The following is a 72089-nucleotide window of genomic DNA, read 5'->3' as shown; positions in this document are numbered from 1 at the left end:
ATAAAAAAAAAGAATAGGGGACAGAGGGCTACTGCAAATCCACCAAACAATAGAAGAAGAAAAACGAAGTTTGAATGACTATGTGAACCAAAGTACAGAAAAATTGCTGCAGGCTGTGAAAACAGAGAGCATTATCAAAATAACAGAAACAAAGGCAGAATATAAGAAAAAACAGCTGGATGACAGATTAAATAGATGGAAAACCAAAGCTTTGCATGGACATTTGAAAAACATTGAAGAAAAATGTGATAACAACTTGACATGAGCATGGCTTAAGATGGGAAAGAAAGAAACAGAAGGCTTAATATTGGTTGCTCAAGAACAAGCACTACAAACTAATGCCATGAAAGCGAAGATACAAAAATCTACTGACAATCCAAACTGCTGACTTTGCAATGATAAACTGTTGAAACTGTTTTACATTTAATATGCGAGTGCAGTAAAATCACGCAAACTGATTACAAGGTAGACATGACCGAGTTGCTAAACTGATCCACTGGGCATTGTGTAAAAAATACGACTTGCCTGTGTCCGAAAAGTCGTGGGAACATAGGGTGGAAAAAGTTGTCAAGAATGAGAGGGTGAAAATCTTGTGGGACTTCTGAATACAGACAGATTGCCATTTGGAACACAACACGCCAGATATCACAGTTGTAGAGAACCGAAGCGTACAGCTGATTGATATTGTTGTACCAGGAGATGCCAGAGTCGAAGAAAAAGAACTGGAAAAAAATACAAAATACCGTGACCTGGCCATCGAAACTGCACGATTATGGATGAAACATGTAACAGTGATACCCATTGTCATCGGGGCACTGGGGACTATGTCCAAAAACTTTGCAAAATACAATAACTGCAATAACTCCAGCAAAGCTACAAAAAACTGTGCTACTCGGAATATCTTACATTTTAAGGAGATACCTGGTTGATACCTAGGATGCTAGCAACAGCCTGTGTCAACCATTAGGGCCAGTCAATTTGAGTGTTCAGTTGACTGAGTTTCATGTTTTATGAATAAAAGTTTAATAATAATAATAATAATAATAATTTTATTTATTTATTTATTTTTATTACATTTATATCCCGCCCTTCTCCGAAGACTCAGGGCAGCTTACAAGCTTAGCAATAATAATAATAATAATAATAATAATAATAATAATAATAATAATAATAATAATAATGATGATGATGATGATGATGATGATGATGATGATGATGATGATGATAGGGACTTTCGAGGTCATCTAGTCCAACCCCCCTGCTCAGGCAGGAAACTGTATACCATTTCAGACAAATGGCTGTCCTGTCTCTTTTTAAGAGTGTTATCAATGGACTTTGAAGATGCAGGATCAAAAGAGCATTAACAATGTTGAACTCTAATGCTGGAGAAGACACAAATGTTTATGCTCAATGACCTTACATGAGAAATATTGCTGAGAAAAGAAAAAAAAGAAAACAACCAGTAGCTAGATAGATGGACTAAATTACAGCAGTGGTGGGTGCTTGGAAGATTATCTTAGACAGATTATTCTCTATGTGGTCACTAAGAGCTGGCACCAACTGGATAGCACATAATTAATCAAACCAACAGGCAAGGCAAGGGAAAAGTACTTCAAATTATTCTGACAGACATCTGTACTGCTACTTTTGTTGAATGATTTCTACCGTTAAATAAAGATGATGTATTCGATTTCACCAGGCAAAAATTGAAGTACAGTATTTCAAAAGACAGCAAGTTGTCACAGTTTTTCTGCGTTTTTTTTGGGGGGGGGGAAAATAAAGGCCATAATTTGAAAATAAATGTGGGGTTTTTGGGGGGAAGAGACACTAAAAGAGCTTTGGGGCTCTTTCTTTGTGATAAATATGAGACAGGTCTGTTGGGTAGACAACCTATTACAGCAGGGGTGTCAAACTCAATTTCATTGAGGGCCGCATCAGCATTGCGGTTGCCCTCAGGGGGCCGGGTGGGTATGGTCTGGGTGGGTGTGGCCTACTGGGTGGGCGTGGCTAGAGTGCGTATAGCCTACTGGGTGGGCATGGCCAGCTCTACATCATTCGCATCAAGGGTGCCTATGGGGGCCTGGGCAGGAGTGGGACAGATCTGAGGGTCTCTGGCAGGAGGAGGGTCTCTGGGCCAGGGCCAAGGCAGTGGTGGCCGTTTCCTCACTGTTTCCAGGATGGCTTCGTGGGCCGCATGAAACCGCTTCGCGGGCCGCATCCGGCCCCCGGCCTTGTGTTTGACATGTCTGTATTACAGTGTCAAGTCAGTGTTGTGACTTGGCCATTGTAATTGATGTCAGTGAATAATGTCAGATTTTAGGACTTGCCGAACTTAATATTCTTTAGCTTGTCTAAAAAGTGAGCAGCAAAGGTAGATAATGTATTATTTAGCAACAAATAACCATATGATTAAAATTATTGAATATTTCCTTGATAGAAAAAGATCAAGGCAAAATATACATCATTGTGGAAAGAAATACAAATTATAACAAGTTTACTTATATTTATTTCTGTTATATAGAGAGCGAAAAAGAAAATTCTTCATTTTAAAAAATGTAAAATACCTGTTTCTCCAAAACAGTTAAAATTAAAGATGTATTGGGAAATATATTTAACTTTCATTTTTTGTATACTCTGCATCAAACACAAATATGTAAGCTCTTGCACCATCAAAACTTAACCTTCTGAGTAATACAATGTGATCCACCACACCAAAACTCTATGAAGGCAGCTTTTAGTTTTGTCTATATCAGATGATCCAAGATTTAATAATTCTTAAACAGAATTAAACAGAATAATGATGACTGCATTATAAAAACAACTGTATATATGGAAATTACTATACTCATTTTAAAATTAAAATATTCCAGCATTTGTTATATCAACTTTTGTCTTTATTATTCCCAAAATTGTTAATGAAAAACTTACTTTCAGTACTGTAATAAGGAATTTATGTTAGCAAGGCAGTTCCTGAGCCATCAAAGCCTATTACAATACTATTCTGAAGTTTCTTGGGACATGATTTCCAACCAGACAAATCAATGGTGAGTCAATTGCTTGTTTTTAAAATAATATACCGTATATACTTGAGTATAAGCCGACTCGAGTATAAGCCGAGACCCCCAATTTCACCCCCAAAAACTGGAAAAAGTTATTGACTCGAGTATAAGCCGATCCGCCGTTCTGCAAGCCTCTGCCGCCAGCAGAGGCTCGATCCGCCATTTTGCAAGCCTGAATACACAGGAATACCCTGTGTAGCCGCGGCTCGTCGGCAGGTCTCCGTTCCTCCTGCCGACCTTTGGGGAGGTTTGGGCGCCTCCCCAAACCTCCCCAAACCTCGGCAGGTCTCCGTTCCTCCTGCCGACCTTTGGGGAGGTTTGGGCAGGTTTGGGCGCCTCCCCAAACCTCCCCAAACCTCGGCAGGTCTCCGTTCCTCCGCGCAGACCTGCCGACCTTTGGGGAGGTTTGGGCGCCTCCCCAAACGTCCCCAAACCTCGGCAGGTCTCCGTTCCTGTTTGGGGAGCTTTGGGCGCCTCCCCAAACCTCCCCAAACCTCGGCAGGTCTCCGTTCCTCCGCGCAGACCTGCCGACCTTTGGGGAGGTTTGGGCGCCTCCCCAAACCTCCCCAAACCTCGGCAGGTCTCCGTTCCTGTTTGGGGAGGTTTGGGCGCCTCCCCAAACCTCCCCAAACCTCGGCAGGTCTCCGTTCCTCCGCGCAGACCTGCCGACCTTTGGGGAGGTTTGGGCGCCTCCCCAAACGTCCCCAAACCTCGGCAGGTCTCCGTTCCTGTTTGGGGAGGTTTGGGCGCCTCCCCAAACGTCCCCAAACCTCGGCAGGTCTCCGTTCCTCCGCGCAGACCTGCCGACCTTTGGGGAGGTTTGGGCGCCTCCCCAAACGTCCCCAAACCTCGGCAGGTCTCCGTTCCTGTTTGGGGAGGTTTGGGCGCCTCCCCAAACCTCCCCAAACCTCGGCAGGTCTCCGTTCCTCCGCGCAGACCTGCCGACGTTTGGGGAGGTTTGGGCGCCTCCCCAAACCTCCCCAGGTCTCCGTTCCTGTTTGGGGAGGTTTGGGCGCCTCCCCAAACCTCCCCAAACCTCGGCAGGTCTCCGTTCCTGTTTGGGGAGGTTTGGGCGCCTCCCCAAACCTCCCCAAACCTCGGCAGGTCTCCGTTCCTCCGCGCAGACCTGCCGACGTTTGGGGAGGTTTGGGCGCCTCCCCAAACCTCCCCAGGTCTCCGTTCCTGTTTGGGGAGGTTTGGGCGCCTCCCCAAACCTCCCCAAACCTCGGCAGGTCTCCGTTCCTGTTTGGGGAGGTTTGGGCGCCTCCCCAAACCTCCCCAAACCTCGGCAGGTCTCCGTTCCTCCGCGCAGACCTGCCGACGTTTGGGAAGGTTTGGGCGCCTCCCCAAACCTCCCCAGGTCTCCGTTCCTGTTTGGGGAGGTTTGGGCGCCTCCCCAAACGTCCCCAAACCTCGGCAGGTCTCCGTTCCTGTTTGGGGAGGTTTGGGCGCCTCCCCAAACCTCCCCAAACCTCGGCAGGTCTCCGTTCCTCCGCGCAGACCTGCCGACGTTTGGGGAGGTTTGGGCGCCTCCCCAAACGTCCCCAAACCTCGGCAGGTCTCCGTTCCTTCGCGCAGACCTGCCGACCTTTGGGGAGGTTTGGGCGCCTCCCCAAACGTCCCCAAACCTCGGCAGGTCTCCGTTCCTGTTTGGGGAGCTTTGGGCGCCTCCCCAAACCTCCCCAAACCTCGGCAGGTCTCCGTTCCTCCGCGCAGACCTGCCGACCTTTGGGGAGGTTTGGGCGCCTCCCCAAACCTCCCCAAACCTCGGCAGGTCTCCGTTCCTGTTTGGGGAGGTTTGGGCGCCTCCCCAAACCTCCCCAAACCTCGGCAGGTCTCCGTTCCTCCGCGCAGACCTGCCGACCTTTGGGGAGGTTTGGGCGCCTCCCCAAACGTCCCCAAACCTCGGCAGGTCTCCGTTCCTGTTTGGGGAGGTTTGGGCGCCTCCCCAAACGTCCCCAAACCTCGGCAGGTCTCCGTTCCTCCGCGCAGACCTGCCGACCTTTGGGGAGGTTTGGGCGCCTCCCCAAACGTCCCCAAACCTCGGCAGGTCTCCGTTCCTGTTTGGGGAGGTTTGGGCGCCTCCCCAAACCTCCCCAAACCTCGGCAGGTCTCCGTTCCTCCGCGCAGACCTGCCGACGTTTGGGAAGGTTTGGGCGCCTCCCCAAACCTCCCCAGGTCTCCGTTCCTGTTTGGGGAGGTTTGGGCGCCTCCCCAAACGTCCCCAAACCTCGGCAGGTCTCCGTTCCTGTTTGGGGAGGTTTGGGCGCCTCCCCAAACCTCCCCAAACCTCGGCAGGTCTCCGTTCCTGTTTGGGGAGGTTTGGGCACCTCCCCAAACCTCCCCAAACCTCGGCAGGTCTCCGTTCCTCCGCGCAGACCTGCCGAGGTTTGGGGAGGTTTGGGGAGGCGCCCAAACCTCCCCAAAGGTCGGCAGGAAGAACGGAGACCTGCCGAGGTTTGGGGAGGTTTGGGGAGGCGCCCAAACCTCCCCAAACAGGAACGGAGACCTGCCGAGGTTTGGGGAGGTTTGGGGAGGCGCCCAAACCTCCCCAAACGTCGGCAGGTCTGCGCGGAGGAACGGAGACCTGCCGAGGTTTGGGGAGGTTTGGGGAGGCGCCCAAACCTCCCCAAACAGGAACGGAGACCTGCCGAGGTTTGGGGACGTTTGGGGAGGCGCCCAAACCTCCCCAAAGGTCGGCAGGTCTGCACGGAGGAACGGAGACCTGCCGAGGTTTGGGGAGGTTTGGGGAGGCGCCCAAACCTCCCCAAACAGGAACGGAGACCTGCCGAGGTTTGGGGACGTTTGGGGAGGCGCCCAAACCTCCCCAAAGGTCGGCAGGTCTGCGCGGAGGAACGGAGACCTGCCGAGGTTTGGGGACGTTTGGGGAGGCGCCCAAACCTCCCCAAACAGGAACGGAGACCTGCCGAGGTTTGGGGACGTTTGGGGAGGCGCCCAAACCTCCCCAAAGGTCGGCAGGTCTGCGCGGAGGAACGGAGACCTGCCGAGGTTTGGGGACGTTTGGGGAGGCGCCCAAACCTCCCCAAACGTCGGCAGGTCTGCGCGGAGGAACGGAGACCTGCCGAGGTTTGGGGACGTTTGGGGAGGCGCCCAAACCTCCCCAAACAGGAACGGAGACCTGCCGAGGTTTGGGGACGTTTGGGGAGGCGCCCAAACCTCCCCAAAGGTCGGCAGGTCTGCGCGGAGGAACGGAGACCTGCCGAGGTTTGGGGAGGTTTGGGGAGGCGCCCAAACCTCCCCAAACAGGAACGGAGACCTGCCGAGGTTTGAGGAGGTTTGGGGAGGCGCCCAAACCTCCCCAAACAGGAACGGAGACCTGGGGAGGTTTGGGGAGGCGCCCAAACCTTCCCAAACGTCGGCAGGTCTGCGCGGAGGAACGGAGACCTGCCGAGGTTTGGGGAGGCGCCCAAACCTCCCCAAAGGTCGGCAGGAGGAACGGAGACCTGCCGAGGTTTGGGGAGGTTTGGGGAGGCGCCCAAACCTCCCCAAACGTCGGCAGGTCTGCGCGGAGGAACGGAGACCTGCCGAGGTTTGGGGAGACGCCCAAACCTCCCCAAACGTCGGCAAGTCTCCGTTCCTCCGCGCCCTGCCTGCCTGCTTCTTTCCGCTGCGGAAAGAAGCAGGCAGGCAAGGCGCGGAGTTTGGGGAGGTGCGCGCGCACCTCCCCAAACCTCCCCAAACTTCGGCAGGTCTCGGACGGCGGTGGCTTGGGAGAGGTGCGGGCGATCCCGGAAGCACCAAAGCCTCGGCCGCGCACAAGTCCTCGGTAAGTTTTTTTTGTTGACTGGAGTATAAGCCGAAGTGGAATTTTTCAGCCCAAAAAGTGGGCTGAAAAATTCGGCTTATACTCAAGTATATACGGTAATTCTTTTCTATCTGTAGATAATTTTCTTAATCTCTGTCAAGGTGATAACCTACACCCCAAAATTGCAGGAAGTACCTAACCTCCCCTTTTCTGTCAGCTGTATAATTCCTATTTTTTTGAGAGGGAATTTTAGAATGGTCACAGATTTTTAAATTGTTTTAAGTCACAGAGGTGTCAAACCTGCAACGTTACATGATGTGTTGCGATGTATTGCGACTTAGGGTTACGGTTAGGTTACCATGAACACATAGAGCAAAATGGACATGGCCAACAAATTCGGAGTTTTTGGGTACGGTTAGGAGGACACTTACTTTTCTAGCCTCCCCTATCTATGTTTCATGGTAAAATACATGGTAAAATCCCATTGGAGGAAAATTCCACTTAGGGTTAGGTCACCATGAACTCATAGAGCAAAATGGACATGGCCAACAAATTCGGAGTTCTTGGTTACGGTTAGGAGGACACTTACTTTTCTAGCCTCCCCTATCTATGTTTCATGGTAAAATACATGGTAAAATCCCATTGGAGGAAAATTCCACTTAGGGTTAGGTCACCATGAACTCATAGAGCAAAATGGACATGGCCAACAAATTCGGAGTTCTTGGGTACGGTTAGGAGTACACTTACTTTTCTAGCCTGCCCTATCTATGTTTCATGGTAAAATACATGGTAAAATCCCATTGGAGGAAAATTCCACTTAAGGTTAGGTCACCATGAACTCATAGAGCAAAATGGACATCGCCAACAAATTCGGAGTTCTTGGTTACGGTTAGGAGGACACTTACTTTTCTAGCCTGCCCTATCTATGTTTCATGGTAAAATACATGGTAAAATCCCATTGGAGGAAAATTCCACTTAGGGTTAGGTCACCATGAACTCATAGAGCAAAATGGACATCGCCAACAAATTCGGAGTTCTTGGTTACGGTTAGGAAGGCACTTACTTTTCTAGCCTGCCCTATCTATGTTTCATGGTAAAATACATGGTAAAATCCCATTGGAGGAAAATTCCACTTAAAATTAGGTCACCATGAACTCATAGAGCAAAATGGACATGGCCAACAAATTCGGAGTTCTTGGTTACGGTTAGGAGGACACTTACTTTTCTAGCCTGCCCTATCTATGTTTCATGGTAAAATACATGGTAAAATCCCATTGGAGGAAAATTCCACTTAGGGTTAGGTCACCATGAACTCATAGAGCAAAATGGACATGGCCAACAAAATCGGAGTTCTTGGTTACGGTTAGGAGTACACTTACTTTTCTAGCCTGCCCTATGTTTCATGGCAAAATACATGGTAAAATCCCATTGGAGGAAAATTTCACTTAGGGTTAGGGTTCGGGCATCTTGAACTGATAGGGCAAAATGGACATCGTCTTTTTTTTTTTTGCACACAGCGGCAGAGGTCTAAAGTGAAAAGTTTTTATAAAACCTAGCTGAAGGCCTAAGAGTTGGGCGACGGCACGCGTTCCGACAGAGAGGGCTCTGTATGCCACCTGTGGCACATGTGCCATAGGTTCAGCACCACTGCCCTATATTTATGGTATGTCTGAGTTACCTGAGTCACTATAAAGAATCAGAGCAATTTCATCATTCTTCTCTAAATATTGTTGTTTCTTTCCTTATGAAATATCAGTTGTGTATTTTTCAAGGTAGATTAAATTAAAGCAAATGTCACTGGTACAATAGTTAACCTATATAATTTGATTAGTCTCTTTGGTATTCTTAATTAATATTATGTCATAGCAGCTAAAGCCCAACTGAAAATAAGTTTCTTGGAGTTGAAGGTCATGTTACAAATTAAGAAATTAAGAAATGAGACTGTTATGAGCTTAGTTAACTAACCAAGAAACTATGAATGAAAGTTTTAACAAGACTTTCTTCTGTAATGTCGGCCCATTTGATCAGATCGCTGTGACCTGCCCTTTCTATTTTTTTTTTGCTGTTCTACAAAGTTAAATCCAGCTTTTTCTATTCCATAAAACACTGGCTAGCCTGTTGAATTGGTGCTATCATCCATAAAAGATTAAAACGGTTAACAGTAAAAAAAAAAGTGGTATAATCACCACGTTGTGTAAAACAATTTTTAATTACTTGGTAGATATTTTTCCATGCCTTAAAATCAGAAATTATGTTTCATCGTAAAAATGAAGTGGACATTTTACTGAATGTTAGTCAGTTTCTCAATATGATGATTTTAAGTAGTTAGGTACTTAGATATGTTTTCAAAGTATGAGGAAATCTCTGAATACTGTTCTGTTCTCTGAGTATATTGTATATCAGTTGTTTCAGCTGTAAAACAAATTCATTTCTCTCCCTTTCTTTCTCTCTGCATTTGAACACTTTTGCCTCAGAGATTAAACCAATTGAATCATTGTTAGTTAATCCCACTTTACAGCCCTTCCTTTCTTTTAGTTTTCATCCTTTTGTCCGTGTTAGATTCAAGGGCAAAAAACTGTTCTGTTTCTTTTTCATACACATTGTGCAAAATGATTTTCATATCAATAATAGCTCGGTTCCTGTGTACCATTTGAACAATGAAAGAACAGAAATTTGCCACAGTTTGCCCTCAAAGATAGTTGTGTGCTATCTAATTTTCTTGATATTAAATTTGTTGCAGGATGCTACCATTTTTTTTTAAAAAATCCTCTCTTTGCCAATCATAGTTTGCTGATGAGCTAATATTAGATAATTTTCTATCCTTTATTGTTTAGGCACTTATTAATTTAGTTTTGCAACTCATTTATTCCATCTATATTTGAAGACCTAGAAAAACCTTGCAAAGAAAACAGGAGGGACTTGTCCAGGCATTTTCTGAGAATCAGACATGACTGAACAGAAGGAAAAAAAAATTCTGTGTCTACTATTTCCTGAATGAGAAAGTCTGCCCTTAGCAGCTATTTTGCAAAAATACCAACAACATGTAGGTAACATTTCAAAGGCTCATACCTGTCAAAAAAAAGTTTGGGGACCCATATTTCAGTTTTTGAAGCAGAAAAAAAAGCAACCTCTTTATTCAGTTCAATTTTCATTATCTTAAATGAAATAACATGTTTGCCTCATATAATGTGCTACCCGTATAATGAATGTTTAAACCAATTCCAGATTCTTATATTCGGCATGAAATTCTATTAAACGTTTTATTGCAGAAGTCAGTTTATTAAAACATATTTTATTCCACTGGAAAGCTATTCAGTAAAAGAACAATTGAGAACTATGCTGGAGGAAGAACTATATAAAACGCCCACAAACTGCACCACAGAAACCACGTTATTGTATCTCCTTGTATAACTTTAAAGCTCTTTGGACAAAAGGAGACAAATAGCTTTTTTTCAAAAGCTTTGATGTACTAGAAGCATTCCAATGAACAATGCAGATGCACTGAGGAAACAATATAACTTTAAGCTGTACCCAGAGCTATCTGTTAAATATATTGGCTTGTTACAGTCCTTTCATAAGTTAGAAGCTCTGATACAATCTATTCACTTAGCTATGTTTTACATTTTCCTGAAATGTGGAGATACTATATTTTTTAAGGAATAAAGATCATGAGCAAAATGTCTAAAAGATGGAAATAATGAGGAGCTACCAAGTGAAACACTGTGGGAGGAGAAGGTTAGGCTAAATTTATTTCAAGTGACAATCGTAATGCAATGTTGATATACCAGGCGGAACTGCACATCATTCACATATGCATGTGACAAAAACCAGATGGTTGCTTTTCCCAGTGAGAAAAAAACAACAACACAGCTTTGGAAGAGGATTTAGAAAAAAGAAGGCTGCAGGAGGAGAAGTTTTTCCTTTTCTCTGACTCATTCCATAAGATTTCTACCCACCCATTGTTTTTCTCTAGAAAAAGAGTTTTGGTCAGTTTGCTGGCAGAGATTATTCAGTGTTTGCTTTTTAGAACTCCATTTGCAGTGTCATTTTTATGATTTAAAAGTAACCCATTTTACTGTATTCTGATGCATTTTCTTTTCATTGTTGGCTGCCTTGAACAATTTGCCAATGACTAAGTGTGAATATTTACAGACTTCAGATTTTAGTGAGATTTACTCCCTAGTTAATAGCTACAGCATTGTAACTCTTTGCTTATTTTCAAAGAAACAATCTGCATCTCTTTGATTGGGAAATCACCTTTCCTTCCAATTTTTATGTTTTGCTGAAAGAAAGACATATTATTCAAAGCACACAAAGCACTTCCATCATTCACAGTTGCTTGTGATTAAGTATTATTTCCTTATTCATATTGAGGGAAGTCAGCTCCCCAGAGAAGGAAATATTAAAAGGGCAGAAAAATATATTTCCTAAAAAGAAATTGAAGAACCAGGAAAGCATGCTGAGTTTTCTTAATAGTTTCAGGTCTCCTTCCCCGCAAGCAGAAAACCAGTTCTATAAACATGCAAATGTGAGCCATCAAGAAGGTTGGAGCTAGATGCTTAGGAAAGACAAAGACATACCCCAGCCCCAGGGAAGCAGGGGCTGGGACATACCATACCCACAACCAGCAAGATTCCTAGAGGGGGCCACCTGGAGTAAGGACACACAGGAAATAGCCTCAAACAGGAACAGGAAATAACCAAACAATAGAGTCCAAGGGGTATAAAAACCCACTACCCACATGTGGTCAGTCCTTTTTTCTGGATCCATCTTCCTGTCTGGCTTTCCTCTGCAATAAACTGTAACCCTCTTCCCAAAGCAGTCGCCATGTTGTTTATCCCCGGCTTGGATGGAACTATGATGAAGACTTTTCTTTCAACAATATTAAAGGGCTGTGTTGTGTAGCTGGTTCTTAGCAGGCAATAAGCGAAATGGAAGGTTGCAAACAGGAAAATTGCTTTATTGAGGTAAACAGTACCAGAACTGAAACAGAGGCTGCTGCACAGCTACTTATACAGTTGGCCACTAGGTGGCAGCCAATAGGTTTAAAGCAGACGTGTCAAACACAAGGCCCGGGGGCCGGATGCGGCCCGCGAAGTGGTTTCATGCGGCCCGCGAAGCCATCCTGGAAACAGTGAGGGAACGGCCCCCACTGCCTTGGCCCTGGCCCAGAGACCCTCCTTCTGCCAGAGACCCTCAGATCTGTCCCACTCCTGCCCAGGCCCCCATAGGCACCCTTGATGCCAACGATGTAGAGCTGGCCACGCCCACCCAGTAGGCCATACGCACTCTAGCCACGCCCACCCAGTAGGCCACCCCCACCCTGGCCACACCCACCCGGCCCCCTGAGGGCAACCTCAATGCTGATGCGGCCCTCAATGAAATTTGAGTTTGACACCCCTGGTTTAAAGGAACCCATTCCCGCCCCAAATCTTCTTAGAGACAACAGGTTTGGCTTAGTCAGTGACTGTTACACAGACACACCACTGAGCTACCTTAAGCAGCATTCAAACAGACACATGAACAGTTCAAGTAAAAATCCCAATACATTACAGGCTGTATTATTCTATTTTTATCTTGCCTGGGTCCTCACTATGGCCTATAAGCCTATGCTACACCTTTAATCTTTTAAGCTCCTCAGCAAATAATGAAACTCTCTGAAACACCTATAAATATTTGCAGGGGAAGAGTGCTACCTTTCAAGTTAATACGGGCTTCTAACATGAACACATATTTATTCCTATTCAGAAATTATTGTAAATGTTGCAATGCATTCATTGCCAATAACACTATTGTAATAATTAACAAATGGACACATTCTGCTACATTCAATAAGAAATATCAAAGACAAAACTCAGCTTGCTTCTGTTCATAGGAGTTTAGGGAGAAATTATGTTAACCTGTGGACTGAATTATTTCCATAACCCTAATTTTTTCCCCTGAGTAGAAAAGTGGCAGGGTGAAGAAGCCCTGGAAATAATAATAGGTAATTCTTCAGACTCAAAGATGTACTTTTGTATAGTTCAGCTATAAACACAGAGGTGTTCTGCAGTCTCAGTCTGGAAGCACAGAGTCTAGCACAACGGAGACACTAGAAATCCATTGTTATAATATTCTGTGACACGGCTCATGGCTTTCCATCAGTTTTTGGTGGTGCCTGTGGAACTCAGGGAGTTAAAGTTCACACATCTTAAAGTTGATGAGTTTTAAAAACACTGATTTAAAATATGACATGGAAAGTAAGGCCAGTTTTCAGCATCACCCTTATTTTCCAGAATTCTTCTCTGCCCTGCATATACACTTTAGAAGAATCATCAGAAAATTAAAATAAGAGGCAGCACAGTAATGATGTAATTAGTAGAACTGTGTCTGAAAAATTGTTTGGGGCCTCACAGAAGTATCATGCCTCTCTTCTGTTCAATAAAATAGACTTTTTAAAAGGCTTTTGAACAAGCCTGAAATCAGTGAAATTGCTTAAGAAGTTTACTCACTACTTAAGGTGATCATGCAGCTGGCACTTTTTTCAGGCTGGTGTGGAGGTCTGGAAAAAAGAGGCTGCTTTAAGGAATAGCAGAGAATTGCTCTGCTCATGAAAGGTCCAAAGCAATTCTTCTGAAATATTTTTTTTAGAAATGTGCATTATTGTATTATTTAGTAATGCACCAACTGCCCAGAAAAAACGAGAAAAAATGGAGGTGATACAGAGCACTTTGAGAGGCTAGATGGGGGAACACAACGTCACAAGTTTGCTTCTTGATAAGTGGATATTTTGTCACTGGCTAGTTTTCTATTGTGGCCATTTGGGGAGAATATACATCAATCCTCTTCTTTGAGAGACCATTGATCCAAATGATTAGAATTCAAAGTCACCTGATGCTATTGTTTGAAGAGACATGAAACTTGGTTATTCAACCTTAGCTTCTTGACTCTAATTTAGCTATATAATACCTAATCTTCTTTCTCAGATGAAATCCTATATTGTTCTGTTGGGTTAATCTGAGAAAGTTCAGTTGATAACTTACTTACTGAATTTTCTTAATAGTCACAAATTCAACTATCAGTAATGATTGATTCATTCTGTACAAATACTGTATATCTATGTTTGATGTAATTGGATGAAGAGATGGGTTCTAAATACCTTGGGCAACATATTTGCTAGATTTGCTTCTCTGAATAAGAGAAGCACAGCAGAGCTTGGAGGTGAAGTCAAGAGAGCAATCGGCTTGGAGTTATGTTTTCATAAACCCCTCTTGAATTCCATTAACTCTTATCTAGTGCCAATTTAGTGCTGACCATTAGTTGTGTATAGGCAGGATGCAATAAATAAGCTTAACTAGAACTTATTGTGTGGAACTGACTCTTCGTGTCTGACAATAAGCCACAGTTGTCTGGACTCTGGACCATAAAACATTATTTACAAGTCATAAAACTAGTTTATGCATCCCAATAAGCCCAAACCAAACTACAGTATAGCACAGTTTACCACAGTGTGTAAACTGAATTACTAAGGAAATGAGATTATATTTGTCTTCCTATTATGTGCTTCCTATATTTGGAGACATGCATCTTTCCTTTGCAAGAGACCAGAATACTAAGTCCTATTTCAGAAATGTTTAACAATTGCTTATTTCCAATGGTATTTTAATCTATGCCTAGCAGCACTTACATCTCTCATTAGATGTTTTTTTTTTCATCTATGGTTTATATAGTTGCAGAGCAGGTTGCTATTTGAGAAACACAAAACAAGTCTCCTGTGGAGTTGTGTTCTTTGGATCTAGATCTGCATCTGTTTGGTAAGGTGAGAACCAGTGTGAGAGGAAAATGCAGAAAGATAAGTTTTGAATTATTCGTATATGCATATATTTCAAGCCTCTGCAATTCAGTTGGGCAGTGGGAAAGATTGACTGTGGGGAAGATTGATTGAATCCCAAAGGAAAAAATGTGATGAAACAAGAATCTTCTCCAGTGGAAATATATATTGCCCGCACGGGCTGCTGTAACTAATCAAGTTTCTAACAAAGCTGGAAACATTACAGTGCATGTCCCAATACCCAAAACAGTAGAAATATAGAACCATGCTTGGCTAGGCATGCTTTGCAATCATGCCAATTATAATGAAGGTGTAAGCCAGATTTGGAATGTTATCTGGATCACAGTAATCCAAGAAACCACTATATAGCAATAGAGAACCTTTTTGATGGCATCTAGCAGTTGCCAAAATCTTTGCAATTCATACATCACAACTGTACACTAAATGTAAAATACTGTAGTGTGTTAGCAAAACAGGCAGAAAGTCTTCGAGACATTATCTAGTACTTTTACAATAGTGAGCTTCTTGATTAATTATTTGTAAAATTTGTCAACTATCTCGCTGTGGGGCTATGCAGGGTGGCTTACGACAGTAAGAAGGAAAAATGAAGTGTAAACAATAAATTAATGGAATAAAAAACACATCAATATAATACATCAATATAATAACAAAAAGATGGATGGATGGAAAGCAGAAAGCAAGGGGGAGGGAATGGTGTATGCCATCGATCCAGCAGCCACGTCCAGTATGGAATGCCTCCATTTGGTCCCCAAGGCAGCCAGCAGAGCCAACAGGCTCTTGCAGAAGGATAGGACGATGGGGACAATTCTTAACCCAAAGGTTAAGATGTTCAAAAGGGCAAGCATTGAAACACAGTAGCTTTTTTTTCTGGAACCCAATAGTTGGAGTTCTTTGACTGTTGAGATCCAGGGAAGGCCCTCTCTGCCAGCAGAAGGATGGGCTTGTCTTAGTGGGATGAGAGTTCATCAAGGAGCCATTAAGGGCTTTAAAAGCCATAACCAAATCTTTAACTCCACTTGGAAGCAGACTGGTGATGTTTGCAAAGCAGAGATGCAATATGGGCCATCCTTAGTACCCCAAAGACTGCTCTTGCTGCCTCACTTTGCACCAGCTGAAGCTTCTGAATGGATTTCAAGGGTAGCCCCACGTAGAAGGCATTGCAGTAATCCAGATGATAGATAACTAGGGCTTGAGTAACTGAGCATTTGATAGTTTTGTAGGAAAAAGAGCCAGTTTAGTTTATTGGTTGAAGCACCAGGTTAGAACCTAGGAAAGGGGTAGGCAACCTTGGTTCTTTTATGACTCATGGACTTCAACTCCCAGAATTCCAGAGTCAGCATGGCTCAGCTTGGAAACCTCTCTCTTTCCCCTCAGCATGGCTGGCTCAGGAATTCTGGGAGTTGAAGTCCACGAGTCATAAAAGAGCCAAGGTTGCCTACCCCGACCTAGGAGAATGTTATTATGCTTCAAGTAGAGTTGAATTAGCTGTACTTGGAATGACTGATTAAATACAAATGCTTTGCCTCTCAAATATATACATTTATCCTTTTTCTAAATAGATATAAATTCAACTTACAGAATCAAGGAATATTATATGAGAGGCACAGCTTCAGAAATATTACAGCAACCTGATGTTTCCTAGAAATCCTATGCTAGCTGGGGTTAACCTGTTGGGAAAAGAAGTTTGGGATGATGGGAGTTCTGATCCAATATATTTGGACGACACCATGTTGAGTGTCCTCCAGGAGCAGCCTGCCTTGCCAATTTAGTGCAACAGATAGACGTTCAGCATGGACAGCAGGGGAGACACCAAATAGAAATACCCCTCCATTTAAATCTCAGCCTACAGAACACATTAGGCGGAAACGTGGGCGGGTTAACACAATATGTTAAATGATGGTTCATTTAATCCCGCTTTGTTGACCAAGCTATAGAGTGGGTATAAAACACAAAGCCATAAGCTTTGATTTTAAAAAAATTACAAAGGCTACGTTCAGACAAGACATACAGCTGAAGTAGAGCTGGCTTTTGATTCTCTTTCCCGGATTCCATCTGATCATCCGGGATCGCTCGCTTTGTTTTAAATGTGAATACGTAATTCCGCAGCTTTCTTAAAGGGCGACGGTGTGTGTGTGTGTGTGTGTGTGTGTGGAAAGAGCAAAGAATGCAGACGGAGCGGACGGGCACCTGTGGATCCCAACGTTCCGCTGGAGAAGCCAGCCCTCCCGGGGAAAAGATGAATGGGAACAACGGGAACGCCTCCCGCCGAGGAAGCGAAGACTTCCTCGGAAGCTGGGAATCATCGCTCCTCCCTCCGGTGTTCACGAGGTCCGAGACGTCAGTAGAGCATGGCAGTTTCCGGAACCGCTGACATGAGAGCCCCCTTCCTGCAAAGTATCAGGTGAGAAATTCAGAGGTTGAGGCGGGAGCGATGCTCCTTTTCACAAACGGGACGGGGTGTGTTCGCGAGCTGGTGAAGAAGCACATGTCGGGGTTCCTGGGCAACCTGGGAATGAGGCTTGAACAAATGATAAGCCAGATGGAGTGCAGGGCTTATATAAATGAAGCTTATTTGGAGCGACTGGAGTAGAAAAGCTAAGATTTCAGGCGTTCACAGAAAATCGGAAGAGTTTTAATCAGCTGAGGCTTCAGATAAATGGTAGTGTCTAAATTCCTCCCAAGACATCCAGAAATACCATATGCATGAATAGCTTTCTCTAATTCTATGTGTATTCATTAAAAAAAAATAATAATTCAGAAACTTCAATGGGGCCTTTGCCTGCTCAAATAACGTCGTTGATTGAACGTTTCTTCCGGAAAAGTGAATTTCCCAAATACTTCTCAAGTTGCTGGCGAGCTTCAGCTTCCAGAAAAAGCTTCCTTTGAATGCCAACTGTTCAAAGATGAGATTTTGGCTTACTTGAAAGAATGAACCTCGCCATTGTTGTTTGCACAAGTTGGGTTGTGGAAAGGCTCACAGTACTTTCTAGGCCGAAGGTAAATTTGCGATTCAAGTTGGGTTCCAGGAGGCTTGCTTAATAACCTTACATTATGTCAGAAAGTTTACATATGCACATCATGATCCCAAACTGCCATTATGTCCAGGCACCCTGACATCTGATGCAAGGAGGTAAATTGTATTTTTTGCATCATTATGACACTTGTTTCATTACTCCCCCACCTGCACTATGCAAAAAAGTGAAGCCAAGATAAGTGAGTAGAAGAAACAATTTAATTTGGATCAGATCAATTAGATGCGATAAACATAATTATTCATATATCTAAGCCATTTCCATTCCCTTTGATGTCAACATTTGCAAAGATTTTGCAAAACTTTTGTGGGCCTCAGGTTTGGGCATTCCTGGTTTGCAGGTTGGTATATGAACCAAGATATCTGAAGCAGCCTTAGACATTTTTGGTAGAATCGGGGCTAAATATGAGATGTTCTTGAGCCACTACTGATTTGTTAGGAATGTGAACCCACTGTTAAATATAAATAATAGATAAAAGTGCCAAATATCTTGATACCAATACTACCAGACTAATATGAGAATAATAGAATAACAGACTTAGAAGGGGGGCCTTGGAGCAGGAGTTCAAGCAGGAAACCCTATACCATTTCAGACAAATGGTTGTGGAATCTCTTCTTAAAAACCTCCAGTGTTGGAGAACCCACAACCTCTGGAGGTAAATTGTTCCACTGATTAATTCCTCTATTTCACTAGTTTTGAAAAAACCCCAGAAAAATTTAGCTTTTGGTAAAAGATTTCATGCATATGTTATTATAGTCAGATGTTAGGGTTTGGAATTTTTATCCACCTATCAAGTCTTTCCCAAGGACCTGGGAGAGGCAGATGTTGTTTGATGGTATTTAAAGCTATCACCACAGAATGTAAGCTGTTCCAAGTAAAACTGCATTTTGCAATTGACTGGTGGTGATTTTCAATGTCAGTAGTGTTCAAGAGGTGCTCAAGATGTTTTGGGATTGTACTCAGGGAGCCTATTTCTTTTGGTAGTATCTTCGCTTTTTTTTGCCAAAGTCATTCTACTTTTATTTACAGCTCTTTTAGTTTGTGATTTTCCTCAGTTATTTTTCTTCTCTTCTGTTGCTTCCAGGTATTGCATCCCTATCCATACTTTTTTGTTTTTCTTATCAACAATTGTTAAATCTTATTAATATTACAGGTAGTCCTTGAGTTACAAACACTTATTTAACAACCATTTGAAGTTACAATAGCATTGAAAAAAGTGACTTATGATCAGTGCTCATACTTACGACTGTTGCAGCATCCCAGGGTCATATAATCACCATTTACAACTTTCCCAGGTGGCTTCTCACAAGCAAAGTCAATAGGGGAAACTGGATTCACTTAATGACTATGTGATTTGCTTAATGACCACAACAAAAAAGGTAATAAAATTGGGCATGACTCAACCTCTGCATGGTTTAGCAACAAAAGTTCCAGGCTCAGTTGTGGTCATAACTCAAGGACTACTTGTATTATATCCTACCATTTTTATAAGGATATAACTTACCTAGTATTAATGGATGGTTACACAGCCAGCCAGATGTTTAGACTGGATATGGCATTTTTAACCACCTATTAAGTCCTTCTCAAGGACCTGTGATATTATTTATTATATACATAACACAGCTGCCAGTTCTTTAGCTGGCATTTGCCTTCATATGAATTGAACTCTTCCAAGGAATGTAGTATTTCATTATATATTGATTTAGTATATATGCGGATCTAAGCAACTAGCCTTTTGTAATTGACAGATGAAAATTTTGTCAATGCACAGATTTTCTAAATGCATCTTTCAACTTATTTTTCAGATCTTGATATTTTGGGTTCTCCTCCAATTCTTTGTTTTCTACTCCAGGGCTTTTCAACCGATGGTACATTGGCACCTGGCAGGTGGTATGTGACCGTCCTAAAGAAGTGGTAGCAGGAGAGGGGAATGAGCTGAAGTGGCGGCAACACCGCACAAGCCTGAGTGAGAGCTGGCTGAAGATGCAGGGCTGTCTGGGCTTAGTAGAAGTGCCAGGATCAGCGCTGGGTTCCAGCTGATCAGCGCTTCTGCAGGGCTCAGCTGAAGCGCCAGGATCAGCGATGGGCTCCAGCTGATCAGTGCTTCTGCAGGGCTGTCAGGGCTCAGCAGAAGCACCAGGATAAGTGCTGGGCTCCAGCTGATTGGTGCTTCTGCAGGGCTTAGCATAAGCACCAGGATCAGCTGGAACCTGGTGCTGATCCTGGTGCTTTTGCTGAGCCCTGCAGAATCACTGATCAGCTGGACCCTGGTGCTGATCCTGGCGCTTCTGCTGAGCTCTGAAAGCCCTGCAGAAGCTCCAATCAGCTGTCAGGGCTCAGCAGAAATGCCAGGATCAGTGCTGGAAGGAAGAAGGAAAGGAAGGAAGGAAGGAAGGAAGGAAGGAAGGAAGGAAGGAAGGAAGGAAGGAAGGAAGGAGAAGGGAATGAGAATGAGAGGGAAGCAGGGTGGGAGGGAGGGGAAAAAGGAAAGAAGGAACCTCCCCCAACAATAACCACAATACTAATGCGGCCCTCAATGGAATTGAGTTTGACACCCCCAATATAAAATGGTTGTTAAGTGAATCTGGTTTCCCCATTGACTTTGCTTGTCAAAGGTTGCAAAAGGGGATCACATGACCTTGAGACACTGCAGCCATCATAAATATGAATCAGCTGCCAAGCATCCGAATGTAAATCACATGACCCTGGGAATAGTGAAATGATCATAAGTGTGAAAAATGGTCATAAATCACTTTTTTCAGTGCCGTTGTAACTTTGAACAGTCATTAAGCGAACTGTTGTAAGTTGAGGACTATCTGTACTTTATCACTTTTTTCCTTTTTTTTTGGTCATCAAGTTTTTGACACTTTGCTAGGTGACTGGTGGTACTCGGACATTGCCATCTCCTAAAAGTGGTACAAAGGGTGAAAAGGTTGAAAAGCCCTGTTCTATTCTACTCTCCCCTGGTATTGCAATGATCAGTTATACACACTTTCTAGGATCATCTTGCATCCTGCGACAATACCTTAATAATAATAAATAATAATAAACCTTTACTGTACATTGAGATTAGCTGAGCCTCCCCCCGTGCTCTCTCCCCCCAACACACAGTGTCAACAAACCCTCCATCCCACCACACCATGTGAACCAACTACACCACACACCGGCCTCCCAAGTCAATTCTGCATAAGATTATGTCCCATTTAAAAGCCTAACAGCCCACGGATAAAACCTATTTTTCAGCCTGTTGGTACGACTGGCTATATTCCTATATCTCCTATATCTTCCTATATCTCCTACCGGATGGTAGGAGAGTAAAGAGATAACGTCCAGGGTGTGAGTCATCCCTGAGAATCTTCCTCACTCTTCCAAGTCAACAAGCCTTGGCGATGTCATCCAGTGGTGTCAGGGAACAGCCCACAATGTCTTGTGCTGTGCTCACTACCCTCTGTAAAACTTTCCTGTCCGCGGCTGTCAGACCAGCATACCAAACCACAATACCATACGAGAGGACACTCTCTATAGTAGACTGGTAAAAGGATCATTAGCTGTTGTTCTACCCTGTAAAACCTATTTTTCAGCCTGTTGGTACGACTGGCTATATTCCTATATCTCCTATATCTTCCTATATCTCCTACCGGATGGTAGGAGAGTAAAGAGATAACGTCCAGGGTTTGAGTCATCCCTGAGAATCTTCCTCACTCTTCCAAGTCAACGAGCCTTGGCGATGTCATCCAGTGGTGTCAGGGAACAGCCCACAATGTCTTGTGCTGTGCTCACTACCCTCTGTAATACTTTCCTGTCCGCGGCTGTCAGACCAGCATACCAAACCACAATACCATACGAGAGGACACTCTCTATAGTAGACTGGTAAAAGGGTCATTAGCTGTTGTTCTACCCTGTTCTTCCACAAGACCCTAAGAAAGTGAAGCCTCTGTTGGGCCTTTCTAGCCACCTGGGTTGTGTTAACTTTCCAGGTCAGATCTTCACAGAGGTAGACTCCCAGAAATTTAAAGGAGGAAACTCTCTCTACACAGTCCTCCCCGATGTAAAGTGGGGCAGGTTCCTCCTTTTTTCTCCGGAAGTCTAACACCATCTCTTTTGTCTTGCCGATGTTTAGGTGCAAGTTGCTGTTACTACACCATATGGATAGTTTTTGTACCATAAACATAGTCAAACAACATTTGTACCATAAACATAGTCAAACAACATTTGATCATTCCAGGCCTTTGAGAAGGACTCGCCAGGTAGATAAAAAATACCAAATCCACTCTAAACATCTGGCTGAGTGATGAATATAATTAAATTTATTAACTTCCCCACATTGGGATGGCATACAAAACATGAAAAACAGCTATAAACACTAAATTGGACAGACAGATCAAGCTCAAATCATCTAATAAACAAAATAAGCAAAACAAAGCAGGACCTTAAACAAATAATAAACATCACACCATAACCCTGTGATATGGGTTGGTCTGAGAAAGAGTGACTGGCCTAAAGTCACCCAGCCGGCTTTCAAGCCTAAGGGAGCCTAAGGAAGGCATGGAACTCGTAATCTCCTGGTTTTCTAATCTAGTACCTGAAACACAACTAAAAAAATCATCTGCTCTAGCATTAATTAATTTTTTTTACAATACTGAACTATAAACAAATATGATCCCCTCACTTGGTTTACTTTAATTCCATACTTTTATACTTCAGTTCTCAACATACTTTTCATAATAGAGAAATCAGAAACGTGCAGTTTTAAATGACTAATTAATCAATTTAAACCCTTAACTTTCCATTGAAAAACAAACAATGTGTATCCTAAGAATAAACATTTGAAATGCAATATTTCTGAGGAAATATTCATATTTGGGGTTCTTCATTGGTTTTAATACCGAAAGGATTAAATAACAGTTTTTACTTTTTCTTTTTATAGATATTTTATTGGTTTTTAACTATAACAATCTCCAGTGCCTGGTGTACAGCGTGTTGTCTTGGTTTATATTTTAACAAGAAAAAAAGGACAATAATTAATTGTCAATAATGATTAAATTTGATAATTCCATAATTAATAAATTAATACATTTCTTCTTCTTCACTTCTCCCATTTGTATTTTCCTTTTTCAACCTTAGTCAAAGTATAATTCTTAATATTTTCAATATATAAATGATTAGATATACGTGTTTTTTATATTTATACAAATAATAATCTCTTTATATAACATTTTTCAGCTTATATTCTCACAACCATCATCTCATTAGTTCAGCATACATCCTATTTTTATAATTTTTGTTTGCTTAGATTTCCTTATATTCAATCCAATTCTTATCAGTCATAATTTCTTCATATTAGTCATCTCACTGTCTAAATTTTCCCATTTAGCTACATCATCCCAATATTTTATATCATGCATTATAAAAATACTATATTTTTTATCTCTCTTATAGTATCTATATATAACATCCTTTTTGATCAGTTATATTTTGCTTATATATTAATGAAGGTTACATCAACCTACATTTTAACATTTAATATATTATAAAACTTACTATATTACTTAAATCTCATTATCTTTCTTGTTATAAGGCTCCTTTATGTTCGATATTGTCTGTTCTTTTAGCCATATTCAAACAAATGTTTATTCATGTAATAGTCCATCTGGTAGGGCGAGTCAAATCTCTTCTATCTGTCTCTGATCTTATTTTTCCAAGTAATTTTCCAAGTTGGTGTAATCCACTTACCCAACAGTTCCTGTATTTTTACAAATGTTTGGAATACAAAAGATGAAATAAGTAAGATAAATTCTTTCTGTCCCCCAAGCTTTAATAGTTCTAATAATTCCATTCTTGTATCAGAACCTTGTAGATTTTTTCCTGTTTGTGTCAAATTGTAATTCTTTTCCTTTGTTATTTCATCAACTTGCTCATATTCTTCTAGTTTGTAATCTGCTGTCTGATTTGTTTGTTCCTTTGTTGTTATTTCCTGGGTATTTTTTAATTGTAGATTTAGATTGGAAATATGCTTATTTAAATCCTCAAAGTTTTTTCGAATTTTGTCGTGGTTTAAATCTATTGTCATTTGTATTTGTCCTAACATTACATATATTTCCTCTGGGAAAGTATTTATCTTACCTTGAAGTATTGTTTCTGGAGGCCCTTCATTTTCCAGGCTAAGTCCTTCAGGAGAAAATATTGAGTGTGGCATCCTGTCATTTTTTTGATACTTATGTGATATCCATGTTGTTTCCCCCCTTCAAATAATCTTTCATCAATGCTTTAATTCAATTTATCAGTCACTCAAAATTACAGATTCAGTATATTAAGCCACTTTGAATCCTTCCTGCAAATTCTCCTCTACAAGATTAGCCAAAAAGCCAAGGGTGGTGTTTTTTTCTTCCCATAAACAGTTCTTAAATTTAAGCAACAGTCCAGGTGGGTTTTTTTGTTTTTTTTCCTTTCAAACACTTTTTAATCTTATAGCTGGTTCGTCCTTTGTTCCCAGCTGTCTTCAAGGTTATTTGCAATTCAAAGGAACAACTTTTTCTTTGTTTCTGGGCATTCTGCCAATTTCTGAGTCCTTATCGTTAGTGTTCTATTCTCTGATTTTCCACTAGATGCCAGCAGTTATTTCTTTTTTCATTTTTTTTTCAATCAAAAAGTTATTTTTGTTATATATTTTTATAATTCCATTAGAAATTTTTTAGGGACTAATCTTGACAGTTTTTTATTTGCTAGATTTGTCCAGACTGAAATATTTTAAATCAAATTTTAGTATATCTCTTCATCTTTTATGTTAATTCACCGCTTACGTCTGCAAGGGAATGGGGATATAGTCCCCTCCCTTCACTTCTGGAGGTTTTTTTGCTTTGGGGATCTTTTCCAGGATTTAAATAGTAGACAGAAGAAAGAAGATCAGTCACCATTTCCAAGCATGCTGTTCACCGATGTTTAGGTTCATGCTCTGGGACTTCAGCTGCAAGCAGCTTGGGCTAGACCAGGGGTCGGCAACCTAAAAAAGAAAAAGAGCCACTGGGAACCGGTTCCATCACAAATTAAAAAAAGAGGGAGCCGCGTGCGTGTGTCCATGCACGCGCATGCGCAAAAAGGTTTTTTGCGCATGCGCGGACGCACGCGGCTGCCATTTTTTAAAAAATGAGATGGAACCGGTTCCCGATTGCCCGACGGCGACGGCCCGTCTGCAAAGCTGCCGCTTTCGGCAGCTTTGCAGACGGGCCGTGGCAGCTTCCTCAAAGAGCGGCGCCCCTGCCCATTCCGAGAGGTGCGCGCGCACCTCTCCGAACGACCGGAGGTGCGCGCGCACCTCCCCAAACCTTTGGGGAGGTGCGCGCGTACCTCCGTGCGAAGGAGCAGCGGTGCCGCTCTATGAGGAAGCTGCCGCGGCCCGTCTCAGCTTCCTCAAAAAGAGAGGCGCCCCTGCCCATTCCGAGAGGTGCGCGCGCACCTCTCCGAACGACCGGAGTTGCGCGCGCACCTCCCCAAACCTTTGGGGAGGTGCGCGCGTACCTCCGCGCGAAGGGGCAGCGGTGCCGCTCTTTGAGGAAGCTGCTGCGGCCCGTCTGTGAAGCTGCCGAAAGCGGCAGCTTAGAGTTGCCGACCTGTGGGCTAGACGCTGATCTCACGCTAGCCTCTCCCCTGTTGGGTTCGGAGGGCTTTCCCCGGATCAAATGAAGCTCTAGCTCTCTTAGATTTGCCTCTTCCTCCTTTTTTCAAAGCAAAGTGCCATTGCATTTTGCACTATCGCTGTTTTCTTCAGGAGCAATTGGGAGTCCCCCCCCCTTTGGCTTCAGTGTGAAAACTTTTTATTTTACTAGAAAAACCAGGTGGTGGCTGGAATGCTACGTTTCTTCTCTTCCCTTTGACCTCCTGGTGGCCTTTTTATCTTCTTCTCACTATCCCCATTCCAAGGAGAGCAAAAAGGACACTCACAAAGAAGTATGGAATTATTGTGTAGGAAGTGCTCAAATTAAAGAAACTTCCTAGAGGCTGCAAGTGCTAGGTAGAAGGCTATGCCAAATTCCTTGAGAGGATGATAAATTGAGCTGGAGTAAAGAAAGAATGTAGGGATTGTACTATGTGGGTGGGGGGGGAGAATCTCTTCCTTCCTCATGTAGTTGCAGTAGCAGTGAGAGGTTTGGGTTCAAGTGGGAAACCTGGGGAAAAAATACCCCTTGTGTGAAATTCTTCCTACTGGTAGCATATCAACTGGTATTTGTTCCTAGAACAAAAGTTAATGAATAGGTATTTTTCTGTATCTTTTCTTTTCTTCCGAATAGGTCACAGTGTATTCCTATAGAATACACCTTATTCTTTCAAATTTGTTTTCTTTTTTTCCATATGAGTTTTAGGCTCTCGGGCATGCTACCCTTCTGATTTGTTGGTCGGAATTATGACAGATGATCCAAGTTGATCCAAGGCTGGTGTATATGCCTGTAGCCTTGGGCAACTGAGTGGAGTTCATATCGTTATTACGTTCTGAACAATCTAATCCTGTGAAATATGTTAAGAGTTTGACATGCCTTGGGCTTTCTGGCTGAATAATCTCGACTGAAGTCCAGCCTATTCCCCCCCCCCCCCCGTCTCCCGAATGTCATGCTGCCTTCTGTTCTGCTATTGTGAACTGGTACAGTCTATTTTTGCAACAGTCATTATCTGCAATTATCCATTATGAGAAGAAAGAGGTTATTATGGCCAAAGTCTGCTTACCTTTGAAGTTTTGCCCTTTGCTTTGTCAGGTATTGCTGAGTTAATGAAGAGCAAGAACAGAACACAGACGTGATTTCACTATCCAAGGCTGGGAAATTTGGGTTTCGGAGGGATACCTACCTGGGACAGGTAAAATATGGCCCATATAGATGATGTTGGATAATGCTTGGGAAGGTTTATTTTATAGAGACACAAATACTTAATTTCATTTTTGTTTGACTTACTGTTTGTATTATTGCTTGTTGCTTTAATATCAAACATATTACCTGGTTGCAATGTGGATAGTATGAAATGAGGGAGATCATCTCTATGCTTCAGAATATAGATGTTTGGTCTAGTGGCCCACTCCAAAGAAATGGAAAGGGAGTAAAAAGGACAGCCCTTTTGCTAGAAATTGAATAGTGTTATGGCAGAGGCCTTGGAGATACATCATTTGAAGTCAATGTGTCCTCTCAAGATGCAGATTAGGTAGTAGACATATGACATAAAAGAAAGGAAACCACCTTCCTTCCTTCATTCCTTCCTTCCTTCCTTCCTTCCTTCCTTCCTTCCTTCCTTCCTTCCTTCCTTCCTTCCTTCCTTCCTTCCCAAAATAGATCTAAGTATCTGTGAGAAAAGTTGTGCTTTTTTATTTGGCAGAAAAATGGGACAATGTCTTATAAGCCCAAGGAACATGAACAGGAACGTGAGATAGAAGTCTAAGGGTATAATTTTCCAAGATGTAAAATAAAATAATATTAAGGAAAGGAAAGGAAAGACCACTGGTTTGTTTTCTTTTATGTTATGTGCCTACTTTGTATAAATAGGAATCTAGGAGTAGAATATTGACTTGGTTATAAAGTATGGTTCTAAAGTAGACTAATTTGAGAAAAAAAGAATATCATTAATGGATAAACTAGTTAGAATTATACAAGATATTTGAAGGGTACTGAAACATTAATCTTATGCCTAGCTTATTTGCTATTATATTTTTCACAATGTTACTAAATTAAAGTATTATTCTGAAGATGGGAAGGATTAGATTCTTCATATTAGCAAAAGCTAGTACCTCAATTTTGAAATTGTATTTCAGTCATTATTGGCAGTGTGCTAGAAAAAACTTGGTTACAGTATAGTAGATGCCATGTTTCAAATTGATGCTTGCCTGCCAGAGGCACTTTCTGCTTCATTAATTGATCAGTGGCCATGGTACATATTGGAGTGGAGACTTGCAATCAGATTTATCAGCAGTGAAATTTCTGTCAAACAGCAATTGCTTCAGTTGATCTAATGTGTGTTGAGGCACCGTAACTTGTATAGGGATAACAAATAGAATCCTGAAAGGGAACGCAGGGAAAAAAAAAAGATGTAATGGTGGTTGCCATTGAATTTGGAAAAGCTTGATAAAAACGCAAGATGTTAACTCAGACTTTTCTGCCTTTCTTTACTAAATCTGTTGAGATGAGACCGGTAATTCTGGCAGTTGAAGTTGAAGCTTCTACATTTAGGGAGCACCAGCTAATGAAAAATATTGTTAGAAGTTTATTTTCCAGAATCTTTTTTAAATGGTCTGAAGAAGAAGTTTCTTTTTTTGCATTATTAGAGTAACACCCTCTAACCATTTCCAAGCCTACTTTACAACATCATAGTTTTGCAAGGGACAGAAAAGTTGTCTTATAATTATCTTGATGTGATAAAAAAATGATTAAATTAGGGGGAAAAATGCCGTCTAGTTAATGCACCGTGGTAGGGAAAACACAGTGACTTTGCAGAAGTTTATTCAGGGACAATTAATGTGCGAGTACTTTGTTGTTTATGGCAGATTTCCCTGTCTTCTGCTTTTAGAAGAAGTATCAACCACCTGCCAAATTAATTGTTCAGATACAAACCTCAATTAATCTTAAAATATGTCAATAGTATTTAATGTAGCAAACATTTCACTTGATTGTCCAGTGAAATCTATACCATTTAGGCAATGGAATCATTTGAGAATGCACAGCAGATATGTCTTAAAATATGTCAATAGTATTTAATATAGCAAACTGTTCACCTGATTGTTGCTGATCAGCACGTTAAGTACTAATCTATGCTGTCTTGAATTTGGAAGAGATTGTGTAATGTAATATGGCTAACAATGCTAGATTGAAACTTTCAGAACAAAGAAATATTCACCCCTACCATGGAGAACAATCCTTGAACAATCCTGGCTGGTAGAGCTTGTTGTTTATTCCTGGCAAGGAAACGTAGTAACATGGAAGAGGTGATGGCTCTCAGAACTTTCCCTATGACTGAAAACAGCAGCAGCTTGTGAATTATTTCCTTCCTGTTCTGCGTCCCTGCCCTTCTCTCATGTCTCAAAGCATCTGCTGCTTTTTAACTCCAAATGTTTCCTTACATATAGCTTCTTCCAGGCTGCCCCCTTTCAGCTATCCACTGCCAAATAATTCAAGATGATTAATGTAAGATCCGTGAGAGCTTATCAAGGAAGTAATTGTGCAACCAGCCTTGGTCCATGATGAACCACACCATTGTTTCTGTGACTGGGCATTCAGTGGAATTTTAAAACCCAAAGATTTCTACTGATTGGAGAAGCTTGATGCCTTTTCTATTGTGCCCCAAATATATAGAATGTGTTTCTAAGAACTCTCTTTCTTATCTGCAGTTTGGGTTAGTGGTTAAGGCACTACTCTTGAAACTGGGAAATCCTGAGTTCTAGTCTTGTCCTAGGCGCAAAGCCTGATGGGTAACTTTGGGCCAGTCACTTCCTCTCAGCACTAGGCAGAAGACAATGCCAAACTGGTTTTGAAATCTTACCAGGAAAACTGCAGGGACACCTGGAATCAAGATTGACACAAAGGTATACGCACACGCACAAAGTCTTTTCAAAGGCAAGTCAAGACCACAAGGAGTGGTAATTCCATAGGCTGCTATTTCATCCGATCTGTACTGTATGCAAGGTTGGGAAGGGCTATAAATATAGATTCAAGTGATTTCAATTGAAAAAAAAATTCTACTTGATAATTTTCTGGAATTTTAAATCTTCAGTAGAAAATCAAATCAGTTCTTAACTTGTTGTTTTTTTAGTAGGACCATGTTTCCGAAAATAACTACAGAACTGCTGAAGCACCTTCGGCAAGTGATGAAAAATTCCAAATATGTTTCTGAACCCATTCAAGCTTACATTGTGCCCTCAGGAGATGCTCATCAGGTATTGGATTGTCTTCTGCTTGAGAAATACCATTCAGAAACACTAAAGTAATTCAGACAATAGAAAAAAAACTGTGATTCTCACCAAACAGACTGCAATGAACAGGGTTCCCAATTGTAAATTGTGCTGTGATATCAGTGATCATTAACAAGGTACAATTTCAGTGAGGTAGCCTTTTGACATAGAATTCTAAATTTGAAGCTTCCATGCAATGTCAAGTATCACATGACTGGTGTTCAAGCTTGCAAAGACTTCCTCACTGCATACAGTTACATTGTCCTTGCAGATGAACAGTTCTTCAATGGAAAGCAGAACACAATAAGTTGGATCAGGTTTATGGTTATCATTGCAGCCATGAACTCTGGGCCACTCCAGATCTGTTGTCAAAGCAATGCAAGTTAAGGTTTTCCAGCACTAGCAACGTAGGGAATTCTACATCTTAATCATTGCTGGTAAAAATAACTTTTTAAAAATGATATAAATATGTTTCATATCATCATAGTTAAGATTAATTACCATATAGGGATCAACTGTAATGCTACATGGTTAATTGACATTGAAAGAAAAAGGGAAAGTTGGAGACAGATCCAACCAAATGGAAGCACTGTATTCTTTTTGGTGTTGTTCAACCATATTCTTAATGATACAAGACATCTGATGAGGAATATGCCAAGGTCTTTCTGTGCATATTTCAAGACTGAAAGAATAACAGCTGGAAATCAAGGCTAATTTATTTGTTTTTCTATTACTTTGCATCCTTTTGATCAACATCATTTTTGTTTTTTATTTTTATCTTCCTCAGAGTGAATATATTGCACCTTGTGACTGCCGTAGGGAATTCATTTGTGGATTTAATGGCTCTGCAGGTAAGTTTCTAGAACTGTGTCCACTCTATTAAAGTTGGTAGCTCTGTAGTATCCAGTGCCAAATCTTTCTTCCTATGAATGGAGCCCTTAATGGGAACCTTTGTGTTTCTCATTAAATTATAGAGACAAGCTAAACTTCAGTATTTTTCTTTTCTTTTGAATATCCTTTCCTTTGTCTGTTTTTACCGACACCTGTAAAATATGGTCCCCAAAATATCAGCATTAAAAAAAAAGAACATGCATCCCAAATGTTTTATTTTTCTTTTTGGGTTAATTTCAGTTTTGACTAAAGTGAGAAAATCAAAAGTTTGCATGCTCTCTGCATAAACTGTTCTATACTCAATGGAATAGAATAAAATACATAAATGTTATTTATGCTGCCACTGGTATGGACTGAGGCATTGACATGTATTTAGTTATGTGTGGAGTGATATAGATACATCAGATGCATTAAGCGAAAATTCTAGTCATCATGTGCTCACTGGGAAAAATGTTAAGTTATACATCACATCGGATAGAGGTTTTTTTTTGTTATTTTTATTTTATTTTTATTACAATAAAATCTCTGCTGATCATAGAGAATTATCCATACAAGTTGACTATTTAAAGTTCTTTCAGAGACTTTGAGGTTGTATTAATTCCGTATTCAGTGATTGAAGTAAATAGAGAACATTCTTGAATACCAGATGTGAGCTTCCTGCTTGAAGAATATGATGATAGATTGCAATCTTTCAATATTTTTGTGGCTCACATATAATAGATAATCTGTTAAGGAAGGCCATGGGCCAATGATGGACAGGCTGCAGACAAAAACAGGATGAAAGATGGGGAGTTTTTTTCACTTCTGACTCTTCATGATGGACATCCTATAAGTAGGATTGCCTGTAGGACCATCTGTTTTCTTTGTTTCTAACCATACCCACACCCATTTCTTTTTTCTTTTTGATTCCTGATAGAAAACAGGTAATCAGACAAGAAACACATCACACTTTCCAAATCTTTCTAGATCACTCTTGTTTTCAGTGTGTTGGACCAAATAGGCCAGATGACCTAAGGACTATCACATCTGGGCTTCAGATTGTATATCCATTGCATATCTGGATATATTACACTCAAATCTTCCAGGCCACATTCATATGCGTCTCCAACAATCTTGCTTTCTTTTTTCTTTTGCTCAAATAAAATTCTATGTATTATGTATTATTCAAAATAATCTCTAACTGGGATTATTACTAAAGAAGTGTGAATGAGATTGTACAATTCTATCCAGAATGTCTATCCAGAATGCGTAAGTACACGTCAGACTGAACACTTAGATATAGTTAGAGACCTTTCCTTCCCCCTTTCCACTTTTCCCTTTTCCCTGTGTATATTGAGAAGGAGAAATTACAACACTATTGATAATAATTTGTATCTATGCATACAAGAGAAAAACAATGAGTAGCTCATTTCTGAAGAACTGTTTGGTTTTGGAGTTTACATGCTGGGCAGAAAAAGTTTTGAAAGATTTGAATTGTTGCTTCCCCTTTCAGCGTGCACACCAGCTGGACTGGTGATGTAATACCAGAGTAGCAATGAGCTTTTGCTGACCCTTAGATGACTCTCCAATAAAACAAAAATCCTGTTAGCTATTTCATAGAGTACTTGCAGCTTTCCTTTTTCTCTGTCCAAGGCCTATGAAAATAGGATACTTGTACTCAGGGATTTGCAGTAAACAATATCAGTTAGCCAAGTTTAGTTTCCCTAAAAAACATTTTCTGCATCGGAAATTACTGGGCATTGAACACTAATGCTCTCTCTCTCTCACTCACACACACACACACACACACACACACACACACACACACACTTTCTTTCTCTCTCTGTGTTTGTGTGCGTGTGAGAGAGTGAGTCTTGCATCAGAACAGCATGTTCAGTTTAGCAACATTTCCTGTGGCTTCAAGCATTGCAATGTAGCCTTAAGATCTGGGTTTAGTTTCAAGCTGTGCCACTGATTAACAGGCAGTGCTAACGTTGTCAAGTCACCTTTTCTTTGGGCTTCCTGTTTGCCTGCTAAGCAAAATAAGATTAACATATTAACAAGTCAGGTATATATAGCTCTGGTGGACCTCTAATTATAAGAAATCAAATCATCCAATAGATTCCTATCCTTCAGTCATAGAGCAAAGTGCCTCTCACAATGCTCTCACAATGGTATTTTCCCCTTACTTTGCTGAAGTGACATATTTTAATGGTTTGATCTCCAGTGACCATTCAGATACTTTTAATTATTATTTTTTATTTCCAGCCTTAATTATCTTTTATTTCCAGCCTTTTCTTCTGCCTGGCACAAAGAACTTTGTTTTACAGGATAAGCATTTCTTTTTTTCATATACCCAATATTCCATTGATTTAGAAAAAAATGATTTCAACTATTTCTTTTTTAATACTGCCAGGCATTCATGGTTGGTGTCGTCACTGGTTTGGCTTAGCAGGCTAAGAGAAATAGCTTCCTTCTTAAGCTTTTTTTCAACAAGAACTCCAAAACTCCATCTGGGCTTGAGATGTTTTGTGTTAACATCTGATTAATATTTTCTTCTCCTGGATTTATTAAATGAGAATAATGTCTGCCATTGTATCTGTAGTTTCAGTTCTGCTATCTTCTCTGCTTTCTGACAGGAACTGCCATTATAACAGAGCAACATGCAGCCATGTGGACGGATGGACGCTATTTCCTTCAGGCATCTCAACAAATGGATTCCAATTGGACACTCATGAAGATGGGTGTGTGTGAGCCCAAACCAGGGTTTTATTTCATCTTACCCAGAAAATTATTTTAGCTGAGGAGTGCCCAACAGGGTCATACTGAGAAACCTCTGTTGGCACGCCATCAATCTATTATTTATCAAACTCTAATATGTAACATGAGAAAAGGGAATAATCATTAAGGATAGAATACATTCTATTTAAGTAATAGAATTCATGTACCATATTTTTTGGACCATAAGATGCACCTGACCATAAGACGCACCCAGTTTTTAGAGCAGGCAAACAAGAAAAAAAATTCTTTCTCCTTCTCTCTCTCCCCCTCTCTTTCTCTCTTTCTTTCTCTCCCTTCCTCTCCCATTGTCCCTTCCTTCCTTCCTTCCTTCCTTCCCTTCCTCTTTGTCCTTCCCTCTCTGCATTAGAGCAGTACCCACGGAGGCGGCCCTGCAGCCCGGCTTTCTCTTGCAGAAAGCAAGCTGAAACGGAGTGAGGGAGATTGCCAGAAATGCGAATCGGCCGATCTCGCGCTCCTGCAAACTCCCTCGCTCGGTTTCAGCTTCCCTTGCTACAAGAGAAAGCAGGCTGAAACGAGGGAGATTGCAGCAGCGCGAGATCAGCCGATTCACATTCCTGGCAATCTCCCTCACTCCGTTTCAGCCTGCTTTCTCTTGTAGCAAGGGAAGCTGAAACCGAGCGAGGGAGAGTGCAGGAGCGTGAGATTGGCGTTTCTCAGCACGTGCCGATTCGTGCTCCTGGCAATCTCCCTTGCTTTCCACTTGTGGAGGTTGGGGCTGGCCATACGGATCACCTTCGGACCATAAGACGCACCCTCGTTTCCCCCCCCCACTTTGGGGAAAAAAGTGCGTCTTATGGTCCGAAAAATACGGTAAGTGAAATTAGACTTTTAACTTAGTGCTACCTGTTTTTATTGTAAAGTTATTCTCTGACATGCTACAAGACCACTGAAGGCCTTAAACCTAATTTAATGAATACCTGCTTTGTTTAAAACAGTATTTTACATTATGTAAACGTAAGTTCTTCAGTTAATGAGTTGCATTTGTTATTAGTTGACAACATGTAATTCCAGTTTTGTCATGCTGAGTGGCCTGCAGGCAGAAATAATAAAGTAAGTCAAATTAATATTCATCATCATCATCATCATCATCATCATCATCATCATCATCATCATATTTTAAACAGAATGTTGACACTGCTAGTTCATGTGAATGTTACAGAAATAGGGCTTGCATTTTTCTTTCTCAGGTCACTTTTGTCCATCCAAGAGAATGTAATGATTTCCTTGTAGGAAGCAATGCAATTATCCTGTCCAGTTTCTCTTGCTTTGAGTTGGCCTTGTTTTAATATTTCCAATCTTGTCTTTTGGGTTTTCCTTTCCTTAGGACTGAAAGACACTCCAACTCAAGAGGACTGGCTTGTAAGTGTACTTCCTCACGGTTCCAAAGTTGGAGTGGATCCTTCTATTATTCCTGCTGGTGAGTTTGAACAAGTGCTTTCATCTAAGTGTAAAGGGTTACATTTTTCCACCTTGCCCCAATCTGCTATTCACTTTCAGGGGGACCCCAATCAACTTTGTTCGGTCTGCAGTTAGTGGTATAGAGCAAAAGCAATAGAACATAGACTTATATGCTGCTTCATAGTGCTTTAAACTCAGCACTGTCTAAGTGGTTTACAGAGTCAGCATACTGCCCCCAACAGTCTGGGTCCTATTTAAAGTATTGCTAATTTTCTTTTTGGCCGATGGACAGCAGAGCAGAGTTTTCTGGCAGGATGGGTTCCATAGGATGCTGGAGCGAGTTGGGTGGGCCAGGCCCATTGGTTTGAGATGGTTCCTCAGGTAGTCTGGTCTCATGCCATGGAGGGCTCTATAGGTGATAGCGGATACTCTGAATTGGATCCAGAAGAAAACTGGCGACCAATGCAGTTTGTATAACAGCAGGTTTAGATAGAGATTATGTATACGTATGGCAGGAATGCATTACATAACAGATTTTTTTTTCTCTCTGCATCTTTCAGACCAGTGGAAGAGGATGAACAAAGTTCTGAAATGTGCTGGCCATGTTCTTGTGCCAGTGAAAGATAATTTGATTGATGCCATATGGGCAGATCGGCCACCACGACCTTGTAAGCCTCTGATGACACTAGATCTTAGCTTCACAGGTAAGAGGAACCTAATTATGTTTGCAGATACAGCATTGAACATGGTTTTCTAATATGACACCCTCCAAATTTTCTGATTTTTTTTTAAGCCAACATCTGGCAGGCATCCGGTCAGCAGGCTCCTTTTTAATTCTATCTTGACCTTCAGAAGCACAGGAAATGGGATGGGGGCAGCATGAGATTTTGAAGACACTGTTGTGACCTTAATATTTGCTAACTCATTTAAAAATAGCTGTGAAATATAGGTAACGCTGTCCATTTGCAGCAAGAAGTCCTTTGTTGATGTTCTGAATTCCAGTTTGGCTGAGTACTAATTTCAGTTGCATGTTACAGGAATCGGTTGGAAAGAAAAGATTACAGCTCTGCGGGTCAAAATGGCTGAGAGGAAGGCTCTCTGGTTTGTTGTGACAGCTTTGGATGATGTGGCTTGTGAGTATCAGTACGGGGACATTCAGCATTATTTTATTGCTGTTGAGTGATTTCTGTGCATTGGCAGTGAAAATATGTCCAGCAATATGTCCGGACTATAACTCCATTTTTTTTCTTAGACCATAGTTTGCCGACTCATACTTTTTGGAAAAAAACCACATAATAGGCTGAACTCATAAAATATAGTGTTGCCTAAAACCAAGATTTATAAATCACATAGCTGTCTTTCCATAACATCATCATCCTAGATCTAATGAACCACATTGTGACTTAGTACAGTATGAAAATCTAGCTGGTCAGTAACAAAACTAAGTATGATGCCATCTCATTTTAATTTTGAGTCGAGCAAAAGCATTTCAACGTTGGATGGTGGTTTTTTTTTGTGCTAAACACAACTTGAAAGCAGTTTTCAGTGCAGCCTAATGGTGCCATCTTGTGGGAGAAGCTCTGAAAGGATCCAGAAATTTTATTTGGATCAGGATGTTGGTTAAAAGGCTGGTTGGATGTTAATCAAGGCTGTAACGCTACCTTTTTTATTGTGATGCAGGGCTTTTTAATCTTAGAGGGTCTGATGTTGAATACAATCCAGTGTTCTTTGCTTATGCTATCATAGGGATAGACACTATCAGGTAAGAAGAATTACAGCTTTCTCAGTAATTTCACTAATACTGAGTGGTATTTTATTTTTAAAATGTACATAAAATCTTTAAAAACAAAGTGTTCCTATTAACAGGCATATGTATATCTAAATCAGTATTAATGGATATAATATTAATATAGTATTAATGGATACAGCCTTGGTGGAGCAGTGGGCTAATGCCTCCTTAAGTAACACCAGCTGTCTGCAATTAGTGCAGGTTCGCATCCCACCAGGCTCAAGGTTGACTCAGCCTTTCATCCTTCCGAGGTAGGTAAAATGAGGACCCAGATTGTTGGGGGCAATTAAGCTGACTCTGTAATAATGCCGCTTGGGGGTGTGTGAAAGCCCAGCAGGCATATACATAGAATGAAGGCTACTGCTAAGCTTGTAAGCCGCCCTGAGTCTTCAGAGAAGGGCAGAATATAAATGGAATTAAAATAAATAAAATATATGTTGCCTTTAAAGCCCATTAAGCACTTTTATTTTATTCTTTGAAGCTCTTGATTGATTTTCTGTACTAATTTCTGCTTCATGTTTGACTTAGCTTTCATTAACAGTAATACTCTCCAGCGCTTGGTAGACTTCACCACTTTTTACTCAAACGTTGTTTATGTAGAAAATTACCATACAACATTATATCGCTTGCTTTTTAAGAAGTGTGCTTTAGGGCGAGTTGAACAGAACGATATGTACGGTATGAAACTTAAAGTTTGAACAAAGGTTAAACTGTACCCTGAATAGATTCTGATTTGGATATCATCCCTAATTAATATTTCTTAAATTTACTTTTATGAGAGTTATTATCTTAAAGGTAATGTAGTAATTTATGAATAAATGACATCAAACTCTTTTAAGACTTTCTCAGTGACCTTCCATAAATGTAAAGACACAGTTGTCTACCCTGTATTAAAGGGGTAGATTATCCCAGAAATATCATCTTTTGCTTCTTTTCTCTTCTCTTTTAGGTTGTTTATTGGTGGCAATCGCTTAATAGATTCAAATATGAGAGAGCATCTGTTTCTGGATTCTGCTCAGGACCCTGAATTACACATACAAGTTCTGCCATACGATTCCGTCCTAACCGTTCTGAAATCAATTTGTGAATCTCTCTCTCCATATGAGAAAGTTTGGCTCAGTGATAAAGCCAGTTATGCTCTGACTCAGGCCATTCCCAAGGTGTGTACATACTAACAGGCAGTGCTTTTTTTGTAAAAGAAAAAGGTGCCGGAACTCACACATGTCATACAACCCGCCTTGCCTACCCTACAAGGTTCCATCAAAAAAGGTGCCGGAACTCCGTTCTGAGCGTTCTATGACAAAAAAAGCCCTGCTAACAGGCAATTTATGTCTGAAGCCAAGATCTCAGAAGCTGCTAAGGCTTTTTGGATGGATGACGTGACTAATAAATTAAAATAATTTATTGAAGAAGTGTGTTGGATTAGAAAAAGATGGGCAGATGAGATTATCAGCATCTAAAACACACACACACAGAGATGGAGACAGACACAAAGGGAGAGAAAAGAGTTTTTGTCTGCTTTTGTCGCCATATTCTACTTCCCAAACCCTTTTTACAAATATTCTTATCAAATTCTTGGTGCACTTGATTTCCTTAGTCTGGAATTTTGTGTCTCAAATGTCATTCTCTTACCTTCAGCTCTTCCTCTAATCTATGCAGATGATTTTGATTCCCTCTTTACCTTTTTTTTACCCAACCTCTACCATTCGCAGATGGAAGAAGCATCTCCTCCACCTTTTTCACTAAGTCATTAATAAAAAAAAATGACCAAGGCCTGAACCTGTTTCTTCTTAATTGAAATGCTTACAATTAATTAATTGATTAATGGTTACATTTAACTAGTTCGCTTATCAGAACATCATTAAGAACTGTATTTAATACCTTCCTGAAATTAATTATATTTGCAGAATTTCAACAAAAGTTATCTGACTTTTTGAAAAAAGAAACAACGTAAAATTGACCTGGTAATCCTCATTGATTAATCTATGTTGGCATCTGGCAATTACCACATAGTTTTCAAGTTGTATGCAAATTAATTTGTGGTATGTTCTAGATTCATAATTCCTTGGATCTTCCTTTTCCCCCTTATTGAATATAGGAACAACATTTGCTCTCCTTTAGTTGTCTGCCAATTCTCCAGGATTTTTGCAAATGATACATAAAGATTTGGTGAAGCCATTAGCATGTTCCTACAGCAGCGTATTATGCAGTTCTTCTGACCTTGGGAATTTAAATTATTTTTGATTAAAGATTTATTCCATGATCATGTCTTTCAATTTCAAGCCTTAATATTCCTGTTTTATTCTGCTGTTTACATTTACCTCTTACACATGGGAGAAAAATGTGCCAAAATACTTTAAAAACTCCACCCTTTTGTTTCTTTTCTTTTAGCATTTTGATGCTCTTGAGGTTTGCTCAAGAAGGATATAAATGCAAAACAGATAAGAGTCTGGGAATGAGTAAATTACCAGTTTTTGATCCAAGCACAGATATGGTGTTGAAGAAAATGTAGCTTACTGTAGTGACCATACCATGCCACACTTGGACTATTAGGAAGAGGCCTGACCAAACTCTGCTTTGTTTTGTCCATGTTTCAGGATCACCGCTACCTCACCCCCTACACTCCCATCTGTATAGCAAAAGCTGTGAAGAATGTGACAGAAGCGGAAGGCATGAGGAAAGCTCATGTAAGTGATCTTCCCAGTTTCCCAAAGCAACAGCCTTCTGTGCAAAAAGCTGAAATAATGAGATATTGTGGGAAGAATTGCTTTGATTGCAATTGATTGCTGAAAATATGTGGTAACCACTGGGTGGATTTTTCCAAATTCTTGTACACTTTTAACTGTTTTATTTCTCATTCTTTTAATAACAGATTAAAGATGCTGTTGCATTGTGTGAGCTGTTTAATTGGCTGGAGAAGGAGGTACGGTTTTGTGGACTTTTGTTATGACAGGAGTATTACTTGGAGTGAACGCTTACATAAATAGCACAACAGTATCTTGGGTCTAGGAAAGACATAACCAACTTTGAGCCATGTAGGCCTTTATGGGTAATGACTAATGTGGGTCATGAACAGAGGTGTAATGTGTTCTCTGAGTCTAGAAGGGGCATCAAGTTATGGGCCTACATTCTGGGGGAGCACAACCTGTTATCCTGCAATCAGTAAGTTTCTTAATAAATAGCCATTCTGTCTTGTTTGGGTTGAAGCTATACCTATTTCTCCCCATTCATATCCTGAAGGGTTCCAGGCATTGTGTGTTCTGCCATCTTTCATTTGGCACACAGTGAGGTACTGGGTATCACCTGCATATTGATGATACCTCATTCTGAAATGTTGGGTGACACTTCCAGTCTTTATATCCAGCTATGCAGATGTTAAGAGTTGAGAAAATACCAAACTCTGGGACACAAGAAAATGAATAAGGAACTGTCCTCTCCCCTCCTTTCATGATGAACAGAATTTTCAATTCAGGAAAGAACAGGACTGTAAAATGGTGCTTCCAACTTCCAACTCTCCTAGGTGGTGCCAAAGGATAGCGTGGTCAATAGTGTTGAAGGCTGTTCTATTAGTATTAGTAGTAGTGAATGTCCAACAGGATAAAAATAGTCACAATCCTCTCTCCAAGCCCTGCCACAAGTCATCCATAAGAACAACCAATGCAATTTTCATTCCAGGTCCAATACGGAATATTCCCAATTATGTCATTGAGATATATTCTTCATAATTGATGCATAGACATTTTGAAATTATTAGTTCACATATTGAATACTAGTATGTAATGGAGGGAAGCTAACAGTGGCATATCAGAAAAAATGTAGGTATGCAAAAAATTTAAAAAGTCTGACTAAGGATATGCTATTATATTGATTTAATACAACTTTGTCTGATCCTTGCCAGGTTCCCAAAGACAACATTACGGAAATCGTAGCAGCAGATAAAGCAGAGGAATTTCGTAGGTAAGAAAAAGACTCATGTGGGATGTCCTGGGTTAGTGCAATCCAGGTTCAGCCAACTGTAGAGGTGGCAGTGACTATTAGATGATTTCACATGCCAAAAATGAAAACATTTGCACATGCCAAAAAAATGACATTGTTCTTTTAAAAATAAGCCACGAAATCTCACGAGATTTCCTGTGGGAGAAGATATATTGTGCCATTTGGCGGTCTTTCAAGATTTCAGCCATTTTTAATTTTAGAAGTTAGAATGTTTTGTGGACTGTAACCTCTACTTTTAAGACAAAATTAATAAACTTGAGCATAGACCCTATTCTGAAACAGTCCAGCTAACATTTAACTGTTGTTAGTGGATGGAGACCCTAAAGGGACCATTAATCTAGTGCCTAATTCCCCCTTCATTTCAGCTTTCCAAATCTTGGTTGATTTACTACCTTATTATTAATCTAGAACAGTGGTTCTCAACCTTTTCTTCACCACAGACCCCCTTTAAATACCTTTTGTGGCCCTGGACCATGGCCAAGGAGCACCAAGACTTAAATCATAACATTTCTTCAATCTTTCACACAACCTCAATGAAGACATTGTGGCCTGTCCTGGAAATCCGTGGACCACATATTGAGAACCACTGTTCTAAAATAAGCTGTATGACTAAGTTGTAAGGTTCTACATCTCCAGGAAACTGTCCTCACTGAACCGGAGTAGTGAAAGGTGAAGACTTTGGTTGGCCTTGGTTTCTTAGTATTCATAATTGTGTACCTTCTCCCTATAATAGTTCTTAGCATTTCAAATCCCACCCAGCTAAGGGGGAAAGAGAACAGGCAAATAGGATACAAAAGAGGCAGCTGAAGGAAATATGACTAGGAAGAATCTGAGGCTTTTCCCAGAGATTTGGGTTTTTTCATGACATGTATGTCTTTTTCAGGCAGCAAGAGAACTTCGTTGACTTGAGCTTTGCTACCATTTCAAGTACAGGCCCAAATGGTGCTATCATTCATTACAAGTAAGAGCAATAAAAGTCCTTGCACTTCACTGCTGATTGTATAACCAAAAGGACAGCTAGCATGATAGTATCTAGCAGCTTAGTTCAAATTAAGAGATAAATTGATTACTATAACTGGATTGCAATGAGCAAACCTTTTCCTCACATTCCAACTCATCAAATATAATCCTTATGTCATTTGAGGCTTCTTAGACCTGAAATGATAATCTCCATCAGTGGTAGCCTTATTCTAGACTTCTGGCTATTTAGTTTATGTGGGGATTATTGAATTAGAATCTTCATACTGTCTTGGACTTTCTTTATACCTGTTTGTGGAAGAAATAGCAAAGAAGAATCTGACTTGTGCCATAATCAGGTAGAGGTAGAAGCTGGCTTTAAGATTTGGTTGCTTTCTCTTCTAGCTATTTGTGTGTTCAAAATTATTACTGTCAAAATGGAATCCTTGTGATTATTGTCATAGAAGTCCAAAAGGCTTATCCCTGTTGCCAAGGACTGCGTGACTTAGAATTTGGAAAACTGCCCTTTTAAAAGAAGGCTTAAAAATAGTTTCAGTGAACAGCTGAGTCTTGGTCAGAGAGCTTGCTTTAGAAGAGAAACTAAAACAGATTTAAATGATGGTTAAAGATGAAGGAAAAGGAACTACCATGCCTAGGCTGCTTACTCTCTATTTACCTATTTCTTCAAAGTATGCAAATACAATATACTACATGACAGTTCAATCCAAGGAATTAAGTTGTCAATATTTATTTATTTACATGTTTACAGCCTCTCATCTCCCATCTCATCATAGCAATTCTGGGTAGCGAACAACATGTAAAAACACTTCACAAAATAAGAACTACGTAAATAAAAAATATAGAAAATTTAGAATAAGTGCTGAGATAAAAAAACACACCTGATAAACTATGAACATCTCACAGAGTCCAGCTAACCTAAACTCCAGTGTCCGGAAACAGATCCAAATTTTTAAAGCTTTTTGGAAGGCTTGCAAGAGTCATGGCTAATCTAATCTTGGAAGATAAGATGTTCTGAAGGGCAAGTGCTCTGACAGAAGAATCTCACTTTCTGGGCCCCACAACATGATATTCTTCCAAAAGATAAAGAATGCCACAGAATGTCTTTCCTGCCTGATTGAAAGGGATTGGTAGAAAAGATCAGGAGGAGTTACCGTGTGGCTTATACATTTTATAAACAAAAAAACAGCGCACTGATAATCTGGCTTCATGCTGCAAAAGACCTTATAAATGATAACTACCATCTTTCAACGTATTTATTTTTTATTAGCTTATAGTATAAAATACGAAAACACAAAAGCAGGTAGTAGGGAACAAAGGGAAGGGGAAGGGAAAAAGAGACTATGGAATAGGAGGGAAAAAAGAAAAAAAAAGGCATTGACCTCCGACTCCCTCTGTTGCAGTAAAATAAGGCATTAGCATCGAACCTCAACTTTTTACTTTTCCATAATAGTATAAACTGGCCCAGGGGTAGGCAACCTTGGCTCTTTTATGACTCATGGACTTCATCTCCCAGAATTCCTGAGCCAGCCATGCTGAGGGGAAAGAGAGAGGTTTCCAAGCTGAGCCATGCTGACTCAGGAATTCTGGGAGTTGAAGTCCACGAGTCATAAAAGTGCCAAGGTTGCCTATCCCTGAACTAGCCATTTCTATAACAACAGATCAATCTAATCAGTAAAACCCAAAATCAAAGCACAAAGTCCAGAAGCGCCTTCCAAGTAGAGGCAAAAGTACTTGTATGCTTTTCTTTGATCAGAATAGTCAATTTAGCCATCTCTGCTAACTCCATCAACTTTTGTAGCCATTCATCCATGGTGGGAATCAAAACATTTTTTCCCCATTTTTGTGCATAAAGTAATCTTGTTGCTGTCAACATATATAAAATCAGAATTCCATTTGTTTCCCCCAAGTCTTTTTCCATTAGGCCCATAAGTTTCTGGTTTTATCTTCACATTCACTTTAAGAATTTTCTGTATTAGAATATGAATCCTACTCCAATATTTCTTTGCTTTATCGCATGTCCACCATAAAAAGCACCTTCTTTTCATTTACATTTCCAACATTCATTTGAGATATCTTCATGCATTCTAGATACCTTATCTGGTGTTAAATACCAATGATACGTTATCTTATAAAATTTTTCTTTTAAATTGTAATTTAGTGTGAATTTTAAGCCTTTTGTCCATATATTCTCCCATTGTTCAAGCATCACATTATACCCCAAGTTCCTAGCCCACTGAATCATACAATGTTTTTTACATGTTCACTTTCCAAATTCAATTTCAATAACATTTTGTAAACCTTAACAATAATATGATCATCACTATTACATAGTAAAGTTTCCAATTCCAGTGATAACTATCATCTCCCGGTGGAGCCCAGTGGGGCCTTGTGGACTTGGGCCATTTTGAAGGACTTTGGAAGATCGGCGGGGAATTTAATGGACCTGGGGGAGCCAATCTTTGTTGACCACAGTCTGGAAGGCCCCAATAATTATCGAACTGAGGGCCTATGGACTGGTGGTCAGTTACAACCTCTGGGAATGACGAGACAACGGGGGACTTGGCTGTTATCAGAATTGACTATGATGGCTTGTTTTTGCTTTTACAATCGACTGCGCATTGCCCCTTATACCCCAAAGGACAGAGAATTCTGGGTATGGGCCATTGTGAGAGGATGGCCGAATTTACATCTCCTGCCCCTAGAGGTGAGAGCTCTATGGGGCAGGCCATACCCAGTGGGGTTGCTCCAGACTTCCATCCCCCCCCCGAGAATTGGCTCTGTAGCCGTAGTGAGAGGACGGTGGTAGGCCTGCCCGGGGGGCTTATCCAGCTGAGTGGCAGCGGCTGGACGGAGGCCTGGGACTCCCTCTCCGAATAGATCCTCCTCATGGACTATCATCTATGGACTGCCTGCGATTCGGACTGCTATTTATGCCTTCCTTTAAATATTCGTCCACGGACTTGTGCGCCCTCAGGGGTGCTCCCCCCTCCTGGGTGCGACCCGCCTTGCCAGCCGATTATAACCTCGAGGAAGGGCCCATTTATTGGGACCCTGAGAGTTGGCTGGGCACGGGTAGGGGCCTTCGACGTAGACCTAATAAGAGGCCCCTGATTATTTTTCTTTCAAAATTTTTTAGGGGGTTAGGGAGGCGGGAGGGTTCTTTTGGTTGTTTGGATAAGGGGGGCTATCCAACTACCGCTGTTCTGGCTGGGGCCGATGGAGATCGCTGGGGGGAGGAGCGGGGGTCGGTCACCTCCGGGGCTCCAGGGCTGGTCGTGGGGCTACCTATTCCCACGACATCAGGGAATGGCAGCAGATGGAGGAGCAGAGGGCCGTATCGATCTCAGGGAAGGCCTCTCCGCTACTTACAAGCGGTGAGGCACTCCGACCCTCTGGCTCTACCCCAAGGTCCCGGGAGTGAGGGTGTGCAGCCCCCTGAGCTCCGGCTGGTGTATTTGAACGCCAGGTCCGTCGCTAATAAGGCTCCTCTCGTTCGTGATCTGGTCGAGGGTGAGCAGGCGGACCTGGCTTGCATCACGGAGACTTGGTTGGGCCCAGAGGGCGGGATTCCTCTGGTTGATCTTTGCCCACCAGGTTTCCGGGTGCTGCACCGGCCTCGGGCTCAGGGTAGGGGTGGGGGTGTGGCTGTTGTTATGAGGGAGACCTTGTGTCCGCGGGAGGCCACTGTTCCTCAGATAGTCGGGTGTGAGTCTCTCTTTTTGAGATGCGGCCCTGGTGCGCAGTTGGGCTTGCTGCTGGTGTACCTTTCGCCTAGTCATGCAGCAGCAGCCCTGCCTGAGCTGCTCGATGTCCTCTCTGCGCTGGTGGTTGAGTTCCCGAAACTTATAGTTTTGGGGGATTTCAACCTACCATCGCTGGGAGGATCATCTGAGTTGGCCCGGGAGTTCATGGCTTCCATGACGGCCATGGACCTGACGCAGGTAATTTCGGGACCGACTCATGAGGGAGGCCACACCCTTGACCTAGTTTTCTTATCTGGACGGTGGTTAGATGATCTTGGTGGGGGCTTTCCAATTATTATGCCCCTGTCATGGACCGATCATCATCTCCTGCGGCTGGTCTTCCGTTTTGCCACCCCCCGCCGTGGGTGTTTGGAACCAATTAAATGGTACCGCCCCAGACGCTTAATGGATCCCCAGAGGTTCCAGACAGCTCTGGGGTCCCCACCTGCCTCCCTTGCTCACAGCTCGGCAGATGCCTTAGTGGAAGCCTGGGAAAGGACGGCCACTGAGGCTCTTGATCGAGTTGTACCCCTGCGGCCCCTGACCCGGTGCAGATCCCGTCGAGCTCCATGGTTCTCTGCGGAGCTTCGGGAGATGAAGCGTCGGAGACGGGGCCTAGAGAGCGGTTGGAGGTCCAGCCGATCCAAATCCGACCGATTGCGACTAAGAGCCTACATTAGGTCTTATCTCGCTGCGATAAGGGAGGCGAGGTCTAACCACTTCGCCACCCTTATCGCGTCCGCAGATAATCGCCCGGCCGCCCTGTTTAGGGTGACTCGCTCCCTCCTAAATCAGGAGGTGAGGGAGGATCCCTTGCAGGGCCGTGCCGAGGAGTTTAACCAACATCTGTCGGACAAAATCGCTCGGATTCGGACCGGTCTGGACTCTGACTGGGCAGAGTCTGACGATCAGGACACGGGTGGTCTTGTCGATATCATCTGGGAGGAGTTTGATTCTGTGACTCCGGAGGAAGTGGACAGGATCATGGGGAGGCTGAGCACCACCACATGTTTATTGGACCCGTGCCCTTCCTGGCTGGTTTATGCAGCCCGGGAGAGGACACGCAGCTGGTTCCAGGCAGTTATATCGGCTTCTTTGAGTGAGGGTATCTTCCCCGCCGTCTTGAAGGAGGCGGTGGTGAGGCCTCTCCTCAAGAAGCCTGCCCTGGACCCGGCTGTATTGAATAACTTTCGTCCTGTCTCCAACCTTCGCTTTCTTGCGAAGGTTGTTGAGAGTGTGGTGGCGCATCAGCTCCCTCTGGTCCTGGATGAAGCGGATTATCTAGACCCGTACCAATCGGGTTTCAGGCCCGGGCACAGCACGGAGACGGCATTGGTCGCGCTGGTGAATGATCTCTGGAGGGCTCGGGACAGGGGGCATTCCTCTGTCCTAGTCCTATTAGACCTCTCGGCGGCTTTCGATACCATCGACCATGGTATCTTGCTGCGGCGTCTCAGGGGATTGGGAGTGGGAGGCACAGTTTTACGGTGGTTCTCCTCCTATCTCTTGGGACGTTCGCAGTCGGTGTTGGCAGGGGGGCAGAGGTCGACCGCGAGGTCTCTCATTTGTGGAGTTCCTCAGGGGTCGGTCCTCTCGCCTCTCCTGTTCAACATCTACATGAAGCCGCTGGGTGAGATCATTCGTGGCTTTGGAGTTGGGTATCATCAGTACGCTGATGATACCCAACTTTTCTTTTCGACCCCAAACCACCCCAGTGATGCCCTCGACGTGATGTCCCGTTGCCTGGAGGCGGTTCGGGTCTGGATGGGGAGGAACAGACTCCAGCTCAACCCCGACAAGACTGAGTGGCTTTGCATATCTTCATCCCGGGTTTATTCGGACATTCCACCTCTAACTATGGGGGGTGAATTATTACCCCCCGTAGATAGGGCTCGCAACTTGGGGGTCCTCCTAGATTCACGGCTCACCTTGGAAGATCATATAGGAGCCGTGACTAGGGGGGCCTTTGCACAGGTTCGCCTGGTGCGTCAGTTGCGGCCCTATCTTAGCCGGGATGATCTGTGCACGGTCACTCATGCGCTCGTGTCCTCTCGTCTGGACTACTGCAACGCTCTCTACATGGGGCTGCCCTTGAGGACCACTCGGAAGCTCCAACTGGTACAGAATGCAGCCGCGAGAGTGGTGTTGGGAGTCTCCCGATACTCCCACGTTACACCTCTGCTCCGTGAGCTGCATTGGTTGCCAGTTGTCTTCCGGGTGAGATTCAAGGTACTGGTAACGGTATTCAAAGCACTCCATGGCATGGGGCCGGAGTACCTCAGGGAACATCTGCTGCCGGCATCAAGCTCCCTGCGCCCTGTGCGTTCCCACAGAGAGGGCCTCCTCAGGGTGCCACCGATCAGAGAATGTCGATTGGTGGCCCCCAGGGGGAGATCCTTCTCTGTGGGCGCTCCGGAGCTGTGGAATCAGCTACCGGTAGAGCTCCGGATGGCGCCCGATCTTCGCTCCTTTCGCCGCGATCTCAAGACATTTTTGTTTGTACAAGCCGGCCTAGCCTGAGGGGGAGTGTTGGGGTTGTTTTATCTTTTGTTTTTTAATTTTTCTGGGGGTTTTTAGCGTTGTATTTATATTGTTTTTAACTAGGGCAATTGTTTAATCTGTTTTTAATGTTTGTATTGGTTATTTTATTCTGCCCTGTGAACCGCCCTGAGTCCTCAGGGAGAAGGGCGGTATATAAATGTTATTAAATTAAATTAAATTAAATTAAATCTTGAGTTGACGCAGAAGCAGTGCAGGAGGTATAATATGGATACATCAAAGTGAGCCCATAGCTGCCCACACCATTGCATTCTGAACCAGTTGAAGCTCCCAGATGTTGTTCAAGGCCAGCCTCATGTGGGCAGCCTTCTGTAATTATATGATGGAATGACTTTGAGGGACAAGGGGAAAAGACACAGCCTAGTACAGTGGTGGCGAATCTATGGCATGCATGTCAGAGGCAGCACTCAGAGCCCTCACTGTGGGCAAACGCACCATCGCCTGAGCCCTGCCTCCCCCCTGCAGCCCCCTTCTCACCAGCAGCCCCCCCAGAGGAGAGTTGCTCCTGGGTGCAGCCCATGCAAAGCGGCGCAGCCAAGGACATGGCAGTCGAGCAGCAAGGAGAAGACTCCACCCTGACACCCAGTCACACGGAGACAATGCTACGGGGTGCAGGTGGAGAGTGTGGTCACCATGGCGCTGCAGGGCAGTCTGGGCGATCTGCTGTAGCAGGCCGTGGAGGTGGTGGGTGGCCCTGCAGGCAGGCAGAGGGGGGTGGAGCAGGGGGCAGAGTGGTGGCGGGCGGGGGACTGGGTGGATTTTGGGCACTCAGTCTCTAAAAGGTTCACCATGACTGGCCTAGGACCTGAGCAGATAAAAGGGGAGGAGCTCTCAATGGTTAATGGGCAAAGAAACTTTAAAAGTATCTTCCCTAATAAGACTGTTAAAAGTGATAGCAGGAGATTTGAATTTAAAGACTTGTAAGATTCTGTTAATGTAGCCTGGGAATAAAATGTAATTACATCACTTGATTTTATTTCTTATTTGGTTTACCTGGGAGAGCTATAAATTTGACCAGGCCATGATTGACTAACTAGTGCCTCTTAATTCAATTAGTGCAGAAAAAGAAGTGCTAAAACTCTCCTAGCCAAAGTTTCCATGCGTTTCTTTAAGAGCAAGTCAAGGAGGAATCCAAAGTGGAAAATCACCATTTCTAAGGACCCTCAAACACAATGCCACTCAGTCTTGCTACGGATTAAGCTAAAGCCTACAGTTCCCCATTTGCCTCCCCAACCCCAGCTTCCAGACACCAAGACAATGCATCCATAACCTCACTTGGTTGCCTATGGTAGAAATGTAAAACTGGGTATCATCAGCATACTTATCATATTTCACCAGGGACATTAGATAATCCCCCAGAGGTTTTATATAGTTTTAAAGTGAAAAAGAGAGACATCTGAACTCTGAGGCACCTCACCCAGAAGGAAGAGATCAAGGAGAATAGGATAGATACACCAGACCCATCTTGTTCCTGCCAAATGTTATCCACAAGAGCAGCAAATGCTGTTTAATCAGCAAGATCTGAAACCTGACTAAAAGGGGTTCCGATAATTTACTTCCTTCAGGGTCCTCTGAAGCTACAGGGCAACCAGTGGTGTGATTCAGCCAGTTTGCACCATTTCGGCAGAACTGGTAGCTAATTTTTTGTTGCCCAGGCCCAGAATGAACTTCCAGAAGCGGCATCCACACACAGAACTGGTTGTTCACATATTTGAATCCCACCACTGAGGGCGATCATTTTCTCAGCTACCTTTCCCCAAAAGAAAAAGTTGGAAACAAGATGGAAGTTTCCAATATGGTTGAGTTCAATGATGGCTTCTTGAGGAAAGTGCTAACCGCTATTTTATTTAACATCAACAGGACAAGTTTCTTCCTCAAGGAAACAGATGCATACTAGATGATAGTAGCTATTCCACCACCTGTGCCCTGAACTTTTGATTGATGTCAGGTTTATGAGAGAGAACAGTCCCTCCAAGCCATCCAGGTCTTAGTTATACATGAACTTTGTAGATACCTAGACTATTATATGTAACATACCAACCAACTGTGTTAATGCTAAGCATGATACATGCATAGCAAAATTAATCATTTAACTGTATAATTTAAGCAATAACGTTCACAAGCTGCATTCTTGAAACAACGTTGAAACAATAAATTTTGTTGTTGTTGTTGTTGTTATTATTATTTAGGCCTTCTCCTGAAACAAATAGAACTTTGTCCTTGAATGAGATCTATCTCTTGGATTCTGGTGCTCAGTACAAGTAAGTGGGTTATTATTCTTACAGCTTATGCTCCTATTTTAAACCAATAAACCTATTACAACATTAAGTCCCTTTTCTGATCTATATTAAGTAGGTATGAACTCTTTAAATAATCTCAGATTTGTTCTGAAGCAACTTAGTGAAAAAATAATGAGTTCAATTATTGTTATTCTGACAAAGGTGAGGAAAGGGTTTTTTTGAAACTAGTAATTAATTTATTTCATCTTCTATTCCATTATGACTTCTTTGTATGGATGCTGGACTTGAACTCCAATGACTGGGCAGTTAATATTTTAGCAGACTTTTTGTTTTTGATTTATTTTGTTGGAATGCAAATGTTGATGTTTGCCATACTAGAATATTTCTAAAATTAAAAGGACCCTAGTTCCTAGGATAACATACAGAGATTTTAATGATGTTAGTTTGATGGAGAAATATAAATTTGTTAAAGATTGGTTAAGGATAGAAAAGTAATAGCACTTAGACTTATATACCACTTCACAGTGCTTTATGGATCTCTCTAAGTCAGGGGTGTCAAACTCAATTTCATTGAGGGCCGCATCAGCATTGTGGTTGCCCTCAGGGGGCCGGGTGGGTATGGCCAGGGTGGGCGTGGCCTACTGGGTGGGCTTGGCTAGAGTGTGTATGGCCTACTGGGTGGGCGTGGCCAGCTCTACATCGTTCGCATCAAGGGTGCCTATGGGGCCCTGGGCAGGAGTGGGACAGATCTGAGGGTCTCTGGCAGAAGGAGGATCTCTGGGCCAGGGCTAAGGCAGTGGGGGCCGTTCACTCACTGTTTCCAGGATGGCTTCGCGGACCATATGAAACCACTTCGTGGGCCGGATCCGGCCCCTGGGCCTTGTGTTTGACATGTCTGCTCTAAGTGGTTTAGAGTCAGCATATTTTCCCCAACAATCTGGGTCCTCATTTTATTGATCTTGAAAGGATGGAGGGCTGAGCCAACCTTCAGCTGGTCAGGATCAAACTGCTGGCAGTCAGCAGAATTAGCTTGCAATCCTGCATTTTAACCACTGTGCCACTATGGCTCATGAAGAATGCTTAACATTTGTAGCATTTCAGCATTCAGTGTATTTACCATCAATCTTCTAGTTGTAATCCTGCAAAAAACAATCTTGTTATGGCATATGGGAAACTGAGATGGTAAGAGCCCAACATTCCCAAGGCTATCTACTGAGTTCATGGCAGAATGAGAGTTGACCTGAGGATGACTTGAATTGTAGCCTACTATCTTAGAGTATTTTGGAAAGATTTAATAAAGATTTAAACTGTTTTACTTAAGTTTGAAGAAGAATGTTGCAGACCTGACCTGCTCTTCAGGAGCAAATTGTTTCTTCAGAATTTTGGCATTTTTGCTAGCCAACATTCTTAGCAGGCCTTTGAATGGGAGCTGTGTGAATGTTCTTTGATAAGACATACAATGGGATCTTTCTCTTCTCAGACAGTCTAATTATTGGTTCTTTCAGATTTACAAAGAGAAGCAGCCACTTGAGAATAATGAGTTAGCCATCCATAATATTTTCCAAGCTGTAAGGACAGCAGAACTGAACTAGCTGAGGTTGCATAGTTAATGGCAGGACTTTTCAGGTCAAGTCATGACCTGAGTGAGGCAGAGTTCCTGGAACTCTGAATATAACAAACTTGGAAAAAAATCTTACTTCAGTCTAATGTCCATCCATGCTGATGAAGTGCTAAGTGGACTGAATTAAGGTCACACATTTTTTGCCAAAGTGTGTATAACCTACAAAAGAGCCCTTCCTAACATCTTACTTCCCAAGTAGGTTGGTAACAGTCCTTAGAATTCGCACTGAGTCTTAGAACTGCTGTTCAGGCCATACAAAATATACCAGATTAGTAAAGGCTTCTGAGGAATCATAGAGATGAAAGGATTGCTTTTACAAGGCTAGTTTCCTAAATAAAGATTAAGGCAAGAATCTATTATTTCTAGGAATAATCCAGCAAGTAGACAAAACAATAGTATTAGCCGAACTTTGAAAATTTCTCCCACTGGATCCAGATGTTCAAGTGTTTGCATCCACTTCTTTTTTACTGTTTGCCAAACATCCAATACATTCTGAAGAAATGTAATATTTGCTTTCTACTTTGTTTGCTACTGGTGATTGTTATACAGCTACTTATATCCTCAATTGCTGTAGATTATCAGAATTCTGCTTAGATTTTTCTGGCTTTGTAATCTTATTAAGTCGCTTGTAATTATTGAATTTGAACTGATAATTTGGATTAAATTTCCAAATTGCATTTGGTGGAATTCCATCAAACTTTTGAATTTGAGCAGTTGATTTTTGGAATTGAATCAAGTAGAATCAGTAAATGTAATTAAATCAAATCAACACTTTGGATCACAGATAATTCCTACACATTTAGTTTGGGATCTGTGGAAGCAGATGTCCCTACGTTTTTCCCTTTATACTATGTTAACATGATTTGTTTCTCCAGTGTTGATTAGTTCAACACAAGGCAATTTATTGTATAGCTTTTACTTTATGAGTGCCAAATCGTATAACTGGTCTGAAATGCTGCTGTAGTCTTACATAAAGAGACATCCTTGCGTGCGTTGCAGAATTAGGAAGAACTTAAATCATTCAGTACAGCTTCTTGTGTTGAAGCCAAGTCTCTTGCTCCTAAACATTCTGAACAGCTTTGGGCTAACAACAAGAACATGCAGACAGCTTTCCAGACTGAAATGTTCCATAGGCAGAGAGCAGGAAAGATGCCAATGCCAAAAAGGCCAGAGGGCTATGCAATAGATTGGTTAGAATAGAATTTCCTTTCTTTTTTTATTTTGCTCTAGTATACTGATAAGCTAATGAGGTACTTTTGAGCATACCAGTTTAAGGGAGGAGGAAGATAAATTTTTGGAAGTTGTAGTATTACATTTTTAAAAAGTGTTTAAAATTAATTTTAAAAGTTTTTTCAGTATCATCTTGTAGCTGAACTATTTGTGGATCTATAGGGCATCTCAGAATTCTGAAGGAACATTGTAGTTCAGGAGTTTGAAGATCATTTGCTAATGTGTGTTGAAAATTAATACTGCTGCAGTTATTTTTTCTGTTTTGCTATTCCACCCTGTGTTTACATTTTAGACCACCTTGAAGGTCTGCTAGGCATATTCCAGGTTATAAATCAAAATAATTCAAGTATATTGACTAGATTTGCATATTACTGTATTTTTCCGTCTATAAGATGCACTCTTCTATAAGATGCTCTTCGTGTCGTTAGTGGCAAGCCCACAGGGACTTGATACCTGCACCAGGTGGCATGGCAACGCACACAGGCATGCCCTGGGCTGCGGAGGTTACCATTATTTTTCTGTGTATAAGACAGATTGTTGAAGAGGGTGTGTGCAGGAAAAAATAGTGTCTTATACATGGAAAAATATGGTATGCTAAGCCATAATGTTATTTGTTTGTTTTGGCTTAGTATGTTTCAAACATCCATTCATTGTTGTTTCTAATGCCTGTTATAGTTTAGCATGTTGCCTGAACCAGGCTGCATGACTGGTAACAAAGTCCAATTAAAACAAATTGTATTTTGTGAAAGATAGGAACATAGCCCTATGAAAAAATAAAAATATTATAAAGTTAATAATAGTAATGCAAAGTAGAAAAATAAGCATGACAGTATCTATTGATTATTTATTTATTCTGCCATTTGGTAGACAATTTCTACATTTTAGTTTCCAAAGGAAGACTGATGCACAGAGTTCCTTTATGAGTAATCTTATTCAAACTCTAAAATGCTGAAGGAGAGCCAGTGGTCTTTCAGTGTCTCTGTGAGATAATTTCATTATATAGCACTATTTCTCAGTAATGAAAAGGCCTCTTATAAGTGATCAGGGCAAGTAGTGACTATTCTTGTGGAATCTTATTCATTCTATAAAACTGTTTGAAAACATCCACAAAATATATTCTTCCTTTGCTGTATTATTAGTTATTAGAGTTTGAACCTGGTTTTCAATCTTATAATATTGGTAACATCTTTTTTAGAAGTTCTTTTTGTTCTTTTTTATTGAAGGGATGGAACTACAGATGTGACAAGGACCATGCATTTTGGTACCCCATCTATGTATGAGAAGGTATTAAAAACCTTTCCCCTTAATTTGCTAGATTGCCTTCATTTAACGTAGGGAACCATTTGAAAATCCAATCTGATAATATGAATTGACCCTTAAATGTTATAGGTAACATAACCAACCTTAGGCATCCAAGGCCATTCACCAACATGGACGCCAGCTTCCATAAGGAAGGAGTGATTCTTTGAAAGATATTTGAGAATGGAAACCATTAAACTAGGGAAACAACAAACAAGTAACTCAACAGAGTTACGATGGTATCTTATGCACTCCCAAGTCCTCCTATAGCTAGCTAGCTCATATCGTGTATCCTCAAAATATACTGTACATTTTTCCAAATCATATGTACAAGTGCATCCTGTTGCAGCATTTCTGTATTAGCCCAGCTCTGTCTGTATATATAATTGATTGGCTGACTATGTCAGTAGTAGATTCACAGATTCCTAGCTATTGTGTTGCCCAGGTGGTGTGTTTATTATTCGATCTTCTTCAGCACTACTGAAGATAAGCTCTACAACATTTTTATCCATAGGGCATTACAATTTACCTTTTATTTTGATCAGTTTGACATTAATGATCTTGTCAGTGCAATTGGTCCATGATTTGTTTTGAAGTTAACTCAAATCTTTGGACAAATAACTGAAGATGAAGAGAAAAGAAAGGAAATGAAGAGAAAATTCTATTTTTTCCAACAATGTAGCTACAGTTTGGTGTTGGGGAAAAATGATAATTCTAAAAACAAAATCAGCATACATCAATTTGTTTCCAGTTTTTTCTACTTTCCAGTAGATATTAAGCTAATTATTTTCGCACCTACTTTGAAGAAATGCAGCAAGTTAGATAGGGCTTCATTTTTATAATTTAATGAATCCTATTTTTTTATTTTTGTTAATACATTCAGTGCTATTCTTTTATTTATTTATTTATTTATTTATTTGTTTTTATAAACCGCCCTTCTCCCGAGGGACTCGGGGCGGTGTACAGAGTAAGGTAGGTATACAGATTGAACAATAGTGAAAAACAATAGTCAAAACAAACTGGGACCCCAATTAGAGCTATCAGGCCAGGCCGGACTGCTGTAACAGGTAAGTTTTTAAGTCGCGCCAGAAGGTGCGGAGGTCGGGGGCCATCCGGATTTCAGTTGGCAAGCAGTTCCAGAGGGCTGGCGCACCCACTGAGAATGCCCTCCCCCTGGGGGCCACCAGCCGACATTCCTTGAGCGGTGGCACCCTGAGGAGGCCCTCTCTGTGGGAGCGCACAGGACGGTGGGGTGTTGACATTGGCAGAATGTCAATGGTCTAAGCAACATTATATAAATCAAGAAAAAGTATGTAGTCAGAAAAGAAAATTGAAGGAAGGTAACAAAAATACATCTAAAACTAGTTTATACACACTTAATTTATTATATCTCTGTATCTTTTTAGCTATTGCAAATCATCCTTGCTTTCTCTGCATCCATATAGCACCTTAAACGTCTCATTTCTCTTTTTTGAGGAACTCATCAACTCCAACTAATCATGACTGCCTTGGTTTCCCCCCTTCCTTTCAACCCATTCATTCTTTGCAATTTGTACCTCATTCATCCTCTCTGCATCCTCAAATCATTTTAAGGTACTTTGACTTTAGTCACCCACTTCACAAACCAATGCATCATTGCCATATCTCTAAAATCAAGAAGTATATGCAGTGTACTGGCATAACTTAATAATTTTATTCTGGTCAATGACAGAAATTCTTAATACAAATATATAGCAGAGCCAAGGAGAACATTTTTTTGGAAAGTCCATGTAAGGACTGATTGTATAAAAGCTGGATCTTTTAGTCCACAACCTCCATCCCTATTAGTCTTAGAGAGATTTGTGGATTGTACTGTTGTTTTGATGTTTGTTATACATCAAAAATATCTGCAACTTCAAATATATTGACAGGTATCAGCCCAGAAATGTTTATAAAATGGGCTGGGCCACAAATAATTAGACATTTGTTTTAATTTGCTTTATTTACTGTGTTTTCTTTCTTTTGCAGGAATGTTTTACCTACGTACTGAAGGGCCACATAGCAGTCAGTGCAGCCATATTTCCTAATGGAACCAAAGGTTTAGGTTTTTTAAAATTATTTTTCAGTATCTTCTGTTAAAGTGATCATCAGCAGCTGTGGTGATGTCATTTTCATTATTTAGTTGGAATTGAAAGAAGGTATTCAGGGCATTCAGTCCAAGAGATTGGAAGTGTACATATGTCAATAGATTTTAATTCTTTTCCTGAGTAGCTTTGAGTGACTCAGCTCTCAATGATTCACTTGGTGACTTTGGTCTCCTATTGTGTCTCATGGTGCATTCACTCATTGTATTAAGCCATTAACAATATTTTTCCTAGGCCAGAATTGATTAACTGCATTAAAATATGAATTAGGGTTTATAAACAGTAACATCTCACCAGATTGTTACAGAAGCTTTTAGCTGGTGTGTATATTGGGTGTTGTACTTTTAGTATGTTATCGTTGAAATTTTAATAAAGTAAACTCTTGTCTTCGTTATTTTGTACCAATGTGCAATTCCTATTGCAGGATTGGAACTTCCAAGAATTCCACAATATTTAGTTTCTCCTCTGGATCATGCAATTCTGGAAAGTTTTCCAAATTTAATTCTTTAAACTAGAAATCATTTGTGATGCTAGGCGTGGTACATGGCCATCTTTCATCTCTGATACTAAATTCAGAGTATCACAAATTCTGTTCAGATAATTAATATAGAGAAAAATCACCACATCATCACCAATTACTTTAGAGAATTAATTTACGGAAAAATCAGTAGACATAATGGCCAGATCAACAGGTGCCAGAGGAGAAAAAATGTTCCCCAAACCATTTCCTATTACAATCTTCTTGATTATAGAGTAAAAATATAACTAGAAAAAAGGATAGCTTGGAGTTGTTATATTTGTATCTTGGTAACTTTTGCCTTCATATGTAGGTCATCTCCTGGATTCCTTTGCTCGCTCTGCATTGTGGGATCAAGGCTTAGATTACTTGCATGGTACAGGTCATGGAGTTGGTGCTTTCCTCAATGTACATGAAGGTCCATGCGGCATTAGCTACAAAACATTTGCAGATGAACCTCTGGAAGCTGGAATGATTGTTTCTGATGGTAACGTATCCCTGTTGATTGTTATATGAAAATACGTATAGACTCTTTTGGGCAAATGTGTTCTGCTCTTTTTTTAACTTTTGGAATATATGTATAAGAATGTTTAACCCTTACATACTTTTTGGTTCCACATATTTTATAGGGAAGGAAAAGAATGCAGTGGTATTTTTTCAAAAAATAAACATGAATAATGCAATTATCATATTATTTTGTATTTCAAATATTCAGACTTTTTGTATGCACTTTATCACAATAATCAGTAAAACAGTTTGTAAAGTCAATTATTCAGTTTCTGACAAGAGGTCTCAAAGATGTTTTCTTAGATTAGGTCACATGTTTATCCCTGGAATGATTTGTCTACCCATCTTGTATGCATTGAGGCCTGACATGATCCTGTATTTATTAAACTTAACTTTTTTTAATCAACTATATGAAATTTGAAGAGCTATTGGCCAATAAATACTTGAATATTTCTTATTCATGAGAGTTTTGCTCTTATTTGTGAGAGTTTTATTCTAAAGGGTTTTTTCCCCTTAATTGTGTCTCTATAGAACCTGGTTATTATGAAGATGGCTCTTTTGGGATCCGAATTGAAAATGTTGTCATTGTTGTTCCAGCTAAAACAAAGGTAATTGATCCTTCAGCATCTCCAGGACATGATTTTAATGTGCAATGCCTCCCTGATGGTATATTTAGAAGTTTAATCACAATAAATAAGCCCTTTACTGCAGGGGTCCCCAATCCCCAGTCGGTGGACTGCCACCGGTCCACAGCATGCCAGAAACCGGTCTGCGCAAACAAGCCAAACCCCATTCACAGGATGCAGGCCACACACAAAACCATGCCCACTCCAGTCTTCAGAAAAAAAACTCACTCCACAGAACCGGTCCCTAGTGTCCAAAAGGTTGGGGGCTGCTGCTTTAATGTAACAGTATACTTAGTTCCGAGCACATGGCTCAGAAGACAACATGATTTGGGAATGTACTCTACTTTTCATGTGTTCTTCCCTCTGGGATGCAGAGCACGAAGGCTTTGGATACCAACTGCATTTGAACATGCCCTTTGATGCCTGTTAAGTTTGATTCTTTTTATTTAAGAAAATTAGTGGGAAATTGGAAGCCATTACACAGAAGGTAATATGGTGGCTAACTATTATAGTTCCATGCATTAAGAACATGCAAAGTAAGCTGAGCTGAGATTGAAGCAGGTCATAAAAAACAATATCAAAACTGATTCTGAAGCTGGCATGATAACCATTTTGTCAGAGCACTCTAACATGACCCTGTATGCTCACTAATTCACAGAGTTTGACTATTCAACTTACCTATTTGCTGACAAAACCCATACATTTTACATTTGATCAGAACAGAAATATTAATTTCACTATGCCTACATACTTTCATACTAGATTCCTTGGTGGGATTTTTTTTAACAAGTGGGAAACTTTATTAATGTTTGTTTTAAAGTGTATTCTTTAGAAAAGGGCAAGACAGTCTAGCAATTACCCATACATATATATCTGCTCCTCTTGATGTGAAGTTTTCAGGGGGGAAAACCCCCCTCCTATAACCAAGTAGCCTTTTCTTCTTCACAGTATAACTTCAGCAACAGAGGGAGTTTGACTTTTGAACCCTTGACCCTGGTCCCAATCCAAACTAAAATGATACTTGTTCATCTACTGACTCAAAAAGAGGTAAGAGAAGTAATAAATTGCAGTGTGGTTTATTTGGAAGCTTTTATTCTGAACTTTGAAATCAAGCCAAAATGATCATATTTATCTCTTGTTTACAACCAAACTGATCTCAGTCATTTCTGTTATAAAATGAAGATGAAATCAATAACATCAGGTGGTTGGATAGGAAAAATTCCTAATTCACCAAGACTTCAGGAATACAGTGTATTACATTTAATATAAAGGAAGACAGGCCTGACTTTAAGATGACCAATTCAAAGAAGATTAGATAAGAACTCCATTATCTATTCTGAGTGAAATTAAGGGGGTTTTAAACATGTTCACGCACACACAGACACGCACCTTATGTTACTGAAACCACATCACACATTGGTATTTACCCTGCTTTTCTATGCTGAAAGCACCCAAAACAAATAAAAGATATACAAAGTTTAAAACAAAGATTAAAATTATTTATTAAATTTATTTGCAAGTTATATGAGGTATTTTTTAGCTACTGAGGTTATTGTATAGTAGTGGTTTCCAGATACTTTATCCAAACTCAGGTTCAAGTTATAAAAGTTACCAAACATAATTTAGCTATCATGCAATATACACTTGCTGAACTACCAAGGAGGAGCTAGACAACTGCAATAATGCTGTTAATACCTACTAAAGGCTGGGAAAAACGTGGAGATCTTAATGAGAAACTGCAGAGTCATCTTTGGGGAGGGGCTTATGCAATGTGAGTAGATTTTTGTATCAATAACAGCCACAGAAAGTTTGCCAATAGTACTGAAACTTTAGCAAGCTATGAATTGTAATGTAGTAGAAAAGAATGCAATTCCTAACTAGAGCTAACAATATTATTATGTGCTCCACTTATATCTTACTATAATGACCTAGATTTCCTAAGCATGTAATCAGGTCATAGGTTAAAGAGAAATATTATAAACTTCCTGCAGAAGTATAGAAACCTTTAATAATGAAATATACTGTATCTTGATCCCTCTCCCTAAAAGCCTATTATTACTACTACTACTGGGAGCATTAGGCATCCAGTGAACAAAACAACAGCAAATTACGCAATGCTTTTAATGGATAAGAACAGAATTTTTTGAAAGAAAGGCTAGGTAATTAGGAGCCTGAACAATTCCTATTTATTCATAGTAAACCTTGGCAAGTTTAAAACTCAAACTCAAAATAAAATAAGTCAGTCTTCTATACATAGTATGTAAATTATGCATCTAATTTATGGGATCAGATAAAATCTTTGTTACTATCATAGACTATCGGAAATGGAATCAACAAATGTGTACATACATCTCTAGACAAATAGATGACAAAATCGCGTGACATGCAATAAATGAAGACTCACATTTCTGTCAGATTTCTTAACATTATATCCTGCCCCACAATTCTCTGTGTAGTGGTGCCTGTGTCAAACAAGATTGTCTCCTAGATCTATTTGGCCCCTCCCCCCTCTGCAGTTGTTTAGAAGGACTGTGAAGAACCGTTTTTTTCACCCAAACCTGTGATGAAGGAGAAGTGAAATCCCTTCCCTTCATTGTGCTTGCCATTTTTAAATCTTTTTTCAAGTTTTTTTCTTTTTCCTTCCTTTTAGTGTGACTGGCTGAATGACTACCACAGAAAATGCAGAGAAGTGATTGGGGCAGAACTCGAACAACAAGGAAGACATGAGGCCCTTCAGTGGCTCATTAGAGAAACAGAGCCAATCTCTAAAATACACTAATAGAGTATTTCTATTTTTGGATGTAATTCCTTTTTAAAAATCCATGTTCAGGACTGCTTTCGCTTTACAATAACGATTTGGGGGAGGCATGAATTTTTTAAAAGAATAATAAATCAAGAGAAATAGAAGAAGATCAAAGGGCAAGATACAGTAGAGGGTGAAAGGATTTATTCCCCTGTGATGTTCTTTCTGTTTTTTCTTTTGATAATGAACAAAATTAAATTCAGAGCTGTGAAATCTGTGTCTTAAACAATGATATGGGTTAGTGGTAAAGAACTCAGGGCTGTGAAACTAATCTCTGGATCAGATTGCTCAATTTGCTTATATAAACAATGAAAGTAAGAAAATCTGCCATAAGGTAAGTTGGCTCTTGGTGGCAATTTTCTCAAATGTTAAGGAGGAATGGTATTGCATCAAAGGCAAACATATCTGCTAAAATTAGTGCCTGCATAGGTTTCCTGAAAAATAGAATTTCTCATAATTATTCCTGAAAGATTTTAGCATCTGGCTTTGCTGCATCTCACATTTCAGAAAGGCAACTAGTTATTGCATTTTTATCCTTTAATAAAGGAAGTGCCAAACAATACATTGCATTTTGAAGCATTCACCATTCAGTGCATGCAGGCTGTATCCTTATGCCTGTCTTCTCTGGACAGTCCATTGCATTCAGTTTTTTTTATTCCAAAACATGACTGCAACCTCAGCAGAATATGTCTTGATAGCCTCATGCCATCTCAACTAACTTAGCAATTTATTTTCAATAAATAATAAATGGGCCAATCTGCAAATGAGTAATACCAAGGAATGGGATGTAATTTTTTCTTTTTTCTTAGTACATTAAAAATTCTGAAACTTTTGGACAGATATAATAGCCACCTTGCTGAAGCATGCAATATAACACAACCAAATTTTCTCATGACTATATATTTGGTTTCTAAATGTGTGTAATAAGTAAACATAGTATCAGCAAATGCAAGGATCTTTTGAATGTTTGAACAAATTCTTTCTGGGCTTTATTTTTTAGTCTGCAAGAGCTCCAAGGACCTACAGGTGTTGACACCTTATTGAAAAGTTTAGTGCAACATTTTTGTGATAACTTTGGGAGTCAATAGAATGTCAAATCTCTTTGATTAAATTAGATGATACTTTTCTTCAGGTGTTTCAAAGCATGAGAAAGGAGCTGGGCAAAACTTAGTGCATGTTCTTTTGTGGCTACTCTGTATGCAACTCTGCGCTAAGAGCATCCTGGATCTGCAGAAATAGTTCCTGAGAGAGAACTCAGAACTCTTTTGGCTATACTGGAAATGATGAGAGTTATCACATTTTATGTGTTCTAGATTGGGGAAGGGTCACTAGTACAATTTGTGCATGTTTTAAAGCACACGTTTCTGTGGAGGACTGTGTTAACATTCATGTGTATCAGTTAATTAAAAACACAAATTCTAAATAGTTCAAGTTTGTTAATGTGATGACTTAGGGGATGACTTAGAGGATGCCAGCATGAGGTATTTGAAATTTAAGAGACATATAAGAGACTATTGTAAGAAGTATTTCTATGTAGGTTGCTAGAATCAGTTTCAACTCGTAGCAAAAGTTTCCTAACAAGTAGTGGTACTAATTATTAGAAATGATAAATCCCCCTTCACTAGGTCTTTACTAGGTTCCCTTCACTAACCAGCCATCTGTCAGGGATTCCTTACTGAGGAAGGCATAATTTGAATTCCTTTACTGAGCAGTGGTTTGACTTCACTGGCTAAAATTATCTTTCCTGATCTGATTCCAATACCTATGCATTCAAAGCAAAGCACGAATTGCTGTGTAGTGAGATGAGTGGCAAACAAATTTAATGAATGAATAAAGTAAATAAATAAATAAAATAAATAAATGAGGTAAACAAACACCAATATAAATTTGAAAGCTCACAACCTTTTCATTAAAGAGTTTGTATCCCTATATATCTTTAATGTATCAGAAATATATACTATTGTAAAAAGGCGTGGTGAATAATCTGACACACATTAACAATAGAAAAGCACCATTAAAGGGAAAGTTCATTTATTTCTCATGCTGCTTTCCTACTCTTCTCAAAAGAATTGTTGGGGAAAATTCTTCCACATTTTCTTCACTGCTCCTCTGAAAGAGTCAAGCCGTAAAAGCACATGACTAACGAAGCTCTGAAAGATCTTCACAGCTTGATGCACTAATCACCAGGCATTTTATTTATTTTATTTATTTATTTATTTAATTTATATACCGCCCTTCTCTCAAGAGACTCAGGGCAGTTAACAGGGCAATACGTAAAAGATACAAAAGTTAAAATTATTAAAACATGATTAAACAATGCCCATAGTACAAATTTAAAATTAAAGTCATAATAACAAACCCACCCCATCCCATCAGGCCAGGCCCGCTTCCTTAAAGAGATGGGTTTTAAGGTCGCGCCGGAAGTAGCGGAGGTCGGGCGCCATCCGGAGCTCTACCGGAAGATGGTTCCATAAGTCCGGTGCACCCACAGAGAACGCTCTCCCCCTGGGGGCCACCAGTCGGCATTCTTTGACCGGCGGCACCCTGAGGAGGCCCTCTCTGTGGGAGCGTACTGGGCGGAGGGAAGTTGACGCCGGCTGCAGGTGCTCCCCAAGGTATTCTGGACCCATGCCATGGAGGGCTTTGTAGGTCATTACCAACACCTTGAACCTCACCCGGAAGACAACTGGCAACCAATGCAGCTCGCGGAGCAAAGGTGTAACACGGGAGTATCGGGAGACCCCCGACACAACTCTCGCGGCTGCATTCTGTGCCAGCTGGAGCCTCCGAGTGGTCTTCAAGGGTAGCCCCATGTAGAGAGCGTTGCAGTAATCAAGACGAGAGGTCACGAGCGCATGAGTGACCGTGCGCAAGGCATCCCGGTCTAGATAGGGCCGCAACTGGCGCACCAGGCGAACCTGGGCGAACGCCCCCCTAGTTACAGCTACAATATGGTCTTCTAAAGAGAGCTGTGAATCTAGGAGGACTCCCAAGTTGCGAGCCCTATCTACAGGAGGTAATGATTTTGTGAAGTTGGCAGTAATTACTTCAAAAAATCATTTTGCATCACTGAAGCAATGCGACCAGTAAGCATGGAGGGAGTGCAGTTTGTTGAATGTGTTGTTGAACTATTTTACCTCAACTGACAGCCTGATGTGTTCTTGATGGGCCAAATAGTCTTTTTGCATGTAGTCTTGAGTATCTACACAAACTTCTTCAAATGCTTTCACTATTTCCACTGGGGGAAAAAATCCATCTCTGTATGCACAGCACATGTGCAAAAAACCCTTCTGCTTGTTAGAAGTATCAGGGCTGTGAACAACACAACCCAAGAGGACATATTGTTCCAGTGGGACAGCTTCAAAGGGATACTTTGCAGAAATCCTTGAAGCAGAGTCCCTCTTTGCCACTTTTCATGGCCTGATGATCACTACATCATATCTTCCCCTGCTTGTAAGACTACATGTTTAGTCTCATATCAGTGAGCCAGACCGTATGACAATATACCCTGAATAAAGCAAGCATTCTCTTAAAACAAGACTGCAGACAAAGACTATGCAGGCAAATGCTTGAGTCAGAATAATTAATCAAAACCAGAAATGGGACTAATCTGTATGTCGCTTTATCTTGTCCCAGTCTTGTTCTGGGTGATCATCTTAATGTTCCCAGAGGATCATTAAATAGCATAGGGATGATTTTAAGCAGAAAGGAATAGCAGCGATTTCGAAGGGGACTACATTGATTTATTAAGCATCACTTTTCAGGACAGGAGAGTGACAGTATCTGAACTTGGATTTGGAGTATGAAAGCCAAGAGTGTTATCTGAGTAAATATACTTTGCTAAGAGGAGTTCAGCCACATTGTATGAAAAATATAATTGGACTGATGATAAAAATAATTCTTATTGCAAACATCCCTCTAGAAGGAATTAGAAGTGAACAAAATAGAGGGCATTTCAACTCAAAGTTTGGTTGGAGATAAAAGTTATCCCCACCTTATTGTATCTGTAAATGTACAGTTTCTACTTCTTTCCCTAAATCTAAGTCATTCTTTTTAATGTAAAATATAGGGTCACCCCCATGTCAGAAGAATTGGTTATTCCACAGTGGCAATACCTTACACTTTCTCAGAGCCCAGAAAGAGCCACTCTTTTTTTCACAAGCAGAAAAGTTTTAAATAAGCACAATATCTCTTGGAGATTTTCAGATGTAACTGAAATTACAATAGCAGTAAAAAGGAAATGCATTAGAAAATTTCAAAGAAAATGAAAGGAACTCGTCTTTGACATTTTAATTAACTTGTTGTTTTAATGACTCTATACCTACTTAGAAACAAATTTAATAGAAGAATTAAAATAAGTGTCCTTCAAGTTGCTAAGACTGAAAATGCACTTTTGTTTTTCTTGTCTTGTTCCAAATTAACATTATTACATCTGATCCATGCTAAGATAACAATGCATAAACTGATAACAAGTTAAAATGAAAATCCATTTGGCTGATTTTTTTAGGGGGACTTTCAAAACTCTTATAGAGCTGACAAATTTTAAATTTCTCTTGAATGAAGAGTGTTTTGTATGTATATACACACAATACAATTCTATTTTGGTATATGCAATATTATACAAAGAAAAGAAAAAGAGGAAGCCATAAAAATTAAAGTCAAGAGACAAAAAAGAAACATGGCTAAATCTACCTAATAACGAATCATTCATAATGCCTCTTTGTATCTTTCTATGCTCACAAACTATCTCTTTTTTTAACCAAACACTTCACTTATTATCCTTTGTTATTTAAACTTTCAGCTTTTTCTTTTTCTCATTTTAGGATATCTTCAACTCCATCCAACCATAATTTTCTCAGTATTTGTCTTCTGCTTGACCTTTCATTATTATTTCATATATTTGTTTTGTAATGCAGTCTTCATACTTGCTCTTTCCTTTTTAAATTTTGTTGAGTTTTACAAAGATATTACAATTCATAGCACATAAGGACAAACCTAACTGAAAAAACTAACTGAAAAAAAGGAAAAAATAGAAAAATAAAGCAAACAATTAGAAAAGAAGTTTTTTTTATTTTTTTTTAGTAACAAACTGTCAATTTGGTCTTATTAAAGCCTTCACAAATATGCCCAGTGCTTCCAGAATTGCAGAGGTCAGTGGTAAATGATATCAATAATAATACAAATACCAATTTAACGTTTAGTTATAACCTTTAATAATAATTCATATATTTTAAAGGTATTATTATTAAAATTTGACAGATTACTAGTCCTATTTTCAGTCCTCACAAGTTTTTCAACTTTTTTAAAATAGAGATTATTCCTTAGCATCAGTTGTTAAATACAAATATTAATTTTCCTTTTAATGGGCTTCAAACATGTCTACTTGTGTTCAGTGCCAGAAAAATAAAGGTTGCTATTGTAAAATACAGCAGTAAATTCCTAATATATTTGGGACAAGAAACTTGCCAGCACTTTAAGGATGCTAAGTAATAACTCTTCATCTGAGCTTGCAATGGTAAATTATGTCTTTTTCATTTTAATACATTACATGCAGATAATTATCAGGATTTTTAGTGTCCAAAATAAATGATTATAATTTCTAAAAAACATCCTGCTCATTAAGGAACATTAAGAGATGGAGGAAAATAACCCTAAGTTTGTGATGAAAAACTATTATTTTTCATCACAAACTTAGGGTTATTTTCCTCCATCTCTTAATGTTCCTTAATGAGCAGGATGTTTTTTTAGGAATTATAATCATCATGTATTTTGGACACTAAAAATCCTGATAATCATCTGCATTCTTAGATGCATTTTCCCCCAATAGACATAATATTAGATTTATGCTAGGAAACTCTACACCAAATATATGCCCCTTGAAGCTGTACAGTTTCAATGAATTTAGAGAATCATTTCTGAAAATTATTTAAGTGGTGTCAAATATCAACTTAGTAACAATTTATATTTCAATTCATGTCCATGCATTCCTTGGATATTATCAAAGTTCCAGCACCAAATGAAATAACAAAAGAAATGAAATAATGAAGGAAATCAAATACATGCTTGATGTGTTCAATGCTGCATTTTAATTCCAGGAGAAATACTGCCTTTCCAAATTATACAGAGGGATTGTAATAATAAATTTCAGTCCAAGAAATAAAATTATACAGGTTCTTTATCATTTGCACCAGAAACTTGATTTGTACCATCTGCTTCTAATGATTTTTCTGCATCTAATGATGCCAAAACAGCTGTGTTATGTGTGTCAGCATATAAAGCTAATATCTCCATTAAAAGTTTAATGGTGCCTGAGGCTTGAAACACTTTCATGAAACCCAATTGTGAAGGATGAATTACTGATTTAGTACTTTGTGTAATGGTCTCGTCAGAGTGCCTGTTTAAATCTTAGCATCCCACATTGAGTGGTAACTGGTGCATTTAAAGCAATATCCCATTAAAATCTTTTGCACTTCATCCTGAAAAATAAAGATAATTGTATACAGAAATTTCAGCAGCAATAGTCATAGTGGATCAGGGATTGTGAGTAAAGCATCGCCCTAGGCAGTTGTTTTAACAATAACAATAATGCATCATAGTTCATCATATATGGAGTACTGTAACAGTCCAGTGAACATACTGTATTCATTCACCAGTGAGTTTGATCCCAAACCAGGCATTGGTATACATACAATAAGGAATCACTATAGCTATATCTACAACTCTTTCCCCCCTGGAAATACACTGAACAAGAAAGTTGGAGGGCAGATTTGCCAGGTACAGTTGCAAGAAAAAGTATGTGAACCCTTTGAGATTACATGGTTTTTTGCATGAATTGGCCATAAAATGCGCTCTAAACGTCATGTAAGTCACAACAATAGAAAAACAGTCTGCTTAAAATAATACTACACAAACATTAGCTGTTGTCATGTTTGAATTGAACATAAGATGGAAACATTCACAGTGCAGGGTGGAAAAAGTATGTGAACCTTTGGACTTAATAACTGGTTGACCCTCCTTTGGCAGAAATAACCTCAACCAAACGTTTCCTGTAGTTGCAGATCAGAGCTGCACAACGATCTGGAGTAATTTTGGACTACTCCTCTGCACAAAACTGTTTCAGTGTAGCAATATTCTTGGGATGTCTGGTGTGAATCGCTCTCTTAAGGTCATGCCACAGCATTTCAATCGGGTTGAGGTCAGGACTCTGACTGGGCCACTCCAGAAGGCGTATTCTGTTCTGTTGAAGCCATTGTTTTGCTGAATTACTTGTATGCTTTGGGTCATTGTCCTGTTGCATCATCCATCCTCTGCGGAGCTTCAGTTGGAGGACAGATGGTCGTACGTTTTCCTGCAAAATGTCCTGATAAACTCTGGAATTCATTTTCCCATCAATGACAACAAACCATCCAGGCCCTGAGGCAGCAAAGCAGCCCCAAACCATGATGCTCCCTCCGCCATATTTTACAGTGGGCATGAGGTTTTGATGTTGGTGTGCTGTGCCTTTTTTTCTCCACACATAGTGTTGTGTGTTTTTCCCAAACAACTCAATTTTGGTTGTATAGCTCTATTAAAATTTGCACTCCATCTATCAGGACACAATGAAAAGGATAGAAGTACACCATTTTAAGGGACGCGGTGGCTCAGTGGGTTAGGATGCTGAGCTTGTCGATCAGAAGGTCGGCAGTTTGGCGGGTTGAATCCCGAGTGCCTCATAGCAGAGTGAGCGCCTGTTACTTGTCCCAGCTTCTGCCAACCTAGCAGTTCAAAAGCACGTAAAAATGCAAGTAGAAAAATAGGGACCACTACGGTGGGAAGATGCCTTTGGCATCTAGTCACATGACCACGGAGATGTCCTCAGACAAGCGCTGGCTCTTCGGCTTTGAAATGGAGATTAGCACCAGCCCCTAGAGTTGGAAACGACTAGCACACATGTGCGGGGGAACCTTCACCTTTACCTTTTTACACCATTTTACAAATTAATTGCAGTTGATTACAACATATTAAAAAGAGAACATGTTTGTTCATGTTATCAAGATAATAGTCTGATTGTTAAGGAGCAAATAATGAATTCAAGAGTACTTAGGTTAAACTAACTTTTTTTTCTGAGTGAAGAAGTGTACAGTTACTTTCATTTCTCTAACTATAAATGCCACCATATGTGGAAGCTTGCTATAATATGGTCCAAAGCAATTAGAGTTTGTTTGGGAGCCTGTTTTCGCAGATGCTAAGCCTCTCATGTTTGAAGAAGCAGAGAGAGTAGTTCCAATGAAAATGCTAAATGCCAAGTAGAAACATTAGAATCAGACTTTTTTTGAAAGTCTAGCAAACTGTTGTGACATCTGCAGAGAACAAGTGGGGTAATTGATATAATGAATGAGCAAATGATGTGGATTCTGTACCGTATATCATTTATCATTACATTGTGCTGTGTTTAATGTCGCAAATCATATAAATTGTGTTGTTTGTGTAATGACACGATACATATAACATCATTATGTTATAACAATATTGCATATTTAATACCATATTGATACTATTAAAAGACAGAAGATTGGTGAATTTTGTTATGAAAGAAGGGCAAAAAGGCAGACCATTTTATTGTGAATTTTCCAGTTCTTTTTCTTTTCCCACTATAGACTGCCCTAAATTGCTAATAAAATTTGGATTTATGGTCAAAAGCAGTGTTAATTAAGGCTATAATACAGAAAGTTATGTTTAATTTTCACATATTTGTCCCTAATTATAATATCAGTGAAATCACATATTCAGGTTTTACATTATATTGAAATTGCAGTTGTTTAATAACACTATTGCAATTATTTAAACATAGGGTATTTTTTATTTCTCACATGTAACCAGCTCACAACTGAAACCTCTTGAACATTTCCTAGTTCTGTTTGTATGTCTCTCTTCTTAAGTCCCTGTCTTCAGGGCAGGCACCACTAAGCATTCTTAGAAACACATTTGAATAAAAAATATACCCACACTGTTAACTACAGTTAGCATAACAATCATGTTAATATTAGGCTGCTCTTTCTACTCTAAGGATATTTATTGTTCACTCTAGGAGCAACATATCTGCTTGAATTCATTTTTTTTCTTTCTAACCACAAGGTGTCCCTCTTCTACCAGTGACTGACTCACTGCTTTCTATCTATCAGTATTCCGTGTGAGTATTTTAAGATATCAACTGCTATATACTTACAAAAGAAGATCTCTCCTTGCTTCTTTTTCTTCTTTTTCCATGCCTACTTATCTACAGGGTATTTATCCTAGCCCCATAAGTTCTGGGTGACTTATTCCACCACCACCCGGAAAGAACCTTCCATTTAGCACACATTCTTCGTGTCTTGGAAATATTTTCTCCTTTATCTGATAGTCTTAAGGACATGTTTCTCTTACTTTGCCTTGTCTCTTGTGATTCCCCACTTCCTGCCAGATAGACAACTACCATCACACTTTGCAACCATCCTTCAATATTGTTCATTTACACTGAAGACGAGATCAATTAGTATTTTTACAGCTCTCCCACCCATCACCTTGTAAATGAAGGAAGGAGATGGGCCATTGGGTAGGTGCTGGAGTGATCCCTGCCAAACACAAGGAGGAGAAGATAACTATGTTGCTTACAGTTGCTTACAGTTGAGGGAAGATACAGTTGGTAGCTGCATAGAATAGGGTGTATTTGAGACTGAGAGGGGATAAACAATACCCTATGAAGATCCAATTGGATTTGGTTATATTTTTATTTCTATTTAAAATCAGAGAAAAAGAAATAAAGGCCACCAAATTATTCAACCTGTGGTTTGATGAGAACTTGTTAATTTTTTTTAAAGATAGCAATAACAATAGTATTTATACATTGTCCCATAATACTTTACTGCACACTCTGGGTGGTTTACAACAGAAATCTCCAGCCTTTTGGGCACCAGGGACCAGTTACATGGAGAGAGGTTTTTCCATGGACCAGAGGGGGCATGGTTTTGTGTGCTGCCTGCTTCTCGCGGATGGGGCTTGGCTTGTTTGTGTGGACCAGTTGCTGGCATGCCGTGGCCCAGTACTGGTCCACGGACCGGGGATTGGGACCCCTGGTTTACAATGTCAATTCCCACAATCTGGGCCCTCATTTTACCGACCTCAGAAGGATGGAAGGCTGAGTCAATTTTGAGCCCATCAGGATCAAACTCTAGACTGTGGGCAGAGCTAGCCTGCAATATTGCATTATAATCACTATGCCCACAAGCGCTTTACTCTGCCACAGATGAAGTACAACTAGATCTGCTACAGTGTTCATTATCTGCATCCAGGTAGATCTAGATTGTTATCATCCCAATGTAAACAAAATATCAGGTCTTGGTACCCCTGACGCATTCACATAATCCCTGCTGCTGTAACTGCTTCCATGGCAACCAGCCCTGCCTTTTTCTTCCACACCCTCTAGGTCTCTTTCAATAATTGAAATTGAGAAATTCAGCTTGGAGTCTACTCCATAAAGTCATGACTAGTACTGTCCTGTCCTTTCTTGCTTTTTCTGAACCTGTACCTCCATCTTATATAACTCCTATGAGCAGGAATAAGATGATAATAATCATCACTATAGGTAGGAGTTTTAGAAGAAATAAGATTATTTCAATCAAAGTATTGTGGAGTCACCAAGCAGGGTACAAGTTGTTGGCGATAAGTACTATTATTGTCAAGAGGCACTTCCACCAAGGTCTCTGTGGAGTGTAAAAATTAGTATCAGTCATGATCATCAGCCAACTAAATCACTCTGAAGATGAAGAATTGTCACAAGGAAATCACACAGAGTCCATGACAAATCAAGATATGCCATAGCCAAGAAGCAAATACTGTACATTGTATAGATATTCTAACCCTACCTTTTAAAATAAGGTGCACTATATGTGCATAAAACCAATTTGTTATTTTGTACCTGCTTTAAAGCATTAAAGCACAAGGCCAAAACCAAGGATATACAAACATCTTCACAGTACAATGAAGTTGTGTATTTGTTTGTCAACTACATATATATGGAACCATGGATATGTATATATGCAGGGCTTTTTTGTCATAGAATGCTCAGAACGGAGTTCCGGCACCTTTTTTGGATGGAACCTTGTAGGGTAGGCAAGGCGGGTTGTATGACATGTGTGAGTTCCGACACCTTTTTCTTTTACAAAAAAAGCACTGTATATATGTATATTGACATGATACAATCCACTTAATTTTTTATGCTTAATGAAATATTAATTGCTTATCCATTCAGAATGGATCCTTAAGAACTGGGGGTTTTTTGGATTTATTTTCATGCTTTGATTTAGTTTAGTTTAGTTTAGTTTAGTTTAGTTTTATTGGATTTTTATACCGCCCTTCTCCCGAAGGA

General features: G+C 40.6%; 1 protein-coding gene across 2 annotated transcripts; it reads left to right on the top strand.

Moving 5' to 3' along the window:
- The first annotated feature begins 16999 nt into the window (after positions 1-16999).
- On the top strand, positions 17000-62120 carry XPNPEP1 (X-prolyl aminopeptidase 1). 2 transcript variants are annotated; one of them, XM_083363779.1, is made up of 21 exons: positions 17000-17057; positions 26433-26532; positions 29470-29590; positions 30393-30456; positions 33115-33219; positions 34602-34694; positions 35236-35379; positions 35713-35808; positions 36356-36437; positions 37414-37624; positions 39062-39151; positions 39337-39387; positions 40363-40421; positions 41344-41421; positions 49930-50001; positions 54055-54115; positions 56138-56207; positions 57084-57257; positions 57809-57885; positions 58852-58950; positions 60554-62120. In XM_083363779.1, the coding sequence occupies exons 3-21, from the start codon at positions 29474-29476 to the stop codon at positions 60680-60682; spliced, it is 1872 nt and encodes a 623-aa protein (XP_083219905.1). In that variant the 5' UTR covers positions 17000-17057; positions 26433-26532; positions 29470-29473; the 3' UTR covers positions 60683-62120. The 2 variants fall into 2 exon arrangements, with proteins under 2 accessions (XP_083219905.1, XP_083219904.1); XM_083363778.1 differs by having other exon boundaries at positions 29467-29590.
- Positions 62121-72089: the final 9969 nt, after the last annotated feature.

The sequence above is a fragment of the Vipera ursinii genome (genome assembly GCF_947247035.1).
Source record: "Vipera ursinii genome assembly, chromosome: 5".
Taxonomy (NCBI): domain Eukaryota; kingdom Metazoa; phylum Chordata; class Lepidosauria; order Squamata; family Viperidae; genus Vipera; species Vipera ursinii.
The sequence above is the reverse complement of the archived record's forward strand: the minus strand, read 5'-3'. Positions and strand labels throughout refer to the sequence as shown.

What these genes read in the sequence shown, in the direction of transcription:
- XPNPEP1 (XM_083363779.1), top strand. Translation starts at nt 29,474, where the DNA reads ATGTTTCCGAAAATAACTACAGAACTGCTGAAGCACCTTCGGCAAGTG. An exon ending in CCTCAGGAGATGCTCATCAG is followed by an intron (nt 29,591 to 30,392) that starts GTATTGGATTGT and finishes TATCTTCCTCAG; the next exon opens with AGTGAATATATTGCACCTTG. An exon ending in AAGGCATGAGGAAAGCTCAT is followed by an intron (nt 39,152 to 39,336) that starts GTAAGTGATCTT and finishes TTTTAATAACAG; the next exon opens with ATTAAAGATGCTGTTGCATT.